This window comes from Macaca fascicularis, chromosome 2 (assembly GCF_037993035.2).
Source record: "Macaca fascicularis isolate 582-1 chromosome 2, T2T-MFA8v1.1".
NCBI lineage: Eukaryota > Metazoa > Chordata > Mammalia > Primates > Cercopithecidae > Macaca > Macaca fascicularis.
Window position 1 is genome coordinate 4,241,672 of NC_088376.1, and position 70,651 is coordinate 4,312,322.

General features: G+C 51.6%; 2 protein-coding genes and 1 long non-coding RNA gene across 5 annotated transcripts; all 3 read left to right on the forward strand.

Annotated features, from left to right (window-relative positions):
• The first annotated feature begins 9,446 nt into the window (after nucleotides 1-9,446).
• On the forward strand, nucleotides 9,447-10,247 carry LOC141409601 (uncharacterized). Its single transcript, XR_012430569.1, has 2 exons — nucleotides 9,447-9,516; nucleotides 10,049-10,247. It is a non-coding gene; the product is annotated as an uncharacterized lncRNA (long non-coding RNA).
• Nucleotides 10,248-26,021: 15,774 nt separating this feature from the next.
• LRRC15 (leucine rich repeat containing 15) lies at nucleotides 26,022-40,372 on the forward strand. Its single transcript, XM_015444915.4, has 2 exons — nucleotides 26,022-26,104; nucleotides 34,715-40,372. Exon 2 carries the CDS (start codon nucleotides 34,720-34,722, stop codon nucleotides 36,463-36,465), a length of 1,746 nt encoding a protein of 581 aa, XP_015300401.1. The 5' UTR covers nucleotides 26,022-26,104; nucleotides 34,715-34,719; the 3' UTR covers nucleotides 36,466-40,372.
• Nucleotides 40,373-45,614: 5,242 nt separating this feature from the next.
• On the forward strand, nucleotides 45,615-55,999 carry CPN2 (carboxypeptidase N subunit 2). 3 transcript variants are annotated; one of them, XM_065539705.2, is made up of 3 exons: nucleotides 45,615-45,712; nucleotides 47,288-47,357; nucleotides 53,875-55,999. In XM_065539705.2, exon 3 carries the CDS (start codon nucleotides 53,878-53,880, stop codon nucleotides 55,513-55,515), a length of 1,638 nt encoding a protein of 545 aa, XP_065395777.1. In that variant the 5' UTR covers nucleotides 45,615-45,712; nucleotides 47,288-47,357; nucleotides 53,875-53,877; the 3' UTR covers nucleotides 55,516-55,999. The 3 variants fall into 3 exon arrangements, with proteins under 3 accessions (XP_065395777.1, XP_005545420.3, XP_005545421.3); XM_005545363.5 differs by lacking the exon at nucleotides 47,288-47,357; XM_005545364.5 differs by lacking the exon at nucleotides 47,288-47,357 and having other exon boundaries at nucleotides 53,878-55,999.
• The last annotated feature ends 14,652 nt before the right edge of the window (nucleotides 56,000-70,651 follow it).

Genomic DNA, 70,651 nt, shown 5'->3' on the forward strand with positions numbered 1-70,651 from the left:
CAGCTTTCTGAGTAGCTGGGATTACAGGTGTGTGCCACCACACCCGGCTAATTTTTGTGTTGTTTTAAGTAGAGACGGGGCTTTGTCATATTGGCCTGGCTGACCTGGTCTGAACTCCTGGCCACAAATGATCTGCCTGCCTTGGCCTCCCAAAGTGCTGGGATTACAGGTGTGAGCCACCACACCTGGCCCTCTTTATCGACTTTTATTTGACAAGTAGAGCTCTTGCCATTTTTCCCCTTGCCCCATTTTTCTCACTTGATGTCTCTCGGACCTATGGGCTACTTGGGAGAGCAATGGACTGCATTCGTGCATGAGCATTGTCAGGATAGGCGACTTCTGTGAGGCTGAGAGAGGGAGAAAACACAGAGCCTTCCCTCCAGGTGCCCAGTGTATGTCCAGCGTGTTTCCTGAGCCTCCTGTGAGTTTCCACTTGCTTTACATCCATGCAACATGTCATTTCGAAACTGGATTGATTTTCATTTCCTGGAACTCTGCCACCTCATTTTACAAGCTTTTATGGAGCAGCTAACATGTGACTGGTATTCATACACGTAATGATAAGCTTGATTCTAGTTCAGCTGCTGTCACAGTCTCATTTGTTCCTCCAACTGAAAGCTGTAAAACCTTCGTTGCTTTAATTGGATGTCTGTGCTTGTGAGAGGCAGTGGTTAAAACAGCGGCTGGCAAGGTGACAGCTATGGGTTCAAATCCCAGCTCTACCACTTACTAACTGCATGGGACTTTGGGTAAGACACCTGCTTACACTCTCTAAGCCTTGGTTTCCTCAGCCTTAAAAAGGGATAACACAGCACCTGCTCCGTAGAGTTTTTGTGAGAATTAAAGGCAATAAACCGTATAATGACTGGGCCCAGTGGCCTGCAGACAATACATGTTAATGAATGCTAGCTATTATTACGAAAGGATGAGCAATTATTATTAGCATCATGGTTTCTAAAGAAGAGCTTTGAGTCGGTTTTTTTCTCTGTGTAGAAAGAAGTCCAAACTTTCTCATACTGGAGGTTACACTCAAATCGATCTGTCCTCCCCTGCGGATGGCCTCGGCCCGGTGTGGCCAGGCTCTGTGTTCACAGGCCAGAGCAGGGGCTCCTCCAACACCACCCGGTGGATGTGGAGCAGGAAAGCTGGATCCTGACATTTGTTTCTGGGCTCTGCAGATGTGGGAGTTGGTGTCTGGGTTCTCCACTGGTCTGTCTGTCTAGTCCCATAGCATACTCACCATCTTCATTATTGGAGCTTCAATCATTTTTGGTATAGGGTCATCTCTCCACCTGATTGTTCTTCTATTCTTGGCTCTTTGCAATTCTATGAGTATTTCAGGGTCAGCATGTCAACTCCATCGAGAATTTTAATAGAAATTGCAGTAAATTAGCTGGGTGTGGTGTCTCACCCCTGTAATCCCAGCCCTTTGGGAGGCCGAGGCGGGTGGATCACGAGGTCAGGAGTTCGAGACCAGCCTGGCCAAGATGGTGAAACCCCGTCTCTACTAAAAATAAAAAAATTAGCCGGGTGCAGTGGCAGGTGCCTGTAATTCCAGCTACTCGGGACACTGAGGCAGGAGAATCACTTGAACCCAGGGGGGCGGAGGTTGCAGTGAGCCGAGATCGTGCCACTGCACTCTAGCCTGGGAGATAGAGCAAGACTCCATCTCAAAAAAAAAGAAAAGAAAAAAAAAAAGAAAGAAAAAAAAGAAAAAAAATGGCAGTAAATTTAAAACAATTTGGGGTAAGAATTTGTATTTTTTATAATACCTAGTGTTCCTGCCAGTAAGCATGTTTCATCTTCCCATTTATTTACGTCATTTTAAATCTTTCAGTGATGTTTTAGAATGTTTTTTATAAAACATTCATGACGAGGACAGAAAACCACACACTGCATGTTCTCACTCACAGTTGGGAGTTGAACAATGAGAACACTCAGACACAGGGCAGGAACATCACACATCGCAGCCTGTCAGGGGGTGGGGGATGGGGGAGGGATAGCATCAGGAGAAATACCTAATGTAAATGACCAGTTGATAGGTGTAGCAAACCAACGTGGCACATGTATACATATGTAACAAACCTGCACATTGTGCCCATGTACCCTAGAACTTAAAGTGTGTGTGTGTGTATATATATATATATGTATATATATATGTATATATATATGTATATATATGTGTATATATATGTATATATATATGTGTATATATATGTATATATATACACACACACACATATATATATATATAAAAGAAACCTTGCACTGATTTTGTTAGATTTATTCCTAGGTATCCTTCCTCTTTTTTGATTTGTCATTGCTATTGTAGATGGTATCTTTTTAAGAAGCTATATTTTCTAAAGAAAAAAAACAAAAAAATTGTATTTTCTCATTTTTATTACCAATATATAGGAATGTAATTTAATTTTACATAATTATCTTATGTGTAGCAATAATTCTGATAATTTGCTTCTTCCTATTAAAACCTTATACCCATTATTGATTTATTTTTCTATTTTAAAATATCTTCCTGCACTGGCTAAAACCTCCACTATAATGTTGAGCAGGACAGTGAGCATCCTTAGAACCATCTTGGTTGCAAAGGGTAGGTATCTAATGTTTTATCAATAAATGTGACATTTCTGGTCTGAGTTTGCTAAGTATATTTTAAAATTATCAGTAAAGTTAGATTTTATCCATTTTTATCTTAACTATTGAGGTGCTCATATCGTTTTTCTCCTTCACTGTGTTAAAATGGTGAATAAATTTATAGATTTTTGAAAAGTAAATTCATTCTTACATTCCCGAAGTAAACCAAGCCGCGCTGTGTGTCTTTAAAATATATTGCTGAATTCAGCTTGCTGTTTTGTTTAGAACTTTTACTATCTGCTCATTAGTGAGATTTGCTTATACATTGAAAATAATATCCTTGACTGGTTTTGGTATCAGGTTATACAGCCTCATAAAGTGGGTGGGGACATCCTCTCTGGAATGATCCATAAAAACTGGGATCATCTTTTCCTTGAACGTGTTGTAGAATCCCCTGGAAAACCATCGTGGCCTGGTTTTATTGTATGCGTGTATTCGGTATTTATTGTTGGCATAACCAATACCCCAGATCTTGGTGGTTTAAAACAATAACATATATTATGTCACAGCTTCTGAGGGTCAAGAATTTGGGAGTAGTTGAGTGGCTATGGCTCAGGGTCTGTCATGAGGTTGCCATCAAAATGTTGGCTGGGGCTATAATCATCGTGACTGTGGCTGGAGGATTTGCTTCCGATATATCCTGCTCACACTGTTGGCAGTTCCCTGCTGGCTCACGGCAGGCAGCCTTGGGTCCTTGCCATATGGACCCCTTTAGGGATGCTTGAGTGTCCTCATGACATGGCAGCTGGCTTCCCCCTTTCATTCTTCAAAGAATTGTGGGTTTTTTGTTTTTCTTTTTAATATAAGATCTAAAAGAGAAAAAATTAACATTGATCTCTATGTCGCTTGAGCTAGAAGGCATAAGAAAACGAACAACATATATCCATGAAATTTCTCCCAAATGTGCGGTAAAAAGATGAAATCTTTAGATAAGTTGTACACAGAAGCTAGATTTACTACTCTCTAAATAGTAAAGGGACCTGCTATATAAAACACAGAAATAAGTTAATGCTTTTGGTAAGAATATAACCTGAGCTTTGCTGAAGCTTCATATTCCCTGAGGATGTCTAAAATGCCAGTCCAGGCCAGGCATAGTCGCTCACGCTTGTCATCCCAGAACTTTGGGAATCCAAGGCGGGTGGATTGCTTGAGCCCAGGAGTTTGAGACCAGCCTGCTCAACATAGCGATATCCCCAGCTCTACAAAACATACAAAATTAGCTGGGCACAGTGGTGTGCTCCTGTAGTCCCAGCCACTTGGGAGACTGAGGCAGGAGGATTGTTTGAGCCCGGGATGTTGAGGCTGCAGTGAGCCATGATCATGCCACTGTACTCCAACCTGGGTGGCAGAGTGAGACTCCATCTCTCAGTAAATTAAAAAATAAGATTTGATTTAAAATGTTTTATAGTTTAATTTACTGATATTATACATTCCTACTCATATGTTAGATTGAACTGTATTAAATTTTTGATGTTCAACCATTTTTGACCTAAAAAACAAGTTTCTTGGAAAGCCGAGGCAGGTGGATCACTCAGAAGTTTGAGACCATCCAGGCCAGCATGGTGAAACCCTGTCTCTACTAAAAATGCAAAAAATTAGCTGGGCGTGGTGGTGCACACCTGTAGTCCCAGCTACTCAGGAGGCTGAGGCAGGAGAATTGCTTGAACCCAGGACATGGAGGTTGCAGTGAGCCGAGATCGCACCACTGCTCTCCAGCCTGGGCGACAGAGCGAGACTCTGTCTCAAAAAACAACAAAAACCAAGTTTCGTGTGATTTAACTTAAAAGTTCTGGCACTATATGTAGTTCTTCCAGTGATTACATTTGTAACTTTAAAGTTCACCTTTTTCTCGTTCCAGCAATTGCAGACAGTGTCCATGAGTGCCTTGCTCTATGCGCTGACACCTATGTTCCTATTGTCCCATGCTTGTCTATCTCTTCCACCTCCCAGCTTCAGTCAAGACTGATCACTTTTGTATTTTCTTATAGCTAAAATTTTGGTGATTGTTGAAAAACTTGAAAATGAATAAAAAAGACTTCATATGTTTTCTTTGTAAATATTATTTACTATAGTGCCAAATAGTCCACTGTCATTACGTTTCCTTTCTAGCACTTCCTTCATTTTTCTAGCATTTGTAGAAATTACTCCGGCCGCCTACCTGGCTGTTTCCTAGAACTGATCTTCAGCTTTCCTTGGTTGCTTACACAATTTCCCAAATTCCAGGTCTTCTTTCTCATCTACTCCCTCATTTTCCAACTACTTAGGAAAAGGGATCCAAAGGATATCCCCTTTCCTGAGTCCTTGCCAGCAAATTTCTATATTCTTTATTCTCTCATGCTTGATGGCTAGTTTAGCTGGTAAAAGAATTCTAAATTCAGATGATCGTCTTGCACCAAAGGTGCTGGTGGGGATTTGTTGCCATTGTTAACAGGGGACTGCTCTTTTTCTTGGCAGACATCCTTAGGATCTTCTCTATGTCCTCTGTTCTGATTTTGATTTGATGTTTGCCATACATTGCTCTTTATTTCATTCACACAAAGGGGTATTTGCAGGGTCCTCTGGAGACTCATGTCTTTTAATTTCTGTGAGATTCTATTATACTTTTTTTGGATAATTCCTTTGTCCTCTCCTTTCATCTTTTTTTGCTTTTTCTTTTCTTCATCTTTTTAGTCTCTTTTTTCTACCTTCTTTTACTACCTCTTGAGAGACTCCTCAATTCCTTCCAACACTTACGTAAAAAATGTTAATTTCTGCAATTGTATTTTTAATTTCTGCAATCACTGTTAATTTTTTAAAAGAGACTCTTATTCTTGTCTTATGGATGCAGTTTCTGTTTTTGTTTTAGAATACTAGAGTTTAAGATTTTTGAGTTTTCAAAGTTCCCCTTTACTTTCTAAACTATATCTTTTTTCTCTGGTATTTCATTTTGTTGTTGTTGTTTGCTTGCTTGCTTCTCTTAAACCCTTGGTTGTTGGTTCATATTTTTAAAGTAAGGCAATGAAAACAACTGACTTTGGGATCATTGTGCACACTGGCAGGGGTTATCAACTTCATTTTAGGGTATGGGGGAGCAAGCTGAGTGTCACACTGGGAACCTCTACAAGCCGGAATGTTTGTGGAGGGTTATTTCTCTAGGATCTTGCAATTTCTTTCATTAACTTTTTGTTTGTTTGTTTTCCTAAGGATGGGAGCAGACACAACTGTTCCTTATACTATAATAGCTTTTAAGTAACTCCCTGGCTTTTATTCCCACAGATCACGCCTCTTCTACGTCGTACCCGGTATAATCCATCTTCACGCCTCTCTGGGGTTCCGTTGAGCAGATGGGATCTCTCTGTTCCCACTGGCTGTGGCTTTTCTCTTCCTCATCTATCACACCTTAACTGCTGTGTTCCATAAACTTGCTGAACTCTCCAGTCCATTGAGGATCCTCTCCCTTTTCCTGTGACATTGTAGGCTAATACCATTTTAATTTCTTTTACTGCCATCTAAGTGAGGTCTTTGGAGGGAGAAGAGCTAACTGGGTTTCATCAGTTTGTTTGTTTTTAACTGAAAGTCCAACTATTTCTGCTCTCCGAGTTTCCAGCTCTAGAAGTTTCCTTGACTTCTCCTGGGCAGAGTTGGGTCCTCATTGCCCTGGGTTCCTCACCACTCTGTCTCCTCCCTTTCCCCCACCGCATGCTGTAATTGACTTCACTTTCTGAGAACATCGCAAAAGTTGGGCTTTGAATCTCTGGTGACATCGGAAGTGACGGAGTCTGTTTTGGGAGAAGTCAATCTGGCCTTCCCAGCTTTTAAACAATCACCATCACTACAGGGAGTGCCAAAGGCAGGGAGATGCCAGGACTCACTGCCCAGTAGCTGTGCACACCCTCATTAGACAGCTGGAATGTTACAGGATGATTCCATCAACATCGTAAAAAGACAAACATTGAGTTCAGTGGGTGGGTCCAGAGTACTGGAGGCTGAGAGGCCTAGAGGAAGAAAACAATGAGCAGCATTTGCTGTGACACCCGCCCGCCTTCCACCGCTCTGTCAACGCTTCCAGGTGCTCCCTGACTTTGATGACCCCAGCATAGATCTTTCCAAGTCCAATCTCTGGGGTCGGGGAGGCTCTGTTTCAGCTGCTGCCATACTCAATGAAACCTTTGTTTTTATTAGATTATTTTTTTATTTTTTTGAGATGGAGTCTCACTCTGTCACCAGGCTGGAGTGCAGTGGCGAGATCTCCCCTCACTGCAACCTCCACCTCCTGGGTTCAAGCGATTCTCCTGCCTCAGCCTCTGGAGTAGCTGGAACTATAGGCGCCCACCACCATACCTGGCTAATTTTTGTGTTTTTAGTGGAGACGGGGTTTCGCCATGATGGCCAAGATGGTCTCAATCTCTTGACCTTGTGATCTGCCCGCCTCGGCCTCCCAAAGTGCTGGGATTACAGGTGTGAACCACCACACCCAACCTATTTTTACTTTTATTATTTTATTTTATTTTATTTTATTTTATTTTATTTTATTTTATTTTATTTTAGACAGGGTCCCACTCTGTTGCCCAGGCTGGAGTGCAGTGACGCCATCTTGGCTCACTGCAACCTCCGCCTCTTGGCTTCAGGTGGTTCTTATACCTCAACCTCCCCAGTAGCTGGGACTACAGCTATGTGCCACCACGCCCGGCTAATTTTTGTATTTTTAGTAGAGATGGAATTTTGCTATGTTGGCCAGGCTGGTCTCGAACTCCCGGCCTCAAGTGATCTGCCCGGCTCGGCCTCTCAAAGTGCTGGGATTATAGGTGTGAGCCACTAGAGCCAGCTGTTTTTATTTTTCGAGACAAGGCTCTACTACCCAGGCTGGAGTGCAGTGGCGTGATCACATCTCACTACAGACTCAACCTCCTAGGCTCAAGCACTTTCCTACCTGAGGCTCCGGAGTAGCTAGGAATACAGGCGTGTACCACTACATGCAGCTATATTTTTATTTTTTGTAGAAATGGGGTCTCCCCATGTTGCCCAGGCTGGTCTCAAACTTCTGGGCTCAAGAAATCTGCCCACCTTGGCCTCCCAAAGTGCCAGGATTACAGGTGTGAGCCACCACACCCAGCCGTGAACCTTTGTTAAACATCTAATACATACCTGGCATCACGAAGTCAGTTTTCTTAACCCTTCCAACCCCCGGGGGAGTTGGCATTATTATTTCACTTTACAGATGACAACACTGAGGTCCATGAAGGGGCAGTGACACATCTGAGGTTATGACTGGCAGAGCTGTCACATGAGCTCGTCTTCTGCCTTCTGGCCTAGAGCTCCTCACCCCTGCCCTCACTGCCCACTGTTTCTCCTGGCATGGACTGGATCAGCTGCCCAACCCAGGTCCTGCTGGTCAGGGTGATGCGAGTGCCAGGAGGACACTCATGTTCATGGTCATAGACCATCACGACCTCACAGGGGTTCTAGTCCTTTAAGCCTAGCGAGGGCTCCTTGAGAGTTAAGCATTATTTTTGGAGGTCTTGGATGACGAGACGGAGAAAAGCAGTGAGAATAGAAAGGAATATGGGAGAAAAATGGGTGGAGAGAGACATAGATGGGACAGAAGGAAGTGAGAGAAAGGAGATAGAAATGCAGGTGCAAGCCATGACTCTCAGTCACTGCAGGCCCAGCCCGGACCCAACAGGGACCATCCAGGGCCCACAGGAGGCATCCTTGTATGCTGGGAACTGCAGAATTGGTCTCAGCTCTGCCACTGACTCAGTTTCCCCATTCACACCAGGGTGTTCTGAGGGCCAAATAAGGCAATAAATGTAAAAGTTCATTGTAAACTGGAGGTGCGTCCGAGCAGGGAGGCTTTCCTGGCACTGGTCCACCAGGAAGGCAGGGGTCTGCCCCATTGCTACACCCCAGAGCAGAACCTAGAACACTCCTGCCCAGCACAAAGGACACCCCGGAATGAGGAGGCTAACAGAGATGCAGAGAGGTAGCAGGGGTGCGGGAGGCCTTCCAGGCGAGCTCCCCTCACAGGCCCCACAGCCCAGGGCTCCTACCCTCTCTACCTGACCTTCACTGCAGGGCCCATCTGAGGCGGGCCAGCACCCCAGCTTGCTCTCAGCAAGAAGGCAGAGGGTTGGGCCTTCTCCTCAGCTCTAAGCCCCTAGCAGTTTATGTTCCCAGTGACATCAAAAGAGAAATGGAAACTGTCAGTGTTTCTAAGGTTTTTGTCGCTTCAAGCTCATGTTCAAATTCATTCGCAGTTCAAATTATTTTTAGTTGATTTGTAGCGAAGGAGTAGAGGAGATGGCGTCAGTGAAATTCCGCAGACCACCCAGCTTTGAGAAGGGTATTGCTCTGCTAAGTCATTGGCCTGGCCACCTGCCCAGGTGCCTTTAAGAAGAACACAGTCTATCCAAGGATGAGCCTCTGAGAACCTCTTGGATACAGCAGACCCCCTGCACACCATGATCCTCCCACTGCACGGTGCTTTACTGTGTCCACCTAAAGTCGCTCCTGGGCACTGTGAGGTTTACCAACATTTCCACTGATTATGAAAACATCAGGGCTCCATTTAAGGAAGATCCTCAGTTCAGAGCTGTCAACAGGACTGAATAGAGAAGATGGGTTTCGAGAAAAGTCGTGAGCCTCTCAGCACTAGAGGCAATCAGGGAGATGCTGGCTCTTTGTGGAAAAGTAAACAAAGAAAAGCAAACAATCAACAAACAAACAAACAAAGAAACCGCAAGCCCTGTTTTCTTGTCTTGATGCTTTGGGCAAGTGTATTCTTCTTTATAAATCTCCTTTTCCTTTTTGTTTCTGCAGAAACCTCGGGCAAAGCCTTTAAAGGATCCTTTCAAATGACCACAGGCAGAGTTAGCTGTTCCCTGGGTGAGCAGAATAATGGCCCCCAAAATGTCCCCTTTCGAATCTCAGAGAACCTGTGAATATGTTACCTCAGATGGCAAAAGAGGCTTTGTTAGGAGTGATTAGGTTAAGGATCTTGAGACAGAAGCTGATCCTAGATGATCCCTCAGGTCCTCGTAAGGGACAGAAGGAGGCAGGAGGGTAGAGTCGGATTTGAAGATGGGACGCTGCTGGCTGTGAGGAAAGAGAAAGAGGCCTGTAAGCTAAGGAGTGTGCAGATTCCAGAAGCTGGAAAAGGCAAGGAAAGTGTTCACCCTGAGAGGTGCCGGCAGGAATGCAGCCCTGCTGACACCTGGACGTTAGCCCGGTGACGTCTGTTTCGGGTTTGTGATCCCTCATTTCGGCCACAATAGGAAATGAACCTTTGAGATTTTGGTGTCTCCATCACCGCCTCTAGCACATTCCACTGTAATTCTCTATGCGCTGATTTCCTAACTGGGTTCCCTGGGGTAAGAGCTGTGTATTAATTAGTCTTTCTCCCGTGGTGCTGGCACAGAACTGGGCATGGAGGAGGTGCTCGGGGTGAACGCTCTCCCAACGGGGCCAACATGTCACGCAGGAGCCGGCACCCAGACAACAACCCGGCCCACGGCCGCTTCAACACCTGCTGTGATACTGCGGAGCGTCCCCTTTGGACCCCACTACTCTTCAGAGAGCTCAGTATTCATCTTTCTTATTATAAAGGTTTTCGAAAATCAGGATTTGTCTCACATATTTAATTATTATGAGCCATAGGTGTTCATAATTTTTTGTCTCTGAGCAAGCGTGGCTTTCCTGTCTGGGTCCTTGAAGCTTGGGCCAGGGAGTCAAGACACGGGCTACAAGACACGGGCTAACAGGAAGGAGAAGGGGCATGGAGAGAAGCCACCTTCTTAGGTCCCTAGAGCTGGGAAGATTTAAAACACTGCCTTGACCAGGTGCAGTGGCTCACGCCTGTAATCCCAGCACTTTGGGAAGCCGAGGTGGGTGGATCATCTGAGGTCAGGAGTTTGAGACCAGCCTGGCCAACATGGTGAAACCTTGTCTCTACTAAAAATACAAAAATTAGCCAGGTGTGGTGGCGCACGCCTGTGGTCCCAGCTACTCGGGAGGATGAGGCAGGAGAATCGCTTGAATGCAGGAGGTGGGGGTTACAGTGAGCCAAGATCATGCCACTACACTCCAGCCTGAGCAACATAGTGAGACTCCATCTCAAAAAAAAATAACGATAATAAAATAAAATACTGCCTTCAACTCAAATGTTCTGTTCAATCCTGGGAGCCACCATTAAGCAAGCGGAGAGAGTTTAGTAGAAAATAACTAGGGTAGAGGGCAGAAAGAGAGCTGCTGGGGCGAAGAACTAGAGCCCAGCCACATGGAAAATGGATAAAATACCCAGGGGTGTCCAGCCTGAAAAAGAGAGGATTCAGGGTTGCTGGTTACAGTGTTGAACCAGTTAAAGGGGTGACGCAAGGACGAAGGAGGAGACTTTGTCCTATGTGGTTTCAAAGGACAAAACGAGGACAAATTGGTAGGAAATACAGGGGGTTAGATTTTGTCTGTGTCCAAGGAAGACCTTGGTCAGCACCCTCCAGGGTCGGAGTGGCCACCACGTGAGCCATGTGCTCCCACCCGGGGAGGAGCTCAGGCCGAGACCGAGCAACCACAGCCAGAAGGAGTTCCAGCTTTTGATGGAGACAGGCATGAGGCTGGAAAATGCTCCTTCTACCTCACACAGTCTGCGGTCGGTCACCCCTGCCCTGGATTGCGCTGGGTGGGTGTGGGTGTAACCTGCTGCCCAGGCATTGGTCACATTGGCCGTGGCCTTGTGGAGCTGAGCTGCACTGGGAGGAAGAACCATCTGCAGGCATTGAGTTGGGTGGGTGCTGAACGCCCTGGGGTCAGTCCGAGTCCTCCAACAAACGTGTAATACCAGTCACCCTGGCAGCAGGCTTCTTGCAGCTTGTTCCTCCATGGGAGGAGCCTCTCCCTGGCCCACAGGTGCTTCTTCGGGTTTTATTTTCCCAGCTGTCTTTGGAAAAGCTCAGTTATAGTTTCACTAATAGTCCTTACAGGAGGGCTGGTCCCTGCCCACCTGACGGGTCCCAAGTGTGTGTCCGGTCCACCCCTTCCTTCCTCTTCCTCTGGACACCCACACCTCCCCCTTCCCAGGGCATCCCCTCCAGGCCTTCTGGCCTCTCCCTCCTTCCTGCCCTTCCTTTATTGCAACTTGATGGCTCCGGCGCCCGTTCCTTCCCTGAGAGGTGGCCCATTGGAGGGCCCTGCGAGGTGACTCTCCTCTGAGAGGTTGATAATGCTGTGCCGGGTCACCTGGTCCTCCACAGTGGAGAAGGAGGGACCTCACAGGTCACACTGGCCATATTCAGGCTTCAGATACAGGATTAGGGAAGATGGAAAAGTGGGAAGGCATTTCAAGATGAAAATCCTGTCGTGTTTGAAAGTGGGGTTCAGATCATCCCTCTGCTACTGACCAGCCGTGTGACTTTGAGGGAGTCCTTTCCCCTCTTGGGCCTTAGTGTCCCCATCTAAAATGAGGGTCTGGACCAGAGGACCCTTCCGACTCTGACACTCCGATACCCAGAGTTGCGTCTCTCCCTACTCCTCACTTTCCTTCCCCGTCCAGTCCGCCTCCATCCTTTCAAAGACGCACCTCATTTGTCACCTGTCCCTTTGCCCTCCCCCAGGCTGCATCTGAATGGCTGGCCCTGCTAATCCCACTCCTAACACTCAAGCAGCTGTGGAAAGCGCCCTTTCCCGGAGCGGTGGAAGAGGGTGCAAGGGTCTGCCCCGGCATCCCTGTCTCCATGAGCGTCCCCACTGCCCTCACCACATTTTGCAGAAACGCACCTTGGCTGGTTGTTCTCATGGCTCCGTTGGAGGAGCCCTGACCTCAGGTACAATAGCACCTGCTGACCTCATGTGTAACCCTAAATGCTACAGGGAGAGACCATGTCCTGGGATAGCCTGCCTCGCGGTGCCTTATGGGTGCCCAGCGGGCCTTCGTCACGCAGAGCTTTACAAGTCACAAAGCACTTTCTCACTCTGGTTGTTCCGAGAGCGCCTAATCCCGGCCATCCACAGGGGCAAGAGTAGGGTTGCAATAACCCAGGGACCTCCCATTGTTGGGCTAGGAAAAGTGAGATTCTGTGAGGAGGTGCCAGAGAATGTGCCTTCCCAGTGCGGGCAAGAACGTGGCGCCCACAAAGCTGGGGAGACAGGATGAATGAGGACCCCCCAGTTGCTTCTCACAGCCTGACCCCGGCCAAGTTCTCTCTAAAGTCAGTTCCCTCAACTGCAAAGAAAAAAGGTTCATTTCCAGGCCGTTGACATCCATGTGTCCCCTACTACCACTCTGTGAACTCAAGAACCTTCTCTGCTTCCCTGGGGCCCTTGGACCACTCAGCTCTTGGGTTGTCCTGAGGCTGTGGCCGCAGGGAGACCAGAGCCCCCTGGGCAGCTCAGAGACTGGGTGTGAGGGCCAGTGAAGGAACAGATGCCCCTGCCTCGATGGCTCCCCGGACCTCCCTTAACGAGGAGGCCTGTGGGAGAAGTGGGGCTCATCACAGGAAACCAGGCCACACAGCGTCCGGAGGGTGTCCTCCTCCTCAACACAGCCCAGCACTCTGGACTCAGTTTATAGATTGCGTCATAAGAAGTCACTTAAATACCCAGCTGGAACCCGTCTGTCTCTGTCTCTTCCTTTCTTCCTGAGGAATTCCTGATTTTGCTCAGATTAACCAAGTATTTCCTTTGTCGGGCATTTAAAGACTCTCTTTTTAGGCGGCGTGATTTCGTGAGAGGAGGTCAGCTGCAGTGTGCTGAGTCTGTATGTTCTGGAGAGGGGAAGCCCTGCCCCTCAACGCTTGGCTAAAAGGGCAGGGTCGGACTCCAACGGCCACCTGATGTTTAAAAGCTCAGGTGAGACGAATACTATTCAGGGAGAGATCCTGGAAAGAGACACGCAGCTCATCCACTCCTCCTGATGGCCTAAAATACGTCCTCAACCAAGCTGGACGTGGGGGCTGGGGTCACATGCTGGATAAAATCTGAGGCGACCCCGTGGAGCTCACGGCTCGGTTGTTAGGATGCCTGTCGCTGGGGACGTTTGGATCAAGTGACAAAGCGTCCACTGTGCAAGGACCCTGAGGAGAAATGCTCCTCCGGCCCCATCCCAGGGTTACCCCACCCCTCTCCCGCCCCTCGCCCCTGCATCTGGCCATGTAAATGTTTGGTATCTCCTTTTCCCCACTGCCTGCTGGAAAGCTTAGAGGCCAAGGTGTGGCCCACTTTGGTGAGTTGCCCTCCCCATGCCTCCATCTCTGGCTGTCTCACCTCAGTTTCTCCTGCAGGCTCAACCTCTTCTCCCAGCCTTTAAACACTGAGAGCCCGAAACCTCTGCCCCACCCTCCTTCTGAATCTCTGCTAGTCTGGGCAGTTTCCCGCTGGCCATTGCTTCAGTTGCCTTCTGGATCAGCATCCTGATTGGCTGCGAGGAACAGACTTGCCGCAGACGCTGGCCTAGCCTAGTTGGGGATGGCTGTGCTCATGTACCTGCCCACGAGCGAGTGTAGAGGCAGACCGTCCAGGGCGGTGTAGCGCCTCCACGGCGTCTACCATCTGTGGCCTGTGGCATTTGTCCCCACGGCTGCAGCTCCTCCCACCTCTGCATTCCAGGCAGGGAGAAGAGTCGGACAAAACTGCATGCTAGCCAACTCTATCCCTTTAAAAAAATAATACGTGGATATTTTTATTGCCTAGCATCCATATAGACAAGTGCATAAATCACGTGTGCTGCTGGCTGCAGGATCACAAAATGAATTTTGAGCTGTTCGCTTTTAGCCTCTTCCCTGACTCCCTTTTAGTCTCTCACTATTGCCTTTCTTCCTTCTTTGCTTCCTACTTTTATATTTTATTTGTTTATTTATCTATTTTTGAGACAGAGTCTCATTGTGTCGCCCGGGCTGGAGCGCAGTGGCGGATCTGGAGTGCAGTGGCGCGATCTTGGCTCACTGCAACTTTCACCTCCCGGGTTCAAGCGATTCTCCTGCCTCAGCCTCTGGAGTAGCTGGAACTACAGGCGTGTGCCACTGTATCAAGCTAATTTTGGTATTTTCAGTAGAGATGGGGTTTCACCATGTTGGTCAGGCCAGTCTCAAACTCCTGACCTCAAGTGATCCACCCGGGTCAGCCTCCCAAAGTGTTGGGATTACAGACATGAGCCACTGCGCCCGGCCGCTTCCTACTTTTAATTTATTCTATCTTGTTATTATTATTTTTTAAATTGCCTTAAATCCTTTCTGCAGTCGGGAGGGGTAAGAATAAATTCACAAATAGGTAAACGAGTGGATGGGTGAATCCATTGTCCTCTGACATGACCAGGAAGCTGATTCGGACAGTCCCCAGTCCTGAGGACCACAGCTCCGTTCCAGACAGGAGGAAAGGCCTCCGAGGAGAGATGGGATGGGCTGGTCAGAGCAGGGTAAGCCTGGGGGATCGTCCACATCAGCCTGGACACCAGCTCGCACCTCCTCATCATCTGTCATCGGGTCTGCATCCACACTGCCACTTGTTCATTCCATGCGCTCGGTTTTCAGAAGCACAGCCATAATACTCCTGTCTTCAGAGTCCTCTGCTGTGAGGAGCAAGCTCATCTTTCCCTTAATTTGCCAGGAAGGAAACGGCTTGTGCTGGGGAGAACAAGGTCTGTCATTCCAAGGACTCAGGCGGCGGCTCCGACAGCGGAACCTAGGCTCGTTAGCATTGGTTGGGCGGCTGTCGGGGCTGGGCACATCAGTGCTATATTGACATACGTGTGGTGGGCAGTGCAACAAGAGGGTCGGAAATGAGCCAAGGAGGACGCAAGCATGAACTGGGAACAAGTGTTGCCTGGCCGTCTCCGTTCCTCACGTCCTCTCTTCTCTCCTTCCTTCTTTCCCTTCTTTCCTCCCTCCCTCCTTCCTTCTTGTCCTTCTTTACCAGATGAGATGGGGTAAAAGATATATTTTTTTCATAGACTGATAGCTGTTGTAAGTGGTTATCTCATGTGATGTCCCCGCTGTATGGACGGGACGCCGATTCCCAAAGGCAGAAGTGACTTGCTAAGGTCCATGTTCTGGGTCTCTAGCCTTCCATGTCTTTCTTGAACCTGTTCATCGGGCTATTGGCACTTCTCTGTTCCTTCTTGGATTGCTCCCTGAGAGGAATCTGGGATGGGGGAGGTGACGAGGAAAGCAAGTTACTCAATGAGGCGGAGGAATGGGGCTCCCTGGATTGAGTCCACGTGCCCCTGTGTTTCTGTGTAACCTTCAGTCATGCAGGGCATTCAAAACAGAGCTGTTCCTTCATGTAATAATCAAGGAAAACACAATTGCTCTTACAGCTCCCGACCTTTAATTACACGTGGTGACGCGCTGGCAGCTGCTCCAGCCATGAGGACTGTGAGGTTGTTTGTTTTATCATTTCAAAGGCTACTCTGCTTTATTGTGGCATAAAATTTGGAAGTCTCTTATTAAAATGTACAATTAAATGCGACTTGAATAAATTGCTTTAGGCCAAAGAGAACTTTTCCCTTCTGCTTCCCGCACCCAGCCCTGTCCCCCTGCCACCCCCACCTGTTAGCTGCCTGCTTTCAAGCTCTCTGAACCTCTCTGAAAGGGAGGAATGAGGGGTTCTTTGAAAAACAACCTTAGAAAGACAGGTGGCAAGCTTATGGGTTGGGCTCAGGCTGCCCTCAAGGCTGGACTGAGCCCGCGCACCCCTGTGTTTCTGTGTAACCTTCAGTCACGCAGAGCATTCAAATCAGAGCTTTGAATGAGAAGCACTGGCGGCTTCTCAGATCTGTGAGGCCAGGCGGGCTGGTCTCTTTTTTCTTTTTTGAGATGGGGTCTTGGTCTTTCACCCAGGATGGAGTGCAGTGGTGTGATCCTGGCTCAGTGCAACCTCTGACTCCCAGGTTCAAGAGATTCTCCTGCCTCAGCCTCCCAAATAGCTGGGACTATTGGTGTGTGCCACCACACCCGGCTGATTTTTGTATTTTTAGAAGAGAAGATGTTTCAGCATGTTGACCAGGCTGGTCTCGAACTCCTGACCTCAGGTGATCCACCCACCGTGGCCTCCCAAAATGCAGGGGTTACAGGGGTGAGCCACAGCCCCTGGCCCAGGTCTCTTGATAAAATAAACGAAACCCTCGCACTCACTCCCCTTGCTGATTCCCAGTCAGCCGTTGAAAGAAGTCCACGTGGCTCACCCAGCACTCGAGGGCCTGGTGATCAGCTCCCTGCGAAAGCTCAGTGTCCCGCCACAGCCTCCCTTCCTGCCTCCAGGCCTTTGCTGAGCCCTGCTCTGCAGCTGGACGGCCCACCCACCCCTTCGGCCCTTTCAGAATCCCATTCACCCTCCAAAGCTCTGCACCTACACGCTGCGCCTCTGCTTAGTCAGTCCTGGCGGGCAAATCTTTCCCTCCTCTGGAGCTTCAGGACACGTTGCTTAACTCTATGTTTAATTTTGTGAGGACGGGCTTTACTTTGGGGTGCTTTATGCTCCTTGTGTGTCTTAGTACCCCATGACTGGGCTCTGGCGGGGGAGGCTGAAGCTGGTTCCTGTTATCTCTGCAGACCTCGCGTGGAGTGCCCACCTGGAGCCCAGCCAATGGCCAGCAAGATCTGCTGGGACTTTGCTCCCTCTAGACTGTGAGTCTAGCCCCTCCCTGGAGTCCTACCAGCATGGCTGACCCCATGGCTGAAAAGGGCACATCGCTAGTGGGCTAATTCCAGGCAGTGGAGGCTCCTCTTGGGAGACACTGCAGGGGCTGGCATGGAGGATGAGCTCTTTAACATAGAATTCGGCCGGGCGCGGTGGCTCACACCTGTAATCCCAGCACTTTGGGAGGCCGAGGTAGGCAGATCATTTGAGGTCAGGAGTTCGAGACCAGCCTGGCCAACACAGTGAAACGCTGTCTCTACTAAATATAACAAAAATTGGCCAGGCGCAGTGGCTCAAGCCTGTAATCCCAGCACTTTGGGAGGCCGAGGTAGGCAGATCATTTGAGGACAGGAGTTCGAGACCAGCCTGGCCAACACGGTGAAACGCTGTCTCTACTAAAAATAACAAAAATTGGCCGGGCATGGTGGTGGGTGCCTGTAATATCAGCTATCTGGGAGGCTGAGGCAGGAGAATTGCTTGAACCTGGGAGATGGAGGTTGCAGTGAACTGAGATCATGCCACTGCACTCCAGCCTGGGCAACAAGAGCGAAACTCTGTCTCAAAAATAAAATAAAATAAAACAAAATAAAATAAAATAGAGAGAATCCAAGGAATGTTTTTTCCATTATAAAACTTGTCAGCTGCAGAAAAATGTGAAAAAAAGACAAAATTATAGAGGACGGAAGGAAAGATGGCTCATATTCCTGTCCCCTCAGCACATGCCTGCAGGGTGAGGAGGGCTGAGTTCATCCCAGAGCAGCGAGGTGAGCTACGTGACCTGTTCTGTCCACACTGAACCAGGGACCAGCTTGCTTAGATTGGGTTTCTGTAGTCTTTTTAAAAAATATACAATGTTTTCAGAAAGGACTAATTTTTAATGTCATAGAACATTTCACCAGCAAAATGGTGGTCCTCAACTTTCTCCAGCATGATTTCATTTGATGCTTGATTTGTGTGTGTGTGGTAAAATCTACAAAACATAAAATGAATCAATTTTTCCAAATTTTTATTGTGGTAAAATACACATCAAATTACCTTTTTTTTTTCTTTTCTTTTTAGACAGAGTCTTGCTCTATCGGCCAGGCTGGAGTGCAGTGGCATGATCTCTGCTCACTGCAACCTCTGCCTCCCGGGCTCAAGCAATTCTCCTGCCTCAGCCTCCTGAGTAGCTGGGATTATAGGCACGTGCCACCAGTCCTGCCTAATTTTTGTAGTTTTAGTAGAGACGGGGTTTCTCCATGTTGCCAGGCTGGTCTCGAACTCCTGACCTCAGGTAATATGCCTGCCTCGGCCTCCCAAAGTGCTGGGATTACAGGTATGAGCCACCGCGCCCAGTCAAATTTACTATTTTAATCATTTTCAGTGCACAGTTCCATGGCATTAGTAAGTCATATTTTGTGCAACCATCACCATCCGTCTTCAAAACTTTTTTATCTTTCCAAACTGAAACTCTGTCCCTAATTAAATACTAACTCCCCATCCCGCACTCCTCTCCCAGCTCCTGGAAACCACCATTCTAGTTTCTGTCTCACTATTTTATGTACTTCTTATCAAAGGAATCATAAAGTGTTGTCCTTTTGTGGCTCTCTTATTTAACTTAGCACAATGTCTAAGGAAGAATTTTCTTCCTTTTTATTTTTATTTTTTTAAAGACAGGGTCTCACTCTGTCACCAGGCTGGAGTGCAGTGGTGTGATCTCGGCTCACTGCAACCTCTGCCTCCCGGGTTCAAGCGATTCTTGTGCCTCAGCCTCCCAAGTAGCTGGGATTACAGGCTCCTGCCACCACACTTGGCTCATATTTTTGTATTTTTAGTAGAGACGGGGTTTCACCATCTTGACCAGGCTGGTCTCGATCTCCTGACCTCAGGTGATCCACCCACTTTGGCCTCCCAAAGTGCTGGGATCGCAGGCGTGAGCCACCGCGCCCGGCCTTTCCTTCTTTGTTGAAGTTGAATAATATTCTGTTGTATGGCTGAACCGCATTGTGCTTATCCGTATGCCTCTGCCGGTGGACACAGGGCTGCTTCTACCTTTTAGCTATTGTGGATAGTACTGCTGTGAACACAGATGTTCGAGTCCCTCCTTTCAGTTCTTTGGAGTACATGCCCAGAAGTGGAATGATGGGATCCCGTGGTCATCTATGGTTAACTTTTCAATGAACTGCCACACTGTTTTTCACAGTGGCTGTACCATTTTACACCCCCGCCCACAGCGCACAAGGGTCCCAGTGTTCCACATCTTTGGCAACACATGTTATTGTCTGTTTTTTGTGTAGCAGCCCAAATGACTGTGATGTTGAGCATCTTTGCGTGCGCTCAGTGGCCATTCGTATATCTTCTCTGGAGAAATGTCTGATCAGATCCTTGGCCCAGTTTTAAAAGCGGCTGTTGGTCAGAGGGTTGCTTCTTCATGTGTGAACTCCTCTCTCCCCCACCCACTGCTCCCAGGCTCGACACTGTGACCAAACAGCCTCCTCGGGATACTCATGACTCCGAACACATCATCATCTTGAGGAAGGGATGCTGGGGGCCAAGTGCCGTCTTACGAAACTTGCCTTTGGAGAAACACCACTAATTACCGGGTTTGGCAGGACGTGAGTCTGGGAGTCGTCACTGGGGATTTTAAGAAGGTGACTGTTTGCTTCTTTGTCCCATGATTATTATTCTATATATTTTTAGTGTTTCTGGCTTCATTCTTCCTGTATGAGGATGGTGTGTAGTACTTTATAGAAACCAAATGTTACCCCTTTGGGATAAGTAGGAATAAGTCATTTCCTCAAAGACTGCTTTTTTCCTGCTTACAAAGCGGCAACAACCCTGTAAACAGGGAAAGATGGGAGTGGGAGGGGCATTCCCACTTACAGGGCATCCGTGATCAAGCCCTGAGCTGGGCATTTCACACACGATTCTCCTTCTAATCCTTTCATCAGTTAAGTGGGGCAGGTTGTTATCTGAGCTCACACATGGGGACAAGGAGGCTCAGAGTGGCAGGTCAGGGATGGACAGGGCTGGGATTTGGAAACCATCAGGGAACCTGAGCTCCTTCTGTGACAGGAAAAGCCCTTTTGCTCCTGCTGAGTGCTAGGCAGGCATTAGGGGCCTGTTTCAAGAAGAAATAGCCTCCTCTCCCCCTCCCCTCCTACTCCCCTCCCCCTCCCCTTCCCTCCTCTCTTCTCTCCTTTCCTCTCCTTTTCTTTCCCTCCTTCTCCACTTGACATTGACTCCACTAGACATGTCGCTCAGTCTATAAACATGTTTCATTCTTTACCATTAAAAAATTCTGTGTGGTGTACATCCTCCGTATGATATATGATGGTGGATACATGTCATTACACACTTGCCAAAGCTCATCGAATAACAGCACCAATCCCACATGGGCCTTACGCTGGAGGCTGATGGTTCATGTGTTTGAGCCCCTCAGAGTGGGTTCACTTCTGTACACCAGCAGCTGGCTCAGGGCCTGCCGCTTACCGGATGCTGTTATTGAGTGAATGCGGGGCTCCCCGGCAACCCATCAGGACGGTTGTGGGGAGGGCCTGTGTGGGGCAGTTCCAAGGGTGCAGGAGAGGAGAAGGCTTTGGAATGGATGGGCCTCACATGGGCAAGGGCAGGCACTGTGGGGCCCAAAGGGTGGAGGAGAGCCCAGTGTGGAGGGCCCAGGGAGGCAGGTTTCAGTTTAAGAAAAAGATGTAAAAAATAGAACCTTATCGAGACCAGCCTGGGCAACATGGCCAAACCCCGTCTCTACTAAAAATACAAAAAAGTTAGCCAGGCCTGGTGGTGTGTGCCTGTAATCCCAGCTACTCGGATGAGGCAGGATAATCGCTTGAGCCCGGGAGGCAGAGGCTGCAGTGAGCCTAGATTGCACCACTGCACTCCAGCCTGGGAGATAAAGCAAGAGTCCATCTCAAAAAAAAAAGAACCTTGTTTTTATATTTCAAATAGTTGTTCTAATTACTTACCGGATGTAATTCAGCAATGCATGTTTGTTTTAATGAAACATAAAACAACATATAGTTACAAACACCCTTGTTTATCACTGCTCCCTGCCCCCACTGCTGTGACAATTTTGTATGTGTCCTTCTAGATCTTTCTCTATGCATTTATATATAGATACAGAAAAAGACACCGTATGTGTGTGTATATATGTGTGATACAAACACACACGGACAGACACACACCATATAGCGGGGTGAAATTACTGTCACCTGCATTGTTCTTTCTTGTTCCTCTTAAGCTGTCAGGGAAAGTTTTCTATAAAACTGAATATATCCACAGAGACTCAGGTGGCCGAATGCTCCAACACAGTCCTGTTACGAGAGGCTGTCTGCGTGCCAAAAGGGATCCCTGTGTGTCTTTGAGATGCGCTGCTCTGAGGAACAACCTAAAATTCCTCCTTCAGAGAACAGCCAGGACCCTGGGAATGAGCTGGGGACCACTGGCTGCCCCTTGGCACCTTGGGGCTCTCATGGCCTTTTCTGCTTCCTGAAGGGAGAGCAGATGGAGGGGCACCCGGGTAGGAGAGAGGTGGGAGGGAACCAGGAGGAGAAGAGAGCCCTGGATGGCCATCTGAGGCTGACTCTGAGGGCACTGAGGGCCATTCAGTGGGAAAGCTGATGTTTCGTACCATCTTCTGGCTTTTTGTGTGATCATGATTGACAAATAGAAAGACTATTCTCCTAAATCTCCCATGTGTTAAGGTATAACTGAGGAGTTGTACATTTACGTCTTTTTTTCTTAAGCCAGTAAGTGCAATTGTATTATATATATTAATCTGTGACTTGCTTTTATGCTTCATACATATGATATGTTTTTCTTCTGCAATTAAAGATGTATCTGTCTCATCTTTTAAAACTGGCTGTTTGGTATGGATTTTCCTGATGCGCGCAGTCACTGTCCTGCAGCCAGACATCTGAGTTGTTCACGGTGATCCGTGGCTACCAGCCGTACTGCCTGGAGCATGCTTGAACGTATCGCTTTGTGCACATGCACCATCGTGTCTGCGTATGTGAGGGTTTACACATTTTGAGTTTCTTTTTCTTTTTTTTTTTGTAGAGATGGGGTCTCACTCTGCTGTCCAGCCTGGTCTCAAACTCCTGGCTTCAAGGGATCCTCTCGCCTCAGCCTCCCCAGTCACTGGGATTACAGGCGTGAGCCACCATGCCTGGCTTTTTGAATTTTGATAGCTATTGGTCTACCAGTTTATATTCCCATCAGCTGAGTGTGAGACTGCCATCATCCTTACCAGCCCGAGGCATTCTCCATCTTTTTTTTCTGCCAGGGGACGTAACGGTGTGGCCACAGCGTCCCCACCCCTGAGGGGAAGTGAGCAGGGCTCATAACGCCAGCTGTGGAGGGTGCTGCGGAGGGGTCTGCCCCACCGAGGTGAGGCTGGGTCTCATGGCCTCCAGTGTCCGATTCTGTGTTTGTTTACTACAATAGAGACACACTCGAGGGCGGGAGAGAGCAGAGTTCCCTGAAGCCCTGGGGCAACCCTGGCTCTTCTGGTTCTCCCCGGGGGCTGGAAAATGAGCCCTGAGGTTATAGGGCCTGCGGCTGGTAAATCAGGCTTTTCCTTTCAATAATAATAGATGTCCTCTCCCCTCATTAGTGGAACAGAACGGCTGTTCTGGGGGCTGAGGGGGTGCTGCCTTGCTTCCTCTGTAGGAGAAGGTGCTTCTCCGGGGAAGAGAGGGCTCCATGTGCGGAAACCCGGAGTCCTGCAGCCCGATCTCCACAGTACCCCGGCCTGGGGGACTGCGCCGTCCTGCATGGCCTGGTTACTGCGTGGAAACCCATGTGCTGTCACGAGAGCCAGAGAGCGTCCTCTGTGAAGGCTGGATGCCCCCCACAGCACACTTCCTACAGCATGGCTCCACCTGGGCCTCTCCCTCCTCCGACACTCCTGGTGGCTCCCTACTGCCTCGAGAGGACGTTACTCTTCCGGAGTATCCCAGTCCTCGGTGAGGCCCTGCCACACAGCCTGGGCTCCAGCACATTCTCCTGCTCACTCTGACCGGATGGTTTTTATTTACCCTCTCCCCTCACCTTCCAGAGTCTGGTCATCTTTTTTTGAGACAGACTCTCGCTGTGTCCCCAGGCTGGAGTGCAGTGGCGCGATCTTGGCTCACTGCAACCTCCGCCTCCCGGGTCTAAGCCATTCTCCTCCCTCAGCCTCCCGAGTAGCTGGGACCACAGGCACACGCCACCACGCCCGGCTAATTCTTTGTATTTTTAGTAGAGACGGGGTTTCACAGTGTTAGCCAGGACGGTCTCGATCTCCTGACCTCGTGATCCACCCGCCTCGGCCTCCCAAAGTGCTGGGATTACAGGCGTGAGGCACCATGCCCGGCTGAGCCCTAAGGAAGGGTCCGTCAGTGACCCCACTCCTCCCATCTTCTCCCAGCCCCGCTCTGCGTCAGTCTGAACTTCCGTCCGTGGGGGTTATGTACCGGAGGACAGAAGCCAGTGGTGTGCAGATAGCATGGAGCCCACAGGCTGGGCTTGGACTCTGGCTCTGTCACTTAGCATGTGGCTGCGGGGAAATTAGTTAACAGGCCTGGGCCTCAGTTTTTCTGTCTGTGAAATGGGGGTCATTACTGCCACTCACAGGACTATTTGGCGGATCAGTAGTTTTCAACCATGAGTGTGTGGTGCCTGTGTGTGTGTGTGTGTGCGCGTGTGTAAACTCTCCCTTCCTGGGGACATTTGGCAATATCTAGAGACATTCTGTTTGTTACTTTTGGATCGGGGGATACTGCTGGCATCTAGAGGGCAGAGGCCAGGGATGCCATTGTGCCTCCTATGACGCATAGAACAGCTCCTGCAATGAAGAATTATCTGCCTCCAAATGTCACGTGGTGAGGCTGAGATAGCTGGTGGAGGTGAAATGATGGACAGCTGCAGTGAGGTACCCAAGGGGTCTCTGGTTCCCAGCAGGTGCTTCCCAAATAGCCATCTTTAAATGTAGCCGATTCATCCCTGTGTTGTCCACCACTCCCAGCACAGTGCCTGACACAGAGAAGCTGGGTGCTAGGATTAGTGAGAACGGAAGAGGAAAAAGAGGGATATTCTTATTCGTGCAGATTCAATGGAAAGAAAGTTAAAGTGGCCAGGTGCAGTGGCTCATGTCCGTAATCCCAGGACTTTGGGAGGACGAGGCGGGCGGATCACAAGGTCAGGAGATCGAGACCATCCTGGCCAACATGGAGAAACCCTGTCTATACTAAAAATACAAAACTAGCTGGGCCTGTACACTGGTGGTGCGCGCCTGTAATCCCAGCTACTCAGGAGGCTGAGGCAGGAGAATCACTTGAACCCGGGAGGCGAAGGCTGCAGTGAGCCAAGATCGGGCCACTGCACTCCAGCCTGGGTGACAGAGTGAGACTCTGTCTCAAAAACAAAGAAAAAGTTAAAGTACCTGATTTGGGAAGGTGGAGGGACCAGGGCTGTAAGAGGACAGGTGTTCTCCAGGTGGGAGCAAGGCTGGTGGGTGAAAGGATGGAGCCGCAAGCTGTGTGGAGCCACTCCAAGCAGTGCCTGCCCCTCCTGGGCTCCTGTTATTTAATGGACAGACACTTTTTGTTTCTGACTCTGAATCACGGTGCTACGGTGAGGAGGAATGTGGCATGATTCAGGCTGTAGGCCTTGACCATGGCAAGCCACCTAAGCAACTATTTCAGTAATAACACTATGCACTTTTATATCTTCCTTTCATCGCAGATCTCAAAGCACAGCGCAAATATTAATTAAGCCTCTTGGCACTCCATGAGGCACTGTGTGTAAATATCACTCTCCCCACTTAACTGAGAGGGTAAACTGAGCCAGGCGAGGGCAGGCCGGCTTCAGCCTGGGGCAGCGCAGGCCTTGTTGAGGCTCCGTCTCGGAGGAGAAGCTGGGGTTTGGAAGCCTCCCCACCCCTCCAACTACGACTCCTGTATCCTCTTCCCCAGGCCTTTTGGGGATACCACAAATAGAAACAGCGTTGTCCCCACTGGGGAAGGGGGCAGACAGACGCAGCAGGGTGTGGGCTGTAATGCACAGGTGAGGGGCATAGGGAAGCTCCGCAGGCCCAGATAGGCCCCTTGACTGCCCGTCCCCAAGCCAGAGATGTGTGTGCCTGCACCTCTCAGGGCAGCAGTAGTGGCACAGACCCCAGCATCGCAAGGAAATCAGAAATGCTGTTTTTAAAGGGGACACGGTGGTCATAATTATATTTTTCCTTGGAATCTAAAATAAATGCTTCTTCCAAAATGCTAACAACAGGTGAATCATGTTAATTGTCTGTAAATTTAAAGCCAAATAAAAAGTTTAAAATAAAAAAGAAATAGAAGAATACATGAGTTTTCTAGAACCACAGGGAGAAGCACTTGCCAATACTTCCAGGAGCAAAGAAACTCCCTTGAATCCTGCCCCATGCCTCTCTCGGGGTCCTTGTCCGTGTCTCCTTGGGCGGGGCAGGGCAGCAGCGGTCCACAGTCACTTAGGGAGGGGGCTACGGGGTCGTTGTAAACTCCCCTCTCACAGCAGCCAAAGCAGTGAAACACTGGGGAAAAGAAAGAAAGAGGAAAACGTGTCCTGAGCTTTTAAACACAGCTGAAGCAAACCCCTTACATTGAGGGATGCCAGCTGTGTGTCCCCTGTAGTGCCAGCCCAGGACATCCAGGCGCTGCACCGTGGCCCACAGTCCCCCCTCCCAGGGCCGACACTGCCCTCTGCAGTGACTCACGCCCGGGATAGTTTAAATACCGGGACAGCTCAGGCAAGCCACACTCATGCTGCAGCCTTGAGCCGTCCCTCGTCCTCCTCTCAGGCTCCCTCTTGTCCACGGCCGGCGGGCGCCGAGCTGCTGGTAAGTAGGCGAGCCACCCCCTCCCTCCTCTCTGCTTAGAGGACCCGGCCAGCCCCTTCCCATTTCTGCTGGGCCTGCTCCCCTGGGAGACCCCAGAAGGGGCAGGGCTGCCATGTGCCTGGGGATGCTCTCGGGACAGGGCCAGGAGAAGCCTGCGCTTGGAGGGGTGCAAGCCTGTCTCCCTCACTGCCCGGACACCAGGACCACCAGCCGCTCTGCTGAGGCCTCAACAGTCTCTTGGCCCCTTGCCCTGAGCAGCTCATGATGTCGTCCTGGGGTGCTGAGATGTCTGAGACCAGCAAGTTGGGCTGAAAGTGGACGAAATTATCACCTGCTTGTCACTGGATTGACCTTTCTGGAATCTAGATCCACTGGGGGAAGAACTTTTCTTTTTAAGGCTCGGATTATTTGAGCCTGGGCTGTCTTTCCTGGCACTTACCCTGGTGGCCCCCAGTGGTCTGCCCCGCATTTGGGTCTGTCCAAGATTTTCCTTCATGGGGGTTTCCCAGGCAAGAGAGCTGTCTTCTTTACATAGACGCATAATTCCTGCAGGTGTGACTTCAGCAGATGTGCCGGTCCCTGGTTTGCAGTTCCAGTTTGGAATTCAGACATGGGCTCAGCGTTGTTCAGGCTCTAACCGTGTGGCTTAGGGGACACTATGCCGGCAGTTTCCCCTCTCTCCCGCTGGAAGGGCCGGCCTCTGTGGAACCTGGTGGCTTTGAGCAGGGAGTCAGAGCAGGAGATGCGTTTGTGATGAGGGGCGTGTGGATTTGAAATTGTGATGGCTGCACCTTGACCTGTGTCTCTGCTCAAATGGAGAGGCAGGACCTGGGCCAAGAAACCAACTGTGGAAAACCAGAACTTTCAAGACTCTCCCACCCCTGCCAAAGTGCGAGAACCATTCCACCTCCCGCGCCAGGGCGTCACCTCGGTGCAGCTGCACTCTCTGGGATGACACGTGTGCTCCAGCGGCAGGTGCCGGGTGCCTGTCTGCCACGTGCCAGCTTCTCCTTTGAGGTTATCTGGGATACATCACTTTATCTCGGGCAGCTCTCAAATGTGCTGGTGCACTGGCTCCTCAATTTAGAAGTTCTCTAATGGCTGGCACTTCCTTCGTCCTGCATAGATTGAACATCTGGGGTAAATTCAGGGCCAGACAGTCCAATTTGTCTGTGGTCTTGAGTCAGCTGGGCGGGCTCAGCAGTGATGAGGCAGGCATGTGAGAGGGGTCAGGGCCAGGGGAAAGTTCTGGATAGATTCCGCAGAAAGTCAGGTCATGGAAGCTTCTTCCCAGGGCTAGGGAACACTCCCTTAGCTTGCTCAGTAAATGGAGGGGGTGGTGAGGCGAGGGAAGGAGTAGATCCAGCCATGGAGAAATAAGAAGAGATGGGGGAGAAACTGCCCCAACTCAGTCCTGCCGGTAAGCAGACTGTGATCACACATGGCAATTTGCTGCCCTGAATCCTGACCACGAAAGAGTCACTGCTGCTTCAGATTTCATGCCTTCTCTTGGCTTCGGGACACAGAAATTAGAATCTGCTTCCGATGCTTTTTTTGGATCAGGGGCTGATCCATTTCTCTCTAGTTTGGGATCCCAGGTGCCCACCTGAGAAGGGGGCTGTTTCTAGACCGTGGCTAGTCTCATAAGAGCCCTTTTGGGGCAGTTCTCCGTGTTCTGCTGGGCGATTTGTCAGTGTCTCCTGCCACCCTTGCCAGGCTAATGACAGTCCTGCTCTGGCCTCTGTAGGAAGCCAAACCTGGGAGGATCCCCAACAGAAGGGCTGAAAAGGAATTGCGCTTTTTAACCGATTTTCTTTTTTAAAACAATAAGCAACATTTTGGCTTTGAAGGGCTGTGAGAGACGAGAGATGGGGTTCCCCACTTGATCAAGGTGAGGGTGAGGGTGTGGCCAGTCTGGCTTCGGAGTTCAAGGATGCTTTCTGTTTGGGGTGGAATATTCCCAAATCAGGGGCCTGTAACCTCGGCCCCAGGTCCTGCCTTTACATTTGAGCAGAGACACAGGGAAAGGTGCAGCTGTCCCAATTTCAAATCCACACACCCCTCATCACAAATCCATCTGCGGCCCTGACTCCATCTCCAGCCTTGTTGTTGAGATTACAGGGGTCAGCCCCTTCTGGTGACCCCCGTCCCTTCCCTCCCTTCCCTACAGTCCTCCAGGAGACCCAGGTGGAATTGAACAAACACTGGCATCAGAGCAGCCTTAAAGAAGGCACCCTGAACCCACGCAGCCTGGTGGTCGCTAGAAGCACTTGCCCTTGGTGAATCATGCTGGGCAGGGGGAAGGTGGATTGTATGAACCTCAGTTGATTTAAGCTGGGGGGTGCAAAACCACCTCCTCCCCAGTCCCGCCCTGCCAGGCATGTGGTTGACACGGTCCCGAATCCCAGGGATGAGGCTCAGGGGTTCGCCAAGCTCTGTAGTTAGGGGCCCTGATCGGGTGCCAGGCATGTGGTTGACACGGTCCCGAATCCCGGTGATGAGGCTCAGGGGTTCGCCAAGCTCTGTAGTTAGGGGCCCGGATCGGGTGCCAGGCATGTGGTTGACACGGTCCCGAATCCCGGTGATGAGGCTCAGGGGTTCGCCAAGCTCTGTAGTTAGGGGCCCTGATCGGGTGCCAGGCATGTGGTTGACACGGTCCCGAATCCCGGGGATGAGGCTCAGGGGTTCGCCAAGCTCTGTAGTTAGGGGCCCTGATCGGGTGTCAGAAGTCTCTAACGGACCGTGTGACCTTGAGCAAGTCCCCTCCTCCCTGGGGACGCCCTCAGCTTTCCCAGCTATAAAGTGAGCAGACGGTTTGACTAGGTGCACTCAGCTCTTGCACCTCTGATCCTCCAGGCTGTAAGTACCATTTCTGGAAGCAGCTTCTATTGCCAGGTTCAACTCAGCACAAACCACGTTCCCGATGGGGATGCAGAAGGGGCTGCTGAGAGAAGTATTGGTAGAGGCTGGGGCCAGGCCTGTGGCAGGACCTGCGGCCTCCCCCGTGCTGGGCCCTCTTGTTCTCAGCGGTCAGCGACGAAAGGTCCAAGCCTGAGTACTCGGCTAGTCTAGACCTCACGTGGTGTTTCTGAGCATGTTCTGTGGACTCCTGCATTGGAGTCATTTGGGAAGTTTGTAAAACATGCAGCATCCTGGGCCCCACTGAGATCTAGGGATCAGGATCTCTGTGGGCGGAGTCTCTAGAGATTCTGATTTTACCCAACAACAAAAATAACGATCGCCACAAAGATTTATTGGATCCTCACTTTGTGCCAAGAACTCACCCAAGTGCTTCACATGCATTAACTCATTTAATCCTCACAGCAGCAACGCTATGAGGTCAGTTCTGTTAAACAAGCCAGGCGATTTTATGTGCTGCCCCAGGAGAGGGGACGTTTGGTGAGATGGGGCGGTCTGGAGGCACCGAGGCCCGAGCTTCAGGCCAAGCCTCTCAGGCAGACCTACTGGCCTGAGCCCCCATGAGTGCGTGATTGAGGACAGCACCCGCTGTGGGCAGTGGGGACAGATCCCGGCTGCTCCAAGCCTGACATCTTCCTCGGGAGCCCTCAGGCTGGTTGGGTGACATCTCTCCGTAGACGAGGCCACGACTGGGTAGCCAGGGAGAGACAGCCGCTCTCTGGGTCTCAGTTTCCCCGGGTGCACTGGGAGGGGGCAGGACCAGAAGCTCCCGGAGGCCCCTCCCAGTCCCTGGGTTCCAGGCAACAGGTATTGGCTGCGTGCAGACATGCTGATTACTGAGTGGGATTGCCCTGGCTGGGAAACTTGGAGGCAGGTGGACCTGAAAAGATGGGCACGGGTTCCTCAGGCCTCAGCATGAAGCTGGAGCCAGGCCGGGCGGCCCTGCTGGAGGTCCAGCAGGTCCTCTGCGAAAAAGAAGCAAGGAGCATGACGGGCTTCAGGCCAAATTTCCTTCCTGCCTCACATCAGAAGATAGCAGAGCTCCAAGGGCCCTTGGAAGTCTTTACTGAAGGGGAAATTGAGGCCTGGCGAATTGCCCGAGGCTCACACTTCAACTTAGTGTCAACCAGAGTAGAATGTTGGTGTTCCAGGCTCCCTCCAAAAGTTATGCTCTGTGGCATTAAAATAAGAAGGAGTCTCCTTCCAGGGAACCTCGTGTTCAGGGAATGTGAACGATGGTATTAAACTAAAAACGTCCCAACCCACCAACCAACCAAGCCCAGGGCTTCGAGGCTAATTATGTGTTTGCTCATGAGTCACGGTGCTTCTGCTGAGACCCGAAGCCGGAGCGCCCTGGTTCGCGCGCTTCTGCTCACGGGGAGGGACTGCATCAGAGCGCCCAGGTGAGCTGTCAGGTTGTCCTTCGGTTTGTCTGCTCGGCTTGCTGACTTCATGGGCCACTGATAGACGCCAGGCTATTCCCCTTTCCCGGGAGCTGGACAGGGGCTGGACTGAGTCACTGAAGTGATTGAGGACGCTCTCGGCTGCCTGGAGAAGTTATAATTAGGGCAGCTTTGTGGCCCTTTAACCGCCATCTGTCACAGCTGCCAAGCGGCTCCAGGCAGCGTGGGCTATTAGGCCTCCATGTGCTGGGCTCCTGGAGGCTGCGGCCACCGCGCGAGCTGGCACTACGCGCTGAGAATCCAAGGGCCCACCTGTCCGTCCCGGTTCTGTGGCCCCTCCCTCCCCTGCGGGCTTTGCAGCTGGGTTTGAGGGGAGCTCTTTGGAGGTCCTGTGGAGCCCTGGGCGCCAGCCACAGCAGTCAAAAGTGCTGGAAAACAGGAAACTGCTGCATGTGGTGCTGGGGTGGGCTTTGCAGATGTGAGGATTTATAAAGAGGAAAATCTGCAAATTCTTGCAATATTTGTCATGCTGAGTGTGGTCCATTTTAGACAGTGGTGGCCCTGTTCCCGTAGGGAATTATCTCTGCAGTCCTCCCAGGTCAAGAGGCACCTTCCCCTGGCACAAGCCCTTCCTGGACTGGCTTGATGCCCCTCCCCAGCTGGGGGGTGTAGACTCAGAGAAAGCCACATAAAGATGGGTCCTCAGAGGGTGCCTCGTCCTACACTGCCATTCATAGATGGGAAACTCAAGATTGCCCTGGGCTGGCCAGGTGACGTACACTTAATTTAGTCTCTGACACTTGGGTTGTGACACCATTTTGAAGCACGTTGGGTATATGAGTGTATATTAAATATAAGCGCCAGCTAGCTTGTCTCCAGGAGCAATTCAAGCTCCACCTTTTGTACATCAGCCCAGGCAGTAAATATCTCACATACACTTCCACCAAAGAGATGGGCAAACACCCACTGTCCACACAGACCCCTAAGAGCACAGGCACCGTTGTCTTGGTGGACAGATTGTTTTCTCATGCCCTGGAACTCAGCCTTAGAATCCTAAGATCTTAGGAATGGACAGGACACCAGTTGTCTTCCAGTCGAATACCCTACCAGGCGTGGGAATCTTCTCCACAGCTTGCTTACCAAGTGGTTGCTTTAGCCTCTGCTGGATGGCTTCCAGTGACAGAGCTTACTCCCTCTGTGAGGTTGCCCATTTTGACTCTGGATAGGCTGTCTTCCGCGGTGAACTGAAATCTGCTACTCTGTGACTTCTGCACCCGTTTGACCTCTGGAGCCACACTGAGCTGGCTGCTTTCTGTATCCCGTGGCAGCCCTTCAGGGATGCTAGAAAAGTGACTATGGCTCCTCCCAGCATCTCTTCCTCTGGTTACGGATTCATCCACATCTCCTTCACTTTAATTTTAATTTAATTTTTTTCTCACCATGTCTTAGGGTGCTGACACAGTTCCTTCAATGGATGCTCAGATGTTCTGCTTTCTAGACCCCCTCACCATCCTCTAGAATTCTTCAGAAAGTCAGTTTGTCATTAGCCTTTTGAAGTTCAGAGTGGAACTGAGCCCAGCACTATAGGTGTGGCCGTGTCAGGGCAGTGTAGGGTGAGACCATCACCTCCTTTTTTCCACATGTAATACTTCTATTAATCCAGTCTCAGACCACACTAGCTTTTGTGGGCAGCCTCCTTCCTTTGTTATCGTTAGTAAAAAGTCCTAAGTCTTCTCCTAGGGTGAATATTGAGCCACTTTTTTTGTGTGTGCACTCTCTTTAGGCAGCTCATTTTCTGTTGTCAGCTTCTGGACCTGACATTTATCGATATAAATTAATTTTTTTAGATGTGTCCCTAGTGTAATCTGGCCCCATTCCTTTGCATCTAGATGCCATTGGACAGGTATTCTTTTTCCTTTCTTATTTCCATTGTTCTATATACTTAGTCAAGTTCTTAAAGGAAAAGTATAACAGGTCAGGGCTTGCATAGGCTGTGAACAAATAAAAAAATTAAGGTCTCAGCTGGGCACGGTGGCTCACGCCTGTAATCCCAGCACTTTGGGAGGCCGAGACGGGTGGATCATGAGGTCAGGAGATTGAGACCAGCCTGACCAACATGGTGAAACCCTGTCTTTACTAAAAATACAAAAGTTAGCCAGGTGTGGTGATAGGCGCCTGTAATCCCAGCTACTCAGGAGGCTGAGGCAGGAGAATGGCTTGAACCTGGGGGGTAGAGGTGGCAGTGAGCAGAGATTGTGCCATTGCACTCCAGTCTGGGGGACAGAGCAAGACTCTGTCTCAAAAAAAAAAAAAAAAAAAAAAAAATCAAGGTCTGTGTGGTTGGGGAATGGGCTTAGGTTTTTATCTCAGAGTAAACTTGTTGGGGAAGGGCAGGGAAGGGATGCGTGGGGCTGAGGCCAAACTGGGAAGCCTGAGTTACTCTGAGACGTGGGCCAAGCTCCAGACCCCATGAATTCAGAGCCACAAACAGAGACCAGAGAAATACCTTCTTTACCCAACCATTGACGGCTTCTATGCCATCATTTGAAATTCCTTTCTCTGACTCAAGAATTTTGCTCATGGAAAGGGAGGCATAGCACTAACACTCAAAGTGCTTCCCTAGGGGTCTGGAGACCTGGCTTTAAGCTCAGAGGCCTTTCCTTGCTTCTTGCATCCCCATAAAGTGATGGAAATGAGTGGCCGGCAGTGACTGCTGAATCTTCCGGGAGTTTGGATCTTTGAACCTTTGGTGGAAGTTGGAGATACTTTCACATGTACACAGAAATTCTTAGTCCCTTGACTACGAATGCCAAGACCAGAAGCACTTTGAGGCCCTCCTGACTTTAAGAGTCTATAGGGTCCATGCTGTGGACAAGCATGGAACAACGACACGCATTTGCACAGCACTGGCCGGGATGGCCCTGCATCCTTTCCCCGTTCGTTCCTCATAACAGCCCCAAGAGCGGGGCAGGAGTTACCATCCCCTCTTCACACACGAGGGAGCTGAAGCTTGCAGGCCTAAAGCTTCATTCAAGGTGAAACTACTGGTGATCCTTAAATATTCATATAGGGACTAGCACCCATGTCCCATATCTCTACATTTTACACACACACGCGCGCGGACATACACACAGAGTTACATATGTCATTGTCATCAGTGATTTCAAACACCAACATTTCCATGAACTTGCCTCCATTTTCAGAACATCACCACGTCTGACCTACCATCTTTTAGCTCAAATTACACCTCAGTAGGTTTTCTGGAACTTACTCAAGGACTCCCCAGTGTTTCTTGTGGAAACTGGGACTTATACCCACAAGACTGGCTTCAGGCGTCAGCTAAGCCACAGCAGCCTCTCCCAGCAAGGCAAGACGTGGTACAGACATGTCATTTCTTTTTCCTGGGAGGGTGGTTTGAATTCGACCTAGACGAATCACAGGTGAAAGGGCTAACAGAGGGCTAAGTGGTGGTTGGTGGTCATGGGCTGGGCAGGGCAGGCCCAGGCGAGGGTGAGGAAGAGCTGCTTCCACTGTAGCCTTTCAGGCAGATCCTAGCTCTGTGGTCCTAACTCTGCTGCTGCACCTCCCGGCAGGCCACTGTCTTTGTGGCCTCATCATCTTCCCCCAGGTTCAGCCCTATTTATTTGTTCCCATTGTCTCCGTGTTCCTCCTGACAAGGCTGTGTTTAACCAGCACATTCAGATGATGTGAGGGATACAGAGATGAATAAGATACAGTTCCTGCCCTAAGAACCTATAGGTAAGTAGGTAAGATACAGTTCCTGCCCTAAGGAACCTGTGGGTAAGATACAGTTCCTGCCCTAAGAAACCTGTAGGGATGAAAGATGAATTCCATGTCCATGGAAAGCATATTGGCTGGGGAAGGAGACAGACAGGGACACAGTGAATGCCATCCAAGGCCACCGTGGCATGGCCAATGATGGAGACTGGGAAGATAACTTCATGGAAGGGTAACTGATTGACTCACGGAATCTGGGAAGTGTCCTAAAGGTGATTGCACTGGAGCTGGACTTGGAAGCATGGGACAATTTTGTATAAGGACAAGGCGCACTCCAGGTAGGGAGAATTGCCTGGGCAAAGACATGGAAGCAGAAAGGCAGGGGCAGAGGTGCAGAGGCTTGCTGGCCGGAGCAGATGGAGCATGAATTCAGCATGTGATGATGGGGTTCAAAGCCAAGCCAGCGTTGGCACTGCAAGTTGATGTTGGCTTAAAACTTGCCAGTGTTGGTTAGGGGACCCTGACTAACGTGTGCTCTCTCCCCCTGCAGAGGCTATGCCACTGAAGCATTATCTCCTTTTGCTGGTGGGCTGCCAAGCCTGGGGTGCAGGGTTGGCCTACTATGGCTGCCCTAGTGAGTGTACCTGCTCCAGGGCCTCCCAGGTGGAGTGCACCGGGGCACGCATTGTGGCCGTACCCACCCCTCTGCCCTGGAACGCCATGAGCCTGCAGATCCTCAACACACACATCACTGAACTCAGTGAGTCCCCGTTCCTCAATATCTCAGCCCTCATCGCCCTGAGGATTGAGAAGAATGAACTGTCACACATCATGCCCGGGGCCTTCCGAAACCTGGGCTCGCTGCGCTATCTCAGCCTCGCCAACAACAAGCTGCAGGTTCTGCCCATCGGCCTCTTCCAGGGCCTGGACAGCCTCGAGTCACTCCTTCTGTCCAGTAACCAGCTGGTGCAGATCCAGCCGGCCCACTTCTCCCAGTGCAGCAACCTCAAGGAGCTGCAGCTGCATGGCAACCACCTGGAATACATACCCGACGGAGCCTTCGACCACCTGGTGGGACTCACGAAGCTCAATCTGGGCAAGAATAGCCTCACCCACATCTCACCCAGGGTCTTCCAGCACCTGGGCAACCTCCAGGTCCTCCGGCTCTATGAGAACAGGCTCACGGATATCCCCATGGGCACTTTTGATGGGCTTGTCAACCTGCAGGAACTGGCTCTGCAGCAGAACCAGATCGGGCTGCTCTCCCCTGGTCTCTTCCACAACAACCACAACCTCCAGAGGCTCTACCTGTCCAACAACCACATCTCCCAGCTGCCGCCCAGCATCTTCATGCAGCTGCCCCAGCTCAACCGTCTTACCCTCTTCGGGAATTCCCTGAAGGAGCTCTCTCCGGGGATCTTCGGGCCTATGCCCAACCTGCGGGAGCTTTGGCTCTATGACAACCATATCACTTCTCTACCCGACAACGTCTTCAGCAACCTCCGCCAGTTGCAGGTCCTGATTCTTAGCCGCAACCAGATCAGCTTCATCTCCCCGGGTGCCTTCAACGGGCTCACGGAGCTTCGGGAGCTGTCCCTCCACACCAACGCATTGCAGGACCTGGACGGGAACGTCTTCCGCATGTTGGCCAACCTGCAGAATATCTCCCTGCAGAACAACCGCCTCAGACAGCTCCCAGGGAATATCTTTGCCAACGTCAATGGCCTCATGACCATCCAGCTGCAGAACAACCAGCTGGAGAACTTGCCCCTCGGCATCTTCGATCACCTGGGGAAACTGTGTGAGCTGCGGCTGTACGACAATCCCTGGAGGTGTGACTCAGACATCCTTCCACTCCGCAACTGGCTCCTGCTCAACCAGCCTAGGTTAGGGACGGACACTGTACCTGTGTGTTTCAGCCCAGCCAACGTCCGAGGCCAGTCCCTCATTATCATCAATGTCAACGTTGCTGTTCCGAGTGTCCATGTCCCCGAGGTGCCTAGTTATCCAGAAACGTCATGGTACCCAGACACATCAAGTTATCCTGACACCACATCCATCTCTTCTACCACTGAGCTAACCAGCCCTGTGGAAGATTACACCGATCTGACTACCATTCAGGTCACCGACGACCGCAGCGTTTGGGGCATGACCCAGGCCCAGAGCGGGCTGGCCATTGCTGCCATTGTCATTGGCATTGTTGCCCTGGCCTGCTCCCTGGCTGCCTGCATCGGCTGTTGCTGCTGCAAGAAGAGAAGCCAAGCCGTCCTGATGCAGATGAAGGCACCCAACGAGTGTTAAAGAGGCAGGCTGGAGCAGGGCTGGGGAATGAAGGGACTGGAGGACCTGAGAACTTCATCTTTCTGCCTCCACCCCTGGGTCCACGGAGCTTTCCCGTGATTATTCTTTCTGGCCCTAGAGAAAGGTGTGCCTACCTCTTCCTGACCGGCCTGATTCTCCCGTAGAGAAGCAGGTCGTGCCGGACCTTCGTACAATCAGGAAGATAGATCCAACTGGCCATGGCAAAAGCCCTGGGGATTTCTGATTCATACCCCTGGGCTTCCTTCAGGAGGGCTCCTCCTCCAAATCCTCCCCACCTGTCCTCCAAGAACAGCCTTCCCTGCGCCCAGGCCCCTTCCTGGCCTCGTAGACTCAGTTAGTCCACAGCCTGCTCACTTCGTGGGAATAGTTCTCCGCCGAGATAGCCCCTCTCGCCTAACTATTATGTAAGTTGATTTCCCTTCTTTTGTTCCTCTTGTTTGTGCTATGGCTTGACCCAGCATGTCCCCTCAAATGAAAGTTCTCCCCTTGATTTTCTGCTCCTGAAGGCAGGGTGAGTTCTCTCCTCAAAGAAGACTTCAAACCATTTAACTGGTTTCTTACGAGCCGTCAAGCAGCCTGGGTTTGGAGATGCTGTGAAAGAGAGAAGGAAAATCATGCCGCTCAGTTCCTGGAGACAGAGCCGTCATCAGCATCTCACTTGTGATTTTTATCTGGAAAAGGAAGGAAGACCCCAACACAGCAAGCTCAGCCTTTTAGAGAAGGATCTTTCCAAACTGCAAACTTCGCTTTGAAAACTTTAGCCCTTTAAGGAATGAAATCATGTAGGATTTTGGAATTCTAAAAACATTAAAATCAGCTTATTGGTACAGGATAGAGAAAGAAATCTGGTGCCTGGGGGTCCTTGTGTTCACCCCTAGAGTTCTGTTTTAAAAATTTTAATTGAAGCGTATGTGCAGAAAAGTGGGTACAGCTTGGTGGATTTCCACAAACTGAACATACCTGTGTAATCAGCATTCAGACCCAGACACAGAGCATCACCAATATCCCCCATCCTGGGCTTTTCCCAGAGGAGACCGGGGCTTCTGGAGATGGGCTTACCTAGGACCTGCTCCCCGTGAGCCAGGACGGTCCCCCCACAGCCAGCCTGTGCAAAGGCCCAGTGGCCAGGGGTGGAGGAGAGTATGTGGGTGTGGACAGGATGGGAGACTCCGGCCTGCACAGGAGATCTGATTAAATCTGGAGACCCTGAAACCTGGGGCACCCTGGCTGGCCAGGTCAGAAGCATCCTGACTGCAGAGGTCCGTGCAGCCACACCCCCTTCCCTGCCAGCAAGCTGTCTGCGGCTCGTCGGAGGCCCCTCTGCCTGGAGCCTTTTATGGGCATGACATGCCTGTATCTGTTTTTAATTTTCATTCTTCACTTAGGGGAAGTGAAATAGCTCAGAGATGAGATCCTTTAATTGAAAACCAAGTGTAACGGAATCCAGTGTCTTTCTAATATGGTAAAATTCTCCGTCAGCATCACAGTCAGCTGGCAGCTAAACTTCAGCATCTCACTTACAGCAGGCAACACGGGGGTACAACGACGGGTCACACTGGGTCTGGGGGCTCCCTGGAGCTCCTCTTGCATGTGGTCTGGTTAGGAGTTGAGTTGTTTGCTCCCGGGTTAGTCTCCTCCTCGAGTCACAGTCACACGAATGCCTGCTTTCTCTGGCCTTCCTGCTACAAACATATTCACATGGCGCTCAAGAAGTTAGGCTCATGGCAACATGTGGCTTTCTCCGGACAACTGGCCCAGTTTACAGTGAAATGGAGAATTTCAGGTCTCCATGTCTGCCCAGGAAAGAACTTCGGCTGACTCCGCGGGGACTTGGAAATCCACCACCAATCCTGACGGGCTCTGATTAGTTCCCTGCTCTGCAAGACACTGTGACATCCCCCAGGATCGGAGCACAGCGCTGGCCACGTTTCCCTTCCAGTTCCTGCACAAAAAACGTCCAGAGGGATGTTTGCAAACTCTAGTGCACTTTGTAGCTTTTCACTCTCTGTCCCAGGGAATCTAGGAGAGATGAGGCCGGTCAGAGACAAGACATGTCATCTCCCCATGGCAAATCTGGGTCCCCAGGGCATTTCCAAACTATTGGTAGTACCTGGAGGACGTGCACCAAGCCTTGCCAGGGCCAACAGGAAGTGAGCCCACAGCATGGCACATGAGCGTCACCCGCTGATGGTGGCCTGCTGTGCCTGGTGCCAACAGGGGCAGCCCGGCCCGTACCCCTCCAGACGGGAAGCATGGGTTTGCCCACATTCCTCGTCTCCAGACCTGTTGGGGGCTCCTGTGAGTGGCCCCCACATGTCTCTGTGCATAGGCACAAGTGGGCCAGGGTTGGAGAGACGTGGGAGGCCTCCTCACCCAGTGGGCCCTGCCAATCTTAACCCAGAACCCCTGGTATTCCTGGCAGTAGCCATGACATTGGAACACCTTCCTCTCCAGCCCAGAGGCTGACCTGAGGGCCGCTGTCCTCAGAGGACACCACCCAGGAGCACCACAGGTGAGGGGTGAGGGCCCCTTTATGTGAACCTCTTGCCTCTTCCTTTCTCCCATCAGAGTAGTTGGATGGAGCCATTGGGCCTCCTTTTCTTCAGTGGGCCCTTCAACCTCTCTGCGCCATGTTGCCTGGCTGGGGAACTACAAGAAAAGCTGAGTGGAGTCTCCTTTCCAACAGGCTGATGCATTTGCTCAATTCTCAGGGCTGGAATGAGCCGGCTGGTCCCCCAGAAAGCTGGAGTAGGGTACAGAGTTCAGTGCACTTTCCCCCTCTGTTTCCAGCTCCTTGACAGTCCCACGCCCATCTGGATTGGGAGCTGGGAGTCAGTGTTGGAGAAAAGACAACAAAAGCCAACGAGAACCACTATTTTTTAAGAGGGGCTGACTGTGCACAGGTACCCTTCAAAGCACTGGGTGTGGATTCTCTCTCTAGCCCTCAGCACCCCTGTGGTAGGAGTGCCACCTCTACCAGCTTGTGATGGGGCACAGAGGCACTTGCTCTTCTGCATGGTACTCAATACGCTGGGAGTTGTATTTATCTCTCCGAACTTTGTACAAGGGCTCATGGCTTGTCTTGGCTCGTCATTAAACCAAAGAAAATGGAAGCCATTCCCCTGTTGCTCTCCAAAGTCTTGGTCATCGGAACCTCACTTGGCACCATATAGATCAAAAGCTTTGTAACTACAGGAAAAAATAAACTCACCCACCCCTTAAAGAATAGAATAGCTGGCCCCTCTCATGGGAATTGGGCTGTATGTATATTGTTCTTCCTCCTTAGAATTTAGAGATACGAGAGCTCTTAGAACTTTTCATGGATACAATTTCCACAACCTTTCAGATGCCAGCGTAAAGCTGTTGGGAAAGAATTTCCAAACTCAGGAAGTTTACAGAGAACAGACAGCTAGAGATAACTCGGGAACCAGAGTTGGTCGACAGATGTTAGATGTATCCTAGCTTTTAGCTACAAACCACTCAAAAGATTCTGTCCCCAGATCCCACAGTCAGAACTGGTTCTGGGTGGTTGGGAAGGCAGTGGTGGGCTGGGAAGGAAGCCACTGCTGTGGTTCAGAGGGGGTGGGCTGGCAAGCCACTTCCGGGTAAAACTCCTTCCGCCCCAGGTTTCTTCTTCTCTTAAGGAGAGATTGTTCTCACCAACCCTCTGCCTTCATGCTGCCTTCAAAAGTAGATCATGTTTGCCTTGCTTAGAGAATTACTGCAAATCAGCCCCAGTGCTTGGCGATGCATTTAGAGATTTCTAGGCCCTCAGGGTTTTGTAGAGTGTGAGCCCTGGTGGGCAGGGTTGGGGGTCTGTCTTCTGCTGGATGCTGCTTGTAATACATTTGGTGTACAGAATCAACAATAAATAATTTACATGGGCTGTGTGTGCTCTCTATGTGTCTTGGGTAGGGGGTCTCACACCTGTGGATTCTGCTCTTGCTATGTTTGTGTGAGGTTGAGCTGGACAGATCCTCACAGAAAGCAGATTCTGGGCTGAGAATAGGCCTTTGGAAAGTGAGTGGGAGGTCAGGCACGGTGGCTCACACCTGTAATCCCAGCACGTTGGGAGGCCAAGGTGGGTGGATCACCTGAGGTCAGGAGTTCAAGACCAGCCTGGCCAACATGGCAAAACCCCATCTCTAGTAAAAATACAAAAATTAGCTGGGCATAGTGGTGTCTGCCTGTAATCCCAGCTACTCGGGAGGCTGAGGCAAGATAATGGCTTGAACCTGGGAGGCAGAGCCGAGATGGCGCCACTGCACTCCATCCTGGGAGACAGTGCGAGACTCCATCTCCAAAAAAAAAAAAAAAAAAAAAAGAAAGAAAGAAAGAAAAGAAAATGAGTAGGGACCAAAAAGAAAATAACAAATGGTATCTATAGGCCACTGTGACTGGAAAAGACCTGAAGAATAAGTTCAACCCATTTTATAGATGAGGAAAAGGAGCTCAAGACAGCAAATGAATGTCCTATAGTCACCCAGTAAGCCAGTGGCTGAGCCAGCCCTGCAACCCAGGCCTCAGGCTCCCAGGCTAGTTCTTTTATGCCACCAGGAAGGCACTGACGTTCAGTCAGCATTTGTTCAAAGCACACGCGTGTATGCACACACACACATGCACGCAGGCAGGTGGCAGGACTAGCTTGCACACCTCTGGACTCCGATAAGTACTTAGCACCAGGCTCAGGAAGTTCCAGGCTCTCAAGCGACAGTGTCTGAAGGAAGGTGACTCCCTCCAAGTGTCCAGGCATCCCCAGAACTCCCTCAGGCCTCTGGGTTCCAGGGGTGCCACAGCTGCTGGTGCAGGCCCAGCAGGTAAGAGAGGGGTGATCTGCTGTCCCTGTCCCTTTATCCCACGATTATACCCAGGAAAAGGGCTTCCAATCATATTTACCTGGACTCTTCTAGCGCCTTAGATCCCATCTGCCAGGTGGAAGCCTGTCTTAGGAGATGAAGCCCGACAGGGGTCAGTCATGTTCACCATATTACAGGGCTCGGCCCCTTCGATGAGCGGGGGGGGGGGGGGGGGGGGGGGGGGGGGGGGGGGGTGGGGGGCGGGCTTGGTCCTTCCCTAGCCACTGAACTTTAGTACACTCGAACAGCTTTCTGGAATTTTGGATAATGGGGAAAGGAGTTAGAATCTCCATCCCTTCTCTTTCAGAAAATTCTTGGAATTGTTTTATTTGTTTGTTTGAGGCAGAGTCTCGTTCTGTTGCCAGGATGGAGTGCAGTGGCGCGATCTCGGCTCACTGCAACCTCCGCCTCCTGGGTTCAACCGATTCTCCTGCCTCAGCATCCCTAGTTGCTGGAACTACAGGCATGCACCACGACGCCCAGCTAATTTTTGTATTTTTAGTAGAGACAGGGTTTCACCACGTTGGCCAGGATGGTCTCGATCGCCTGACCTCGTGATCTGCCCGGCCTCCCAAAGTGTTGGGATTACAAGTGTGAGCCACCTCGCTTGGCCAATCCTTGGAATTTTTAATGCAAGTCCCCTTCCACAGATGTTTCACCCTACACACACACACACATGCTCTCTCTCTCTGTCTGTCTGTCTCTCTCTCCTACCTCCCCAGGCCTTCTGCCACACCCATTCCGCAGACCAGAATGCAGAGGCTTGTAGAGATTAAATCACTTGTCTAAGGACTGACTAGTTAGTTGAAGAGTCAGAATTCAAACCCAGATCTGTCCAATGCCATATTTCTCTTGTTCACCAGGCCACGCTGACCAATGGACAGACGGTGTTGCTGGAGGTGAGTGTGGATGGCTTGAGAACCTTGAGTACAGGGCAGTGCCAGGCTCTTCCCAGACCTGCTTGTGAGTGCCCCCACGCAAGCCATTTTTCCCAGCCACTGTCCCGCCCTTGCCAGCCTGGGGGCCACCGAGGGGCAGCTGGGCACAGGGGGAGCTTTGTTCACCGCCTTTCTCCATCCGAGAGGCTCCTGCTCTCCTCTGCCAGGTGCATTTGTGGTATATTGCCACTGAAACACACTTCCTTGCCACACCCAATTAGACCTTTGCAGTTTGGCTGATGCAATCAGCTCACGTGCAAAAGAAACATTATTTTGCACTCATAAAAAGTGTGAGATAAAAATACCATGCAATGAGTGAAAAAGCCATCAGTCTACTTTAAATGGTAGACTCCTGGCACTGAAACGATGTTAGATTTGCTCGTCCAGGTCACTTCACCCTGCACACCTTCACACACACACTCCTACGCTCTCACCACACACCCACACACCCTCACTCTCACACTCAGTGCACACACACACCCACTCACCACACACCCACACACCCTCACTCTCACACTCAATGTACACACACACCCACTCACCACACACCCACACACCCTCACTCTCACACTCAATGCACACACACACCCACTCACCACACACCCACACACCCTCACTCTCACACTCAATGTACACACACACCCACTCACCACACACCACACACATACCCCGACACATACCTCCTGCACACACACACACACCCACTCGCCACACACCACACACCCATACACACTGCACACACACCCACTCACCACACACCACACACACCCACACACCCTCACTCTCACATTCAGTGCATACTCACACCCACTCACCACACACCACACACACACCCCAACACACACACCTACTGCACACTCACACACCCACTCACCACACACACCACACACCCACACACCCTCACACTCAGTGCATACTCACACACCCACTCACCACACACCCTCACACACTCACTGCAGACTCACACACACTATGCTCTCACCACACACCCCCACATACACTCACACTCACAGTGCACACTCACACACCCACTCACCACACACATATACCCCGATGCACTCACACTCACCTACTGCACTCTCACACACACCCACTCACCACACACTCACACACCCTCACACTCACACTCAGTGCATACTCACACACCCACTCACCACACGCACCACATACCTACACACTGCACATTCACACACCCACCACACACCCCACACACACACTGCACACTCACACACATCCACTCACCACACATCACACCCACACACACTGTGCACACTCACTCACCACACACATATACCCTGACACACTCACCTACTGCACACTCACACACACCACACACCTTCACACACACACTGCACACTCACACACATCCACTCACCACACACATCACACACCCACACACACTGTGTACACTCAGACACTCACCACATACATACCTCGACACACTCACCTACTGCACACACACCCACTCACCACACACACCACACACCCCACACCCTCACACTCACTGCACACTCACACCCACTCCTATGCTCACTACACACCCACACACACTCAGTGCACACTCACACACCCACTCACCACACACACACCCTGACACACACCTACATACTCACACACACCCACCACACACCACACACTCACACATATATGCTGACACATTCACACCTACTGCACACACACCCACTCACCACACACCCACACTCACTGCACACTCATACCCACTCACCGCATACACCCTGACACACTCACCTACTGCATGCACACGCATTCACCACACCCCCCCACACACTGCACACTAACTGCACACGCACACACACACCACACACCACACACACCACATGCACTCATACACCCAACACACTCATCCCTCACCTATCCACACTCACCATACACACACTGACTCGCACATACAGCCAAACACACACATTCACCACACAGTTACATATACAACCCCCCCACCACACACGCACACATACACCCCACACACACCACACACACCATCCCCACACACTCATCACACACACCCACACACATTCATCACGCCCACACACACCACTCACAATCACACACATTCACCACGCACCCACCCCCACTCATCACACATTTTCTCACACACTCTCATACTACACACACACACATACCCACTCACACTCACCACACACACCCCTATACCCATTCACACACCCACTCACACACCCACTCACACATACACCCACTTACACACACACCCCACACCTACACACATGCACTCACCACACACCCCTACACCCACACACACATACACCCCTATACCCACTCACACACACACCCACTTACCCACTTACACATCCCCCACACCCACACACATGCATTCACTACACACCGCTACACCCCCACACACATACACCCCTATACCCACTCACACACACACCCACTTACACACACACCCCCACACCCACACACATGCATTCACTACACACCCCGACACCCCCACACACATACACCCCTACACCCACTCACACACACCCACTCACACACTTACACACACACCCCCCACACCCACACACATGCACTCACCATACACCCCTACACCCACACCCACACACCCCTACACCCACTCACATACACCCACTTACACACACCCCACACCCACACACACGCTCACCACACACCCCTACACCCACACACACATACACTCCTACACCCACTCACACACCTACTCACACACCCACTTCACACACACCCACACGCACGCACTCACCACACACACACTTCGCGTGTCCTGCAGCCCTGGTTCCACACCTCCAGAGACGGGAAACTCCCTCCCTTCCAAAGCCGCATCTTTCATCCTCCGACAGCCCTGAGTGTGTGAGCGCTCCTCTCCACATTGGGCCCCAATTCATCTCCCTATAGCTTTTCACCCTTCTAACTCAGGAAGGGTTTAGAGAATTCATTCATTAAACAAACACAAGACAAAGCAACAAATCCACAGCCCTCTTGGAATGCCTCCGGGCGCTGAGAGCAGAGCAGGGGCCCGAGGCTGAGGGCAGGCTCCCAGTGCTTCTGCCTCTGCCCACAGGGGTGGGTGTGAACGTGGACCCCATCCCAGGCCTCACCAACCCAGCCGCCTGCGGGTGTCTCTAGGGCTTGCTGTGTCCCTGGGGTCCTGAAGGTACCAACCCTGCGACCTCGGTGGGATTTTGGCCCCGCGAGGGCTCTGTAGGTGGGAGGAGTTCAGGGTCGTTTTGTAATCTTCAGAGGCCTTGCCAAGGCCGTCTCCCGTCCTGTGACCCTGGTGACATTCTGGGACGCTGGGGCCACGTGAGGGGAGGAACCACGGCCTGGAACTTTGATCAGCGCTGGGGCTGGATTGAGCTGACCACAGGCCACACCAGACTCCTCTCTGCTCCTCAGGAAGACAGGGCAGCCCGGCGCCACCCGCTCGGCCTCACGGTAGGCTCCTGGGCTCGCTAAAGGGCTCCTGGGTCTGCAGGGACACGGGGGCAGGAACGGGAACTTGCGGTCTCCCCGTTTCAGAGCGTTCCCCAGCTCCAGGCAGGCTGCCGTTCCAGGGGGCCCCTGCCCTGGGAGGAGAAGTCCCCTAGGTGCTCGGCCAGGGCCCTGCTGGGAAGAGGCAGGAGGCAGGTGGGGCGGGGGCGGGGGTTGTGAGATGAGAACCAGCCGGTCCCGGCCTGCAGGGAGCTAGTAGTGAGTAGAAGATAAGCAGGGTGACCAGATGTCCAGGTTGGCCTGGTTCTGCCTAGTTTATACTTGTCATCTTGGCATAACAATAATAAATAGTATTACTGATTATTTATTAATATTATATTAATACTAAATATTATTAATTAAGATAATTATTGTTGTTTTTCGAGATGAGGTCTTGTTATGTTGCTCAGGCTGGTCTTGAACTCCTGGCTTCAAGCGATCCTACCACCCAGCCTGCTGAGTAGCTGGGATTACAGCGCATACCACGGCACCCAGCTCAGGCCCGAGGATGACTAGCTCCTCGTTTCCCTCCCAGAAGCCTGCTGGCTCATATGATAAAGTTTATGGTCATATAAACCTGCAGGGAGCCACCTTTTATTGAATATTCAGTATTTGCCAGGCACTGTGTTAAGGGCTTTGTATTTACTCTCTTATTTAGCCTGTCTATTATCCAGTGGAGTGCTAATTTTAACCCTGAGGGCAGAGGTGATAATTAACGGTGGAAAACCTGAGGCTTAGAGTGTTGGAGTGATTTGCCCAAGCCCACATGGCTCGTAGGTGATGGCATCAGAATCTGATCCCAGTTTGTGGCACTGGCGGAGCTGACGTGTTTTCCCCTGCTACTAAGCAGGATGAGAGTCAGGCCTGAGATGCGAAGTCACTGACAGCCACCAAACACATTCCCTTCAATTCAGCACACAGAGCCTGGCTGCCTTCTCAGTGCCCAGCCCTGAGCCGGGTGCTGGGGTGCAGAGCTGCTTGCAGAGACGCCACAGCAAGCCTGCAGTACCACGGGCTCACTCGGATGGGTGCAACTGAATAGAAAACAGCGGAAGAGCGCAACATTCAACACAGTACAAGAGGGATCTGAGGACCCAAGAAAGGGTCGGGCGCGGTGGCTCACGCCTCTAATCCCAGCACTTTGGGAGACCAAGGCGGGTGGATCACCTGAGGTCAGGAGTTTGAGACCAGCCTGGCCAACATGGGGAAACCCCATCTCTACTAAAAATACAAAAATTAGCCAGATGTGGTGGCAGGTGCCTGTAATCCCAACTACTCGGGAGGCTGAGGCTGGAGAATCGCTTGAACCTGGGAGGCGGAGGTTGCAGTGAGCCGAGATGGCATCACTGCACTCTAGCCTGGGCGACAAGAGTGAAACTCTATCTCAAAAAAAAAAAAGAAGAAGATAGTCAAGGAAGGCTTCATGGGGGAAGTGTGATGTCCACTGGCCTGAGAGGGTGGGTATAAATTGGGAGGGTCGCACAGTGCCCAGTTCACAACCGCCTCTTAGTTCAACCTGTCAGCTGTCGTCTCTTCCAGAAGCTAACACAGCTGATAGACAAGCTCCCCTGGGCCTTTGCAACATCACTTTCAGGAAGGAAAGAGTCAAGTAAGCCCCTACTATGTGTGTGGAACTGTGCTGTGCATTTTACACATTTATCTCGATATTTAGAATAAAATAGGTTTCAACCTTACCGCAAAAGTGATATGTTTCTTTCGTAAAAATGTGGAACATACATTTTTAGGCAGAAGGAAAAAATAAAAATCATCCACGATTCGCTTTTTCAGAAGTAATGACCATAATTTTTTTTTCCTTTGAGACAGAGTTTCATTCTTGTTGCCCAGGCTGGAGTGCAGTGGTGCGATCTCGGCTTACCGCAACCTCTGCCTCCCGGTTTCTAGCGATTCTCCTGCCTCAGCCTCCTGAGTAGCTGGGATTACATGCGTGTGCCACCATGCCCAGTTAATTTTTGTATTTTTGGTAGAGACGGGGTTTCACCATGTTGTCCAGGCTGGTCTTGAACTCCTGATCTCAGGTGATCTGCCCGCCTTGGCCTCCCAAAATGCTGGGATCACAGGTGTGAACCACAGTGCCAGACCCCACCACAAATATTTGGTGCATAAGCTTCTATTGTGTTTTCTGTGCACAAATACACCTTAAACATGGAAAAGTAGCATTCCGAGACTTCATATATTTCACTTAAGATATTGCAAACATCTTGTCAATAAATATACATCTGTAATAAATTTTCTTTTTGTTTAAAATTTTATTTTTTATTCTATTTTTTTTGAGACAAGGTCTCCCCCTGTTTCCCAGGCTGGAGTGCGGTAGAGCAATCACCACTTACTGCAGCCTCGACCTCCCGGGCTCGAGCCATCCTTCCACCTCAGCCTCTCAAGTAGCTGAGACTACAAGCATGCACCACTGTGCTTGGCTAATTTTTATAATTTTTTTGTAGAGCTGAGCTGTTACCATGTTGCCCAGGCTGATTTCAAACTCCTGGCCTCAAGCGATCCTCCTGCCTCCGCCGCCCAAAGTGCTGGGATGACAGGCAGGAGCCACTGAACCCAGCCTATAATATAGTTTTAAAGATAGCGGAGAAGGTTTCCATTATCTCCGTGTAGCATGATTCATGTAACCAATCCCTCATGTTGGACATTTAGGTTGTTTCTATTTTGTTGCTGTGGCCCGATGCCTGTTACCTCATTTAAGAGCCACAATAGCCCTAACAATGCTATGATTGAGGTATTATGATGGTTATTGTTATCGTGGTCGTTCTGGGTTTACAGACGCCGAGGCTGGGGCTCTGAGAGGTGGCTTCACTCCCTGGGACACAACTGGGCCGCAGATGGGGTGGGCTGGCCAGGGCAGGAGCAGAGGCTGGGACCCGGCGCAAGCCCGACCGCCTCAGCCATTGGACTTATGTTGCTGGACTGAGAAGAGAGGGGACCAGGTTTGGGGAGCGGCAGGTCTCAGCCATTGGACTTATGTTGCTGGATTGAGAAGAGTGGGGACCAGGTTTGGGCAGTGGCAGGTCTCAGCCATTGGACTTATGTTGCTGGATTGAGAAGAGAGGGGACCAGGTTTGGGCAGTGGCAGGTCTTCTTAGAGGACCAGATGAGGCAGCCAGGGACTCTGGACGAGTCTCAGAAGCCCCTCTTTGTGCTTCCAGCTGAGCTGGAGCCCAAGTGGCCAAATCCAGGCCCGCTGGCGAGGCAGACATCCGTGGAGCCAGCATCGGGTAGCAGTCCCTGGGTGTCTGGGGCCAGGGTTCTAGGCCCCATTCTAGGTCCCATCCGCCTCTGGAAGAAGTGAGGCTTAGCTCTGTGGTGGATGACAGACTGGCTGGAGGCATGCACAGAGATGTACCCTCCCAAGAGCAATCTGAGGAGAGGAAGGAGCTCGTTTGCACCCAGCCAAACCCTCCCTCTCCCCCCCAAAAAACCATTTAAAAAGCCAGACTTCTTGGCTTGCCAAAAGTGTGGAACATTTTTGTGGGCATTTGCTGGTCTTATTCCCAGACGAGGAGCAGAAAGCCTCTGGCTGCCGCCCCGCTGTGGCCCTTGGGACCAGCCTCCATGGTTCCCAGGGAGGGGCGCTTCCGTCTCCAGAGCTCCCCAGTGACCTGCTTTCTTGAGGGCAGGCTGGGGAAGCGGCCCAAGTCCAAAGCCTCCCAGCCAGAGCCCTCAGAATCTGTGCTCCCCTAAACCTTCTAGCTCTTTCCCTTGGCTGGAGGAAAGCGCTAGAAGGAGTGCTGTGGAACGGTGTCTCACTGGCCCACAGTGGGGTGGTTGGATGGTCTCATGGGTTTCTGCCTAGCGAACCCGTGACTGCTTCAGCACAGAGCTGGGGCTGCACTGCTCGGAATATCGGGGTCACTAACGTTGCCGAGCACTTGCCGTGTGCCAGGGCCTGAGCTTGGAGCTTTTCATGCATTTTCTCATTCCATCCTCACAACATCCCCACCAGGAAGGTAGTACTGTGCTCACTGTTTTGAAGAGGAGGAAAGTGAAACACAGAGAGGTTAAGCCATGCAGTCAAAGCCACAGAGCTAAGCTGGAGGGGAGTTAGGATTGAACCCAGGCTGTCTGACTCGTCGCCACTCCAGAGTGAGGTGAGGGGGCTCGGGCGGGGCGTGGACCGTCTGCAAACTGTCAGTGTTCTGCGCCCTCACTGTGAAATCGTCCCTGCCTCCCCGCCTCCTGCCCCAGTAGACCCAGGCAAGAGGGGTCTTGCCCTGAACTTAGAGGGCCCTGTTCTGGCCCTCCTCCCCCCATGATACCACCCCCAGGGGTGCCGGCGGCACATGCCCATCTGGAGGCTGTGCCCCCATTTTAAACCACGGTCTGGGTACCCAGAACCCCAGTCTGTGTGGGCTGCCTCCCTGGGTCCGTCTTCCCTAGGTTGACCATGCCCCAGAAGTGCACAGTCTTCGGCCTGTGGGGTGCCGAGGGGCGATGTGTGTGGGGTCTCCACTCACAGTGCAGGAGAGTCGGGGGGAAGAGAAGGGAACAGACAATGGGTGGAGTTCCAGGTAGACGACGTTCTCCCTGGGACCTGCAGGTACGAGGAGCGGGCCTGCCCACCCCACCCACTCCACTGCCCTGGGACAGCCTGGTGGTGTCATGGCAAGGACCCCGCAGAGCCCGGGCTGTCGGGACTGGCCCTGGCCCCTCGCTTCTGTGTGTGTGCCCTGGGGCCAGTCGCTGTAGCTCTGGGGGCCCCAGTCTCCCTGTCCTGGGCACTTCTAAGTTTGTGCTGAGGATCAAGATGTATGTGCGGGAGCTTTGGGAACCGGCAGGCGGGAACTGACCCCTCAGCCAAGCCCCCGCATCACGGAGCTGCCTCTCCCTCTGCCTGCGTCTCCCCAGCCGTAGCTGATTTGCCTGCACTTGACTTTCTGTGCCACCAGTGCCATGGTTTTGGTTCAAGGCTTGAATCCTAGAGCTCCTTCCTTTGTTGGAAATGTGGGAAGCACATTCTTTCTAAATGACAGTGGATTAAAAGTGAGAGGCACAGACCCAGGGAGGCCTGGGAGCACTCAGCTTGCTCAGCAGAGAGGTACACTCCCCCCAGCGGGCTTGAGCGTCCCACGGTGCAACTCCGGCTTTGGCCTGTTTTCCTGGCAGGAGTGATGAACAAAACCAGGAGATCTGGGCGCCACAAGCCAAGCCCTGCTGTGAAGAGCCCGGGGCCTTGCCTCACTCTCCCTGCGAGGAGGCCGGATGGTCTCGGGACCTGCAAGCCCCAGCATTATCTGGCCCATCGTTCCAGGGGAGTACTTTCTGGAAATAGCCTTTGAGAAACAATGACCAATGGGGCTAGCAAGGGAGGGGGACTGGCACCATGATGATATTACTGCATGTTAAAAATCAGAACTCACCAGGCACAGTGGTGTACGCCTGTAGTCCCAGCCACTCTGGAGGCTGAGGCAGGAGGATCACTTCCATCCAGGGGATTGAGGCTGCAGTGAGCTATGATCGTGCCACTGCATTCCAGCCTGGATAACAGAGTGAAGTTCTGCCTCAAAAAATAACAAAATTAAACACAATTGCTCCCCTCTTACTCTCGGGAGGAATCGAGGCGGCTCTGGCAGCCTGGCTGGGGGTCGCTCATTCTGGGGTTGCCCATCCCAGGGGAGGTGGCTCTGCCTCCCACGCTGCTCTTCCCAGCCTTGGAGAGCTCCATTCAACAAAACCTGCCTGAGCCCAGAGGAAGTCACTGCTGCTCTGGGCATAGACAGACGAGTACACAGACCAGACTGCCATGAAAACCCATCATTTTGGTGCCTATACTGAGTGTTAAAGTGGAGACACGTTCTCCAGGTCCTCCTTCCTAGGGTCCAGGGAGGCTTCTTTCAGGACCCCTAGGGGCTTTGCGTAGGTGCCTCAGGGGCAGGCCAGGTGCTAGTGGCAGCTGTGTGCCTGTGTGGTGTGTGTCGGGGGACAGTGGCTACCCCAATCCTCTTCAGCCAGGTCCACTGCTTTCTGTTTCTAGTCTCATGCTAGCTCTGTAGCTGGGGTCTAGGGACACAGAGCCAGGAGGCACACGCTTGCCTGAGGCTTGTTCCATTCCCTCACATGTCCTAAGTGGCAAGGACATTTCCCTTTTCCTGGAAGAGGTGATTGCAGAAGTCAGATTGTATTTATTTATTGATGAGATGGAGTCCAGCGCCCAGGCTGGAGTGCAGTGGCACGATCTCGGCTCACTGCAACCTCTGCCACCCGGGTTCAAGCGATTCTCCTGCCTCAGCCTCCTGAGTAGCTGGGATTACAGATGTGTGCCACCACATCTGGCTAATTTTTGTAGTTTTTAGTAGAGACGGAGTTTCACCATCTTGGCCAGGCTGGTCTGGAACTCCTGACCTCATGATCCACCTGCCTTGGACTTTCAAAGTGCTGGGACTAGAGGTGGAGCTCTCCAGCCGCTCACACCAGGCGGGTGTACGCCCAGCCGCACGAGTCAGATTCTAATCCCAGGCCAGCGGTTATTACTGGTAGAGACTTTCCTTACCGCCTCCCCAAGCTCACTTAGCTATGCATGCCTTAGAGCAGCCGAAAGGAAGGTGTGCATTTTCTCAGGGAGAAGTTGTTCCTTCTCTACTGATGAGGCAGAACATTCCTGGAAGGGCTGAGAGTCACTGAGTGACTGAGTGGGAGAGTAAAGGGGGCTCCCCTAAGCACTGGGTCCGAAGCCTATGAGTTTAATGGGAGACCTTCAGCCAGAAGCAGAATCTCCAGGTGGAGGAGGCACCAGCAGAGGGCAGCAGAGAGACAGCCAGCGAAGAGGGCTTGGTACCCAGATTCTGCAACTGGGGAACCCCTTTCGCAGACCCCTTTTACTGAGAAGTTAATTAAGAAAAATTAGGAGTATGTTGTGAAAGGGCTTCTTTCTTTTTTTAATTGTTGGTACATTCAAGTGTATTCCGTCTAAAGAGCATTTTGTTTTTAATTTTTTTTTTTTTTTTGGTGTTCAAATAACGTTTTCTATAAGGTAGCTTGCAACCTTTAACGATAGTTAATGAGGTTGATTAATTACTCACTCTATGCCAGATCCTGATGTAAAACTGTTACCTATATGTACTCACTTAATCCCTAACAATTACCCTCATGTGGTAGGGACTATTATAATCCCCATTGTACAGATAAGGAAACTGAAGCACTGATGGATTAAGCAACAAGCCCAAGGTCACGTAGCTGGAAAGCGATGGACCTAAGATTTGAACTCATGGAATTAAGAGCACTCCAAGCCATGTGAATAAGTGCTGTGCGTGGGAACAGGGGCGGCCTGGAGGGCACACACCCTCTAACAGGGCAGGGGCCACGAAGCCCCAGCTGGTCTTGCTACGTGGAAAGGTGGACCCACTGTCCCCAGTTCACTCTGAAACCTAGACCTTTACCGTGACGTTTTCCAATTTTTACATGTTGGCTACTGATTCGTATATGAAAAATGTCACTGAGGAATAAAGAAAACGTACTTGTGAGGTGTATCACCAATCTGTGACCTGTGAGTAGATGCTAGAAAATCTACTGTTTTTTAAATTTTTTAAAAAAAACAGTAAAGAAAATCTAAAGAATTTTGGAGCATTTTAAAGAAATCTACTGTTCTGTAGAATCCCCAGGTCTGGGGTCCTTCTGTCCACATGACGTTGGAAAGCTCCTCGGGCCCCGCCGTGGAGGAGTGGGCACAGGTGGGCAGGGGGAGCGCATTTCAGCAGCAGTTCGAGAAGCCATCTCGTCTCTGTGGCTGCCCTCCCCCTCCACCAACTGTGCAAAGAGCAGGTGCCAGGGTCTCCGCATCATTTGGCTCTGATGTGTGCTGAGATATGGAAACTCAGGAAGAGTTATGGTCTAGGAACTTCCAACTCAGGAATAATCTGTCCATATCCTATATATTATCTTTGAAAATGCCACAATGCCCATGGTCTCCTTTTATGCCTCTCTTCCATGCCTTTTTGTCTCTTTTCCGCTTCCTTCCCCAATCTGGAAAGAACACAGGAAGCCCCAAAGCCCTGCGTCTTTGTCCTGCCGCATGTTCGAGCTCGCGGTCCAGTGCCCTGGTCACTGTGCCATGCTGTGTGATGATCAAGTTTCCCTTCCTGTTTTCTCTCCATCCTCGAATCTAGAAGATGCTCCCTGGAGCCTGGCTGCTCTGGGCCTCCCTCCTGCTCCTGGCCAGGCCTGCCCAGCCCTGCCCCGTGGGTTGCGACTGCTTTGTCCGGGAGGTGTTCTGCTCAGACGAGGAGCTGGCCGCCATCCCGCCGGACATCCCGCCACACACCACAAACATCGTCTTTGTGGAGACCTTGTTCACTACGGTGGAAACCAGAGCCTTTGGCAGCAACCCCAACTTGACCAAGGTGGTCTTCCTCAACACTCAGCTCTGCCAGTTTAGGCCGGATGCCTTCGGGGGGCTGCCCAGGCTGGAGGACCTGGAGATCACAGGCAGCAGCTTCTTGAACCTCAGCGCCAACACCTTCTCCAACCTGACCTCGCTGGGCAAGCTCACCCTCAACTTCAACATGCTGGAGGCTCTGCTCGAGGGCCTCTTCCAGGACATGGCTGCCCTGGAGTCCCTCCACCTGCAGGGGAACCGGCTCCAGGCCCTGCCCAGGAGGCTCTTCCAGCCTCTGACCCATCTGAAGACACTCAACCTGGCCCAGAACCTCCTGGCCCAGCTCCCAGAGGAGCTGTTCCACCCACTCACCAGCCTGCAGACCCTGAAGCTGAGCAACAACGCGCTCTCTGGCCTCCCCCAGGGCGTGTTCGCCAGACTGGGCAGCCTGCAGGAGCTCTTCCTGGACAGCAACAAGATCTCGGAGCTGCCCCCTCGGGTGTTCTCCCAACTCTTCCGCCTGGAGAGGCTGTGGCTGCAGCACAATGCCATCACGCACCTGCCACTCTCCATCTTCGCCTCCCTGGGGAATCTGACCTTTCTGAGCTTGCAGGGGAACATGCTTCGGGTCCTGCCTGCCGGCCTCTTTGCCCACACCCCGCACCTGGTCGGCCTGTCTCTGACCCATAACCAGCTGGAGACGCTCGCTGAGGGCGCCTTTGCCCACCTGTCCAACCTGCGTTCCCTCATGCTCTCATACAATGCCATTGCCCACCTCCCAGCTGGCATCTTCAGAGACCTGGAGGAGCTGGTCAAGCTCTACCTGAGCGGCAACAACCTGACAGCCCTGCACCCAGCCCTCTTCCAGAACCTGTCCAAGCTGGAGCTGCTCAGCCTCTCCAAGAACCAGCTGACCACACTTCCGGAGGGCATCTTCGACACCAACTACAACCTGTTCAACCTGGCCCTGCACGGCAACCCCTGGCAGTGTGACTGCCACCTGGCCTACCTCTTCAACTGGCTGCAGCAGTACACCGACCGGCTCCTGAACATCCAGACCTACTGCGCCGGCCCTGCCTACCTCAAAGGCCAGGTGGTGCCCGCCTTGAATGAGAAGCAGCTGGTGTGTCCCGTCACCCGGGACCGCCTGGGCTTCCAGGTCACGTGGCTGGACGACAACAAGGCAGGGGGCAGCTGGGATCTGGCTGTGTCGGAAAGGGCAGCCCGGAGCCAGTGCACCTACAGCAACCCCGAGGGCACCGTGGTGCTCGCCTGTGACCAGGCCCGGTGTCGCTGGCTGAACGTCCAGCTATCTCCTCGGCAGGGCTCCCTGGGACTGCTGTACAATGCTAGTCAGGAGTGGGACCTGAGGTCGAGCTGCGGTTCTCTGCGGCTCACTGTGTCTATCGGGGCTCGGGCAGCCGGGCCCTAGTAGCAGGGCATACAGGAGCTGGGGAAGGCGGCCTCTGGGGCCTGACCAGGCAACAGGTGGGGGCAGAGAGGAGCTGAGTCTCCGAAGCCTTGGCTTTTCACATGCAAGGGACAGGGTTGCACCCCCAAGATGAGGGAGTGGAGTCTGGTCTGCTCCACTAATCAGGGTCTCCTCCTCCCCCTCTTCCTTCATTGCTTCTCCCGGAGTGTGCGGCCTAACAAGGCCATCCTTATGCTTTGCAAAGCACCCTCGAAGGCTGCACCACGGCCTGGAGGATAAAATATCCTCAGCCCTGTTGCTTCCCCATTCTGTAACACCCACCCGCTCTCGCCCACACCTTGAGGTCTACTCACTGCATCCCAGAGATACAAAGTGGAGGCCACTGCCTTCTGATCTGGCTCACAAGCCCAATGTCTGTTTCAGTGTCTCTCCCTGAAATTGTGTTTTAAATGGGTATAGAGAAATAAAGGATGTGACAGATGCAGAGATGGTCAGAAAGCATAGGGGCAGGGTTCTGACTGGTGTGTGGGTGACCCTGTGGCCAGCACCCACCTCCACGCTGCGCCCAGGAGAAATTGAGATAAAACGAAGCCCCGGGAAGGGAAACGGCAGATGCTCGGCTTGTGACACAGAGCCCCCAGAGCGGAGGGTGGGTTCGCCTGCTCAGCACACAGGACGGCTGCTGCTGAGGAGGAGGAAAAGGTTTGAGGTATAGGGGCAGCCTGGGCCGGCCGGGCGGCAGCTTCATTCTCACAGCAGCTGAGTACAAGCGGCTCACTCACTAGCGTTGTTCTCCCTTGTTTTTTCATTTTTTTCTTTTTTGAGATGGAGTTTCGCTCTTGTTGCCCAGGCTGGAGTGCAGTGGTGCGATCTTGGCTCACTGCAGCCTCCACCTCCCATGTTCAAGCAGTTCTCCTGCCTCCGCCTCCCGAGTAGCTGGGATTACAGGCACCAGCCACCACACCCGGCTAATATTTGTAGTTTTAGTAGAGACGGTGTTTCATCACCATATTGGTCAGGCTGGTCTCAAACTCCTGACCTCAGATAATCCACATGCCTCAGCCTCTCAAAGTGTTGGGATTACAGGTGTGAGCCACCGCACCCGGCCTCTTACCCAGCTCGGCCACCCCTGCAACCCTCCTGGGCCACCTCCTGCAGCTTCATCTCAGGGATCGCTGCCCTCCCATGCCCTGGGCAGCCTCCCATGCACCCCTGTGTGGATGCCTCTTCTTTGGCAATGAGCCCAGCTCTCCTCTGTGCTCGGCTCTTTTCAGGCCCAGGCTGATACCCCCTGCACAGAGCCCCATGTCCTCCTGTTGACCACAGACACGTCTAACAAGGCTCTGTCCCCTACTCCCCCTGATTCTCATCAGCGCATTGACCAGCCCAGGAGCTGGGCGTGTTCTCCACTCACTCCTCCCCTTCAGTCCTCAGAGCCAAGGAGTCCCCGAATGCTCAGGCTTCCAGCCTCTGAGCCTCCCTCTAGCTGCTCCTCCCCTTCTGCTCCCAGATGCTTTGTAGCCCTGGGCTGAGCCACTGCACAGCCTTCTGCCTGGCTTCCGGCTGTATTGTGGCTGGCCTGGGAAAAAGGCTCGGGCAGGGAGGGAGAAGGGAACCAGACGTACAGCAGGCCCCCAGGAGCTCCTGGCCACCGGGAGAAATCAGCCACATGGGATGAAAACACAAGGCAGAAAGGTCAGCACAGGCCAGTGTTGGGAAGTTCAGAGGAGGTGAAGCAGCGGGAAGCACTGGCCACGAGAAAGGCTGCATTGGATCTTGGGCCTTAAGAAGGGCTCCGGGGAGAGCTGGAAACTTGTGCAAGAAGAGCCTGAGCTAAGGGATGAGGAAGGGCAAGGACGAGGGGTCAGGGCTGTGGAAGGGGGACGAGGAGGAAGACATAAGGCTGGAAGCCCAGACGGAGCTGATTCTGCAGGGCCCTGGGGTGGAGGGAGGAGTGTGCGTGTTGATGAAGGGGGCCCCAGGCAGTTACTGAAGGTCATGCAGAAGAGGGGGCAAGACTCCCAAATTCACTTGGTTTAAGAATGACCTTGCCCAGACCCTTCCAAGACTGGGGATCTTGGCCGTGGGCTCTGGCTCCCGCCTGGATGTGTTGCCACTCTCTGGGAAAGTGACTCCATGTCTAGCACGTAGCAGGAGCTTCGGAAATCCCCATCGCCCGAACTCCTGTCTGAGCAACAGACACGTACTGTCCGCTGGCAGGGATAAAGGGATAGGAAAATCCAGCAGATATTTCTCTCAATTAAATTTTCCCCTCAAAACATAACCCTGCGTTAAATTACAACATCAGAATTTTTCTCTGCCAAATGATGTTGGGGAAACAGCATGGCCAACAGCCAGCTCAGGCCGAGGAGAGATGGGCGAAGAAGCAGCTCCCGACGTGCCCTGCTCCCCAGGGCGCCTCATGCCCCGTCTCCTGGTGATGTGTCTGGTCTGGCCCAGCATTAACGTTTTCCATGGGTTCTGGACTAGAACTCAGCACACGCAGATCCCACACCGCTTTGCTTTTCTTTTTTTTTGAGACAGAGTTTCACTCTTGTTGCCCAGGCTGGAGTGCAATGGCGTGATCTTGGCTCACCGCAACCTCCACCTCCCGGGTCCTGGGACAAGCAGTTCTCCTGCCTCAGCCTCCTGAGTAGCTGGGATTACAGGCACATGCCACCACACTCAGCTATTTTTTTTTTTTTTTTTTTGTATTTTTAGTAGAGACAGGGTTCCCATGTTGGCCAGGATGATCTCGAACTCCTGACCTCGTGATCCGCCCGCCTCAGCCTCCCAAAGTGCTAAGATTACAGGCGTGAACCACCGCGCCCGGCACCCACACCTCTTTTCTTCACATTCTTCAGCCTTTGGCAAATTGCAGCTCCTCTCTGGGCCCCAGTTTCCTCCTCTATATAAGAAGGAGATTGGCTCTCAATGCTGGTTGAACCCTTGGGGAGGCTTTTAAAAACCGGTAATGACAAAAAGCAAAACGCCGGTGCCTGGGGCCCATTTTCTGAGATTCTGATTCAATTAGCCAGAATCTCTGGCGGTCGCGTGACCAGAAAAATGTCTCAATCCAGACCCCGAAAGAGGGTTCTTGGATCTCACGCAGGAAGGAGGTCAAGGCAAGTCACTGAGTGCAGTGAGAAGAGACATTTTATTGAAAGCTACTCCCTTACAGGGCAGGGCGTCTTCAGAAGGCAAGCAGAGGAACGCGTTGCCTTTAAGTTTTTCTTATATAGGGGCCTTGTCTATGAAAGACTAAACTCAGCTGTGACTACATGTGGATGGCTGATACCACATGACAACATTTATTATTTTATTGATTTAAAGGAAACGATCCTTGACATTCAGCATATGTAAGCACATCAAAGCATAACTATAATTTTCCTGAAAGCGTATATTGCTATGGGTGTTGACGAAAAGAGTCAAACTCTGTGAAATATTTTAAGAGATTTATTCTGAGCCAAATATGAGTGACCATGGCTCATGACACAGCCCTCAGGAGGTCCCGAGAACGTGCCCAAGGGGGTCTGGTGCAGCTTGGTTTCATACATTTTAGGGAGGCAGGAGACATCAGTCAGACACATTTAAGAAATACATTGGTTTGGTTCAGAAAGGCAGGACAACCCGAAGCCAGTGGGGGGCTTCCAGGCTGTAGGTAAATTTAAACATTTTCTGGTTGACAATTGGTTGAGTTTAGCTGAAGACCTGGGATCAATGGAAAGGAATGTTCAGGTGAGAATAATGATTGTGGAGACCAAGTTTTATAGCGCAGAGGAAGCCCTCAGCGGACTTCAGAGAGAGAGAGAGCAGGTTATAAAATGTTTCTTATCTGACCTAAAAGGGTGCCTGGCTCTTAGTTGATGATCTCCTGGATCTGGAAAGAAAGGAAGGAAAACAAATGGGAAAGGGATTCTCTATAGGACATGGATTTTCCCACAAGAGACTCTGCAGGGCAATTTCAAGGCAGGGCAAGGAAATATATTTTGGGGGTTAAATATTTTTTCCTGATTATGCCATAATCAGATTAAAAAGTAAGTCACGATATACAGGGTCAAATAAAACCCATCTGATGAGAATTTATGATTTGTAAGGCGCAACTCCCCAGACCCCTTAGGTAGGAATTTGGGGAAGATGAAAAATCAGAGCTTAGTCCTCATGGGTACTGGGACACCTGGACACTCTGTGGTTGTAGGAGTTTGTCCTTGCGTCTTTGCAGGCCATTGTCGAGCTGCTTCCTTAGCTGTAAACATCTCAGGACCATGGGTCGTGATTGGCAAGGAATGTGCCTTGCTAGCTTCAAGATGGAGTTGATTTTCAGGTGATCTTACTCTTTCTCTTTTAGGCTCTTGCTTGTCTAACACTGGGGTTACCCAGATATCGTTTTGTTTAAGTCTCCCCCAGCGATTCTAACACATGGCCAGGGTTGAAAATTTAGGGCAGAATTTTGTCTCAGGCACTGTCCAGGGCTAGGTTCAGTGTAATTTGCACTGGGCAATGCTAGCCTCCTCACACCCACCTGGTGTCTGCTCTGGGTGGATTCATGAATGAAACAAGTGACAAACATCACGTATAAAAATATTGCATGGATTTTGTTTTTCTTTCTGGTTGATGTTTTTAATTTTTTTTTTTTTGAGATGGAGTCTCGTTCTGTCACCCAGGCTGGAGTGCAGTGGCACGATCTTGGCTCACTGCAACCTCCACCTCCCTGGTTCAAGCAATTCCCCTGCTTCAGCCTCCCGAGTAGCTGGGATTACAGGCACACACCACCACGCCGGGCTAATTTTTATTTTTTATTTTTTTGTATTTTTAGTAGAGATGGGGTTTTGCCATGTTGGCCAGGCTGGTCATGGACTGGCCTCAGGCAATCCGCTCGCCTCGGCCTCCCAAAGTGCTGGGATTCCAGGCATGAGCCACCACGCCCGGCCAATGTTTTTAATTTTATCAGCATTGGTGCTCTCATAAATCTTGCATTTTTGAAGAAACAGCAGCTGGGGGTGCACTCTGCCTTGCTTTTTTTTTTTTTTTCTTTTTTTAGATGGAGTCTCCCTCTGTGGCCAGGCTGGAGTGCAGTGGCGCAATCTTGGCTCACTGCAACCTCTGCCTCCAGGGTTCAAGCGATTCTCCTGCCTCAGCCTCCCAAGTAGCTGGGACTACAGGCACGTGCCACCATGCCCAGCTAATTTTTGTATTTTTAGTAGAGACCGGGTTTCAACATATTGGCCAGGATAATCTTGATCTCTTGACCACGTGATCCGTCCGCCTCGGCCTCCCAAAGTGCTGGGATTACAGGCCTGAGCCACCGCGCCCGGCCTGCCTGTTTCTTACAGTAAAGGATGGCTAAGTCATTCCAAAGCTCCTCCTTCCAGCAGGCAGGACTCCCTTCCAGCAAGCTGTGAATGTTGTACCTTCTTTAGTGATGTCCTGCTACTTGCCAGCCATGCAACCCTGGGCAAGTTACTCAGCTGTCTGTGGCTCAGCGTCCTCACCACACTTTTATCACATAGCACCCACCTCATAGTGTTATTGGTGACGATAAAATCAATGCATCTATACAAACTACCCACAACAGTGACACATGGTACGTTCTCCAAAATTGTTATCTTGCATTATTATTTTTGTTAGTATTGCTCTAGAGAGAACTGTGGGTGTGGGTGCGGACGGGGTAGGCAAGTACCGGCCAATTGTTTTACCTGTTCCCGTTGATCTGTTTCCGGAAGAACGTTAAAACCGCTGTTTATATATCAGAATCGCATTGTTTGGGAGGACTGGAAATGCAATTGACACAATTGTTCAGTGCTAACAGTGGATAGTGGAAAACAGGACGGTGCCCTCAAAGATTAGACAGTCTGGCGCGATGCGAGTCCAAGGACGAATGCTTTCCGGCACCCTCAGCCTGCTTGCACCACGCGCGCACCTGCAAGCATTTTAAGCCTGCGCCTGCAAGGGTCCCGAGCCCGGGCTCGGAGCGCCCCCTTGTGGTCTCACGGAAGAACGCGCCCCGGGCCGACGTGGAGGGCGAGCGAGGGGTTCGCCCAGCTCCGCTCGCAGGCGCTGCGCGGTGCCTTATTCCGGGAAAGTCAGAACCGGGTCCCCCAGAAGGGACACGGGCACATTGGCTCGGTGACCCGGGGGCTACTTGCCGACGTGCATGCCGAGCCGTCACAACTTCTGTCTCCTGCACGCCTGAAAAAGCGCCAGGTTCGCTTAGTGCGGTTCACCGAGGAGCGGCCGGGCGGAGGCGAGTCCGCCCGCCACCCGGTGGGGCTGCGAAGCGTTGGGGCGCTCCGGATCGTTCCCACGCTGCCACGTCCTGCACAGTGACTCGTCCCGCGCCCTCCGCGACTTCCAGGCGTCCCCTGCGACCTCCAGAGGCCGATGTGGTGCGGACCCCATGCGCGAGGGTCTCAGCGGGGAGCCTCCTGCTGCCACCTGCAGCCACGTGGACGCGCGGTTCAGGACCGCACCTGGCAACGCGCACCGTGGGAAGACTGGGCTTTGTTTTCTTTGGGATTTTATCAAGAGTTGTTCAGCACTTTGGGAATCTTTTTTCCCTAGGCCATACTTAGCCCTGATTTCAAACTGTCAAACACGGACAAAAATTCATCCTTTACTCATTGTGAGTAAAAGCGACTTCCAGTCTGCCAGTGAGGTCTTGGCCAAACATTCCACATGGAAGCGAATTCTTTAATTACAAGTTATCTTTGACTTCGAGTTAATATTACAGATAGAAGGTTTTATTTTTAAATTCCCTGCGAGGTTTGATGATATTATCTGTGAAGTTTTTCTTCAGGAGACTAAAGCAGGTGTTACAAATGATTTGCCATGAAATCATTAGGTCTGTGGGGGTGGGGTTCAGAGTTCAAAGTAGCAGAAGGAGCAAAACCGCATGGTCTTCATCAAAGGAGGCCTGCCGGTGTTTTCGGGCCCTGTTTTCCTCCTGGGGTGGAGGCTATGGGTGTGAGGCTCCCTTTCCCACCGTGGCGTGAGAGATCCTTTAGCAGAGAAGCTTTGTAAAGGGGAGTAGAGATTCCAGTTGCATTTGGAGGGAGAGGACAGATTCGTGTATTAGTCTGTTCTCCAGAGAAAAAGAACCAACAAGAGATGATGGGATGACGGATAGATAGGAATTGGCTCTTGCAATTGCAGAGGCTGAGCGATCTCAGGTTCTGTAAGCTGGAGACCCAGGGAAACTGGTGGTGTAATTCCATCCAAGGCCCAAGTCCTGAGAACCAGGGGAACTGATGATATAAGTCCTAGTGCAAAGGCAGGAGATGAGATGTCCCAGCTCCAGCAGTGAGGCAGGAAGACGCGGGGCAGTTCCTCCTTCCTCTGCCTTTTTGTTCACTCAGGTCCTCAGTGGATTGGATGGTGCCTGCCCCGGCTGGGGAGCGGAGCTGCTGTGCTGAGTCCACCATTCCAAATGTGAACGTCATCGGGAAATGCCCTCAGAGACACACCTGGGAACGGTGTGTCATCAGGGTACCCTGTGGCTTACTCAGGTTGACACCTAAAATTGACCCTCACAGTTAGGAAGCCTGATGTGTGGCTCCTGCTCTGCCTCACTTGCGATCTGTGCCTGTGAACAAGCCACTCCCCCGCTCTCCAGGCCTCAAAATCTTTACTGAGTAACTAGGAGCTGAAAGCCTGGGTGGACGTGTGATGTCCCACCTCCTGCTCCAGTCATCTGAGGTGTGCCACCTCTCTGGCAGGCACCCACCCCCTCACTTGGCCTGAAGGATGGTGGGCACCTCCCCAGGGTGGGGCCCAGCCAAAGCCCAAACTCTCAGCACTCTGGGGGCAGCAGAACCCCTTGGCCGCCACTCAGGGCAGACTGCAGCCATCTAGCCTGGCCCCTCAAGAACCTCCTCTGCTCTCTCCTTGCCCGCTGGTTGTGCTCAGTGATGATGAACTCAGTCCCTCTCTGTGCAGCCCAGCCATCCCTGGGCAGGCCTCCCTGTAACACTCCTGCTGGCCCTGGGCAAGTGACACCCCTGTCCCCAGACAGCCCTTCGGAAGTGGAAGCAGTCTTCATGATGCTCAGGCAGTCCTCCCGGCCCAGGCAGTCCTCCCAGCCCAGGCAGTCCTCCCGGCCCCAGGCAGTCCTCCCGGCCCAGGCAGTCCTCCCGGCCCCAGTCTAAACATCGCCAGGAGCCGCTTCTCACAAGTAGTTGCTCACACAATGCAGAGCCTTCCCTTCCACCATCTGTGAGCTGTAGACGCTGGGATTGCGGGCCATCGTGAAGGATGTGCTTCCTTGCAGGGCTGGGGATCTGGGGCTGAGGTCTCACGGTAGCTGGGAAGCCTTTTTCCTGGCAGTTTTCATCCATCGCTGAATCCAGGGATCTTTCTATTTTTTTTTCTTTTGACTCTGTGGCTGGCCTGCCTGTGTCCTTTGATTCCAGTCCTGTAGGATGGATTATTCCAGCAACAGCCTTTGCAAGATTTCTTCGCCACGCTGGCTGTCATGGAAATTTGAAAGACTATGGAGTCGGCCTTCAGAGAACTATTTCCTGGTCATGGACATTCCTATGATTGGATGGGGAGCTTAATACTCCTGCAAGGTTGAAAAAATGGCCTGTGCAGGCTCTGGCTAAGCCCTTTGAAGCAGACGTTCTACTAATCCGGAAGGCCTGTTGTGCTTAGGGTCTCTGGAGATGGGCTACCAAGGGGCTCGGACACCACCTTGCCCGCTGCAGAAATGAAAATCCAGTCTTCGGAATGACAGGTGAATCCAAAGAAGAGACCATTTGATAACCTTGAGAGCTGCTGAAACTTCCTAAGCAATACTGACATTTCTTTCCTGCCCAAGGGACGAGGGTAGCAGCCGACCCTGGTACACTTGGCTGAAAGAGACCAGAATTAGATACTACCCCTCAGGATTCTGGACAACCTGTGTACCTGGTAGAACCGAGCATTCAGGGCAATGGGAACTTTTCCCAGAAATGCCTTGAATTGGAAATGATGACTTTGGAAAGCAATCTCCCTGGGAAGCTTCCCTCTTATGTCTTCTTTGGGCCAGTCTGGCACACAGGGGAAACTCAGTTCAATGAACTGGCCCAGGCCAGTTCTGCAAGCCTGCTCTTCCGGGAGCAGGGCCCAGCTGGAACAGATCCAAGCTTCTGCCAGGCACCCCTCCACCAAGAGGCTGAGTAGTTTTCATACCCAGATTTCAGTTCTTCCTTGGAGAATCATGGGTTTGGGAAACTCACATATTTCAGCGTGGAGGCCAATTGCATCGCCTCTTTAAAGGATGATGCATTTTCTTCTTTTGCAAACTTTTTTGGAATCTCTCCCTGGGGCCATCAAGTGGTAAGCTTGTCTCAGGGCCTTTTGCATCCCCAGCCAAGCTCTCATCCACGAGATTCCTTCTCAGGTGACCTCAGAGGATTCCCACGTGGGTGAAGTTGTCATCATCTCACTGCCACTCTGTGCAACAGCTGAAATTCGCCGAAGGGCCCTGCTTTGCTTACAGCCAACCCTGCTGAGGCTTCGCCACCCTCAGGAGCATCGAGTGTCATTGAGGCCACTGAGCTCCATGACCACACTCTCAACCCGCCAACCTCTCTGCAGCCAACGACACTCAGCCTGCAGCCACACCCCCATCAACCTCCTGTGTGCACGCCAGCCCTCGATGACAGCGTTTCACATCCCCAGGTCCTTTCCGGCCACCGCGACCCTCAAGCTGCAGCCCTCCTCTCACCTGCAACCATGTCCAGAATGCCAGTCTGTGGGGTCTTCTTGCCACGGTTCCAGTGAAATACAGATAATCCCCCCCTGGAGACTTCAACTTACGATTTTCTGACTTTATGCTAGATTTATTGGGGTATTAAATGCATTTTTGACTTACATTTTGGACTAACAATGAGTTGATCAGGATGTAACCCCATCATAGGCCTGTAAACCTCCCTTTGCCTGGACTTCGAGTTCCTCTCCAACAGGGAGCCCACAGCCACGATGCACGCTGAGCCCATCCAAGAAAGAAACGCCCATTCAATACCCCTCCTGGGGAGGTGCCCACAGCCAAAAACATTGGAAAGGTTTTTCCAACAACAAATTCCCACGTGCTTTCGCCCGCCCCAGTTGTCAGCAGCACAGAAAACACTTGGGAGGCAGCATCAGTGACCCTGTCATTACGATCAACACACCTGCTGGGGTTTGCTCTTGCACCTGTCCCCAGCACTCAGCTGCTCTGTGGCCTTTGCCAGCTGTGCCCATCAGCCAGGCACCAGAGGCTGCCCCTGAGCCCCACAGATCAGGGGAGGGAGCAAGCCCTAGCACAGAACTCTTTCTACACAAGGAGTCCCAGGGAGTCCTCCCAGGACCAAACGGACACGTACCACCTGCTGCCTGCAAGAGGGGACATGCAACTTCTCCAGAGAGGAGAGGGGACATCTGGGGGAGACTTGGGGACTGAATGGGAGGGGGATTTGTATTCAATCCCTGGACTGATTTTATTTTTGCTCTGAAATATATAAGCCACCTTTTTTTTTTTTTTTTTTTTTTTTTTTGGTGTGTGATGTTGTTTTCACATCTCTGCAGCTGGCACACTTGTGAAGTCTCCTGGAGTCTTAAAAACTGGATGTAAAAGTTGGAAATCGGCGTATGCTAATAAATGGCAAGGCACGGCGCTAGGGCATTTGAAGTAGGTATTATTAGACCCACTGCATTCACCCACAAACACATCCCATAGCTAAATTAAAATATAAGAACGAACTCAATACGATGTTTGACTATCCAGCCTCTACCCTCTCCTCAATAGAGCTCTAAGCCAGGGACATAAAAATATCTCCTGAGCAGCCAAAATCAATTTCCAATGTATGAAATGAAAGCTCACACATCTGCTCCAAGGAACATTCCTCCTTTCAGAATCTGTTCGCCTTCACGACAGACACAGGCCATCAAGTTTGGTCATGTGATTTCCAGGCGATAGCAGATTAAAGACAAAAATGATCAGTTGGGAGGAAGGTAGCGGTCCTGCTGGAGGAAGCCTTGTTAACAACAAAGAAAGTGATAGAAAAATGGCAAAATCGGACATGAACCCCCAAAGAACAGCTGGGCTATTTCACGGAAGGTACCTTGTAACTTCTGAGGACAGCACGCTACAGCAGCACAGGTAAGAGCTGAGGGAAGTAGTGATGACCCCAGCTACCTTGGAAAAGGTCACAGCAGGTATAATACTGTCTCAGTTTGCATTCCCGTGAAAGTAGAGCTTGGTGCAAGGACTTGGATGCAGTTCAGTTGGACTGTGGTCCCAGGGAGCAGGACCATGAGATGGGGAAGGGGGAAAACTAGTAGAGAAACGTGCTGGCTGTGGTGGCTGCTGCGGGGCCTTCCTGGGAAGCATCTGGAAGGTCTCCAGGGCTGCCTTCCTGAAGCACAGGAGGCTCGCATGCCTCCACCGGCTCCCATCGCCAGCTTCCACTCCCCACGCTTCCGCGCTCAGGCAAAGGGGCATCGGGGAACACCACCGGGTAGAGACAGCAGAGAGCTGGGCCGGGAGGTGGGAGCCGGGGCGGAACCGCGCTGCACAGTGGCTGCTGAAAAGAGCGGGGGTGAACGCATCCGCTGCCAGTACCCTCTGTTCAAAGCAGCAGCAGCACCTCTCCCACGCTGAGCTACACTCGGCCACTCTAATTCCACTCACTCTTCACTCTAATTCCACTCACTCTTCACTCTAATTCCACTCAAAGGAGTGGAAGTGCTGAAGTTTTATCACTGGACAGGCAAGTCCTCACTTGTCCAGAGGTGACCCAGTCCAGACTAACGTCCACAGAGGGTTAGTGAACGAGGCTGTCTTGGCCACGCTGGGACAGGTGCACTCTGCGGACGCGCGCGTGAGGGCGCCGTGCCAGTGACCCGCACGAGTGTGAGCTGTTTGAAGGGGAGGCACCGGAGGACTTTTCATTCCTGCTGGCTTCAGCCACACCATTGTGTGGTTGTGTGTGGTGTGTGTGGTTGTGTGTGTGGTGTGTGTGGTTGTGTGTGTGGTGTGTATGTGGCTGTGGTTGTGTGTGTGGTTGTGTGTGTGGTGTGTGTGGTTTTGTGTGTGGTGTGTGGTCTTGTGTGTGGTTGTGTGTGTGGTGTGGTGATTGTGTGTGGTGTATGTGGTTGTATATGTGTGGTGTGTGTGGTTGTGTGTGCTGTGTGTGGTTGTGTGTGGTGTGTATGGTTGTGTGTGTGGTGTGTGGTTTGTATGTGGTTGTGTGGTTGTGTGGTGTGTGCTGTGTGGTGTGTATGGTTGTGTGATTGTGTGTGTAGTGTACGTGGTTGTGTGGTTGTGTGTGGTTGTGTGGTGTGTGTTGTGTGTGATGCATGGTTGTGTGTGGTTGTGTGTGTGATGTGTGGTGTGTGTGGTTGTGTTGTGTGGTTTTGTGGTTGTGTGTGTGGTTGTTTGGTTGTGTATGGTGTGTGGTTATGTGTGGTGTGTGGTTATGTGTGGTGTGTGGTTATGTGTGGTTGTGTGTGTGTGGTTGTGTGTGGTGTTTGTGGTTGTGTGTGGTTTGTGTGTGGTTGTGTGTGTGATTGTGGTTGTGTGTTGTGTGTGTGGTTGTGTGTGGATGTGTGGTTGTGTGTGGTGTGTGGTTGTGTGTGGTGTGTGGTTGTGTGTGGTTTGTGTGGTATGTGTAGGTGTGTGTGGTGTTTGTGGTTGTGTGGTTGTGTATGGTGTGTGGTTATGTGTGGTGTGTGGTTATGTGTGGTTGTGTGTGGTTGTGTGTGGTGTTTGTGGTTGTGTGTTGTGTGTGGTTGTGTGTGTGTGGTTGTGTGTTGTGTGTGTGGTTGTGTGTGTGGATGTGTGGTTGTGTGTGGTGTGTGGTTGTGTGTGGTGTGTGGTTATGTGTGGTTATGTGTGGTTTGTGTGGTATGTGTAGGTGTGTGTGGTGTTTGTGGTTGTGTGTTGTGTATGGTTGTGTGTGTGTGGTTGTGTGTGTGTGTGTGGTTGTGTGTGGTTGTGTGTTGTGTGTGTGGTTGTGTGTGTGGATGTGTAAGTGCAGCGTCTTCTCCAGCTCTCTTTAGGGCAAGGCTCCTCCTCTGCTCCGACCTTTTCCTTTAACCACCTGCGCTGATGATGTTATCATCAGAGTCATTCGGTTTGTTCCACAAACGTTTTCTGGTATTTAGGTCAGGCTCCCCGGAGGCAGTTGTTGGGATGAGGGCCCAGACGCAGGTGATTTATTGAAAGGAGATGACCCCAGGAGGAACTGGTAAGGGAGCCGGGAGTGCGCAGCCCAGGTGTGCTGGGGGAAGCCTAGCTGGTGTGGTTTCCCTGGAAGAATCAGCCCTAGCCAGATCCCGCAGGTAAGTTCTGCAGTATAAATTATTTCTGAGTTTGCCCCAACTCAGGCAAGGGAGCTGGGCGTTTAGACCCCTCCCAGTTAGCCACAGCTAAAGGCTGCTCCCCACTTCCCTGCAATGGCCCGAGGACAGGGCCCCAAAGCAAGTCACAGGCACCTGGGTTAGCCATGGAAGCCCCCCGGGGCCGGGGAAGGGCCGGGCGCAGGAAGGGGTCTGGTGGGGGCTTGCAGGAGCACCACCAGGGTCCACCACAGGTCCCCTCTGTGTGGCCCTGCACTGGGGTGCGGCTTCCCAGTGTGTGCCCTCTGTCCCCTCGGGGAAGGACTGGATTTGGTTACTTCTGCCCCAGATGCACCGTCCTCTGGACGAGTGGGCCCCCCATCTGACCCTGTGACCTTCGGAAGTCACTGCCTCTTTGGAGTTCAGTTCCCCATACGTGAGGGGGTTTGACTCTGGAAGACCCCTGCCTCCTGCCACCCTGTGGCCACAGAAGCTTCACTTGATGGGGTGGGGTACTGATAAAGAGCGCAATGCTTAGTGACCATTTGGTGAGCCTTTAGATAGTTTGTATCCAGAGAGATGTGATGAAAATCCTATTAGAAGGCTGATGAGATCATGGAATTCTCTCATTAGTTGGTAGAGTGGGAGCACGTGAGCATTTTACCGAAATTCAATCCCAAGAGTTCAGGAGAGCTTGTGAGTGAGGAAGTGTGTGTGCGCATGTGAATATGTGTGGTGTGGAAGTATGTGTGTGGTGTGGTGTGTGAGTGTGCGTGTGGTGTGTGTGTGGTGTGTGTATGTGTGTGGTGTGTGTGGTATGTGTGTGCTGTGTGTGGGGTGTGTGTGGTGTGTATGTGGTGTACGTGTGTGGTGTGTGTATGGGGTGTGTGTGGTGTGTGTGTGGTGTGTGTGTAGTGTGTGTGTGGTGTGTTTATGTGTGTGGTGTGTGTGTGTGTGTGGTATGTGTGTGCTGTGTGTGGGGTGTGTGTTGTGTATGTGGTGTATGTGTGTGGTGTGTGTATGTGTATTGTGTGTGGTGTGTGTATGTGGTGTATGTGATGTGTAGTGTGTATGTGGTGTGTGTGTGTGTAGTCTGTGTGTAGGGTGTGTGGGTGTATGGTGTGTGTGGTGTGTATGTGGGGTGTGTGTAGTATATGTGGTGTGTCGGGGGTGTGGGTGTGTACCTGTGTGGTGTGTGGTGTGTGTATATGGCATGTGGTGTGTGTGTGGTGTGTGTGTGTATGTGGTGTGTGTGGCGTGTATGTGTCTGGTGTGTGTAGTGTGTATGTGGTGTGTGTTTGTGGTCTGTGTGTCGGGTGTGTGTGGTGTGTGTGTAGTGTGCCTGTGTATGTGGTGTGTGTGTGGTGTGTGTGTATGTGGTGTGTGGGTGTGGGTGTCTGGTGTGTGTAGTGTGTGTGTGTATGTGATGTGTGTGTGTATGTGATGTGTGTGTATGGTGTGTCTGTGGTGTATGTGGCGTGTGGTGTGTATGTATGTGGCGTGTGGTGTATGTGTAGTGTGCGCATATGTGGTGTGTGGGTGGTGTGTATGTGGTGTGTGTGTATGGTGTGTGTGTAGTGTGTGTATGTGGTGTGCGTGTGTGGTCTGTGTGTGTGGTGTGTGTGGTGTGTGTGTGGTCTGTGTGGTGTGCGTGTGTGGTCTGTGCGTCGGGTGTGTGAGCGTATGGTGTGTGTGTGTGATATGCGTATGTGGTGTGTGTGTGTGTGATCTGTGTGTCGGGTGTGTGGGCGTGTGGTGTGTGTTTGTGGTGTATGTGGTGTGTGTGGTGTGTGTATGTGGTGTGTGTATGTGGTGTGTGCGTGTCTGGTGTGTGTGT

Coding starts and splice junctions, on each gene's coding strand:
- LRRC15 (XM_015444915.4), top strand. CDS start 34,720: ATGCCACTGAAGCATTATCTCCTTTTGCTGGTGGGCTGCCAAGCCTGG.
- CPN2 (XM_065539705.2), top strand. CDS start 53,878: ATGCTCCCTGGAGCCTGGCTGCTCTGGGCCTCCCTCCTGCTCCTGGCC.